Source organism: Setaria italica, chromosome VIII, assembly GCF_000263155.2.
Source record: "Setaria italica strain Yugu1 chromosome VIII, Setaria_italica_v2.0, whole genome shotgun sequence".
NCBI lineage: Eukaryota > Viridiplantae > Streptophyta > Magnoliopsida > Poales > Poaceae > Setaria > Setaria italica.
In genome coordinates, this window is record NC_028457.1 from 1,327,931 (window position 1) to 1,398,619 (window position 70,689).

Sequence of the window (70,689 nt, forward strand, 5' to 3'; positions counted from 1 at the left end):
AATGACTGCAAGCCTTTTCACAGTCTCCAAGCGTTCATCATGCACTGCGGCTCTACTTTCGGCTGTGGGTTTTCCCCAGGCATCAAGGCTTCGGACTGGCCTCTGGATTGCTTCTCCTCATGGTTCAAGGCCGGCCCACCTGATGAAAGGCTTACAGGCACAAGCAGCCCAAGGATCTTCGCCAATCTCGAGGATCTAGCGCTTTCCCTTTATGGCAGTGTAACTGGAAGCGCAACCAGCAACCCAACCGCCGGTCTGCCTGCCGCTTCGTCTCCGCCCATCTTCCCCCTTTTGCAACAGTACCTTCCACCGGACTCAAGCGTCGCTCTCCGTCAATCACCCAAAATCAACCAAGCTCAAACAATGGCCTTCCTCAACATTGATCCCCAACCCCTCATGCTCACCGGCTTTCACCGGGTGATGGTCCAAGGTTGGCAGCAGTTCACAAGGGTGGTGGTTCCAAGAGCGCTACCACGAAATGAAGACCTGGCAATCGTCACTCTAGGGAACCTTCCCCCTGGTGAGATCCCTTTCGGTCCCTTGAGGAATGCGATCTTCAACTATCTGGTACATGATTTGGGTCTCGAAGTTAGAGATGTTCAAAGAAGCCCTTTTGGTAGAGGCGAAGCTTTTGTTAGAATGGGGAGACCATCGGATAGAGATGCTCTCATTGCTAGAAGCCCCCTTTTCAATAATGGTCTTAGCTTCACCTTTGTCCAACACAATCGTGCACCCAATGCACGTAGGGTCAACTTTAACAGAGAATGTTGGCTTATGCTTATTGGGTTTCCCATTGACAACCGCTCTTCTCATGAAATTGAGGATTCTATCAGATCTTTTGGTAGGATGATTCTTTGGCAAAAAGATGATGTTTTGGCTAGGGTCATTATAAAGGCCCGGGTCACGGATCTTGTGGATATCCCTCATTATCTAATTCTGTCAGAAGGAGATGACTTTGAGGGTGTTTCTTATACTGTTCAGTGTGAGATCTTACAACAGAACATGCTGGGGGCCCAGTTGCAAGATGAGGACATACCACCAGGGGGACCAGATGGGGAATTCATCTTCCCTGGTTTTCAGTTAAATGTTCAGCAGCAACAAAACCAACCACACAACCACAATTTGGATCTGGAGGGTCCTGGGGGTCAGCTACCAGACTTGAATGGCAACCCAGATCAGAACAACATGGCTAATGAAGAAGAGGAAGAAGAGGAAGAAGAGGAGGGAATGGATGAGGAAGATCTCCTGGACATGCTTATTGAGGAGGCACAGGCACTCCATGAGGAGGAAGAGGAACCCCAGGTCATCTTGGACCTAAATCTTAACTTATCACCACCACCACCTTCCTCGAGCTCTACTGATCTGAGCAATGACCCCCTCCCAATAGTTGTTTACTCGGGAGGGATCCCTCAAGCAATTGCTTTCAATCAAGTTGATCAACCTCTTGAGCAGGTGCCAGTCCCCCCAATGGGTCAGTTTATGGATATTCATGCACAACAGGCTGCCATGCAAGATGGACCCTTGATCCATCCGGAGATTGTTCTTGGGCTGCCTGCCAACAACCAACAAGATCAGATCATACCTGCCAACCAAATAGCAATGGACCAGCCCATGGGGAACATCAATGTTAATCTCGTGTTGTTGCCAGACTCTCAGTGGCATAGGGACCCAGTGCTGGCACAAAAGATCAACAAAGGTGTGGTTCTTCCGGAGACACTCTCCCCCACTGCGGAGTCAAACTCAAAGGCTTCTGGTGCTCTTCAGAACCCCAACCTCTTTCGGCTTTGGGCCCAGCACTTTTCTCCAGCAGGCTGCCCTGAACAAGTAACTTACATTCCAGTAGATTGGGCCTCCTTCTTCATCAACATGCTGCTGTCACCTCAGCACTTCGATTGGGCCAAAAACTTTCTTGCCTCCTCTGCTTGGAACTTCATGCTCAACTGTGTGGACAACCCGTCAATGATGGCCTTCAACATTCCTCCAGTTTGTCCCAGAACCAGCCCCCTGCCTTGCATCAGTCAAGAAGAAGAAGGGGGTATATCTGCAGCTTCCTATGTTGAGAAGGCTGCTAAGACACCCACTATGAAGAAAGCAAGGGCAAGACTTGGGAGCTCGGTGGTTCCGGAATGTGAATCTTCTGTCAGGAGAAGTAGCAGAATCAAGGCTAGGAATGAAGGCTTTCGTGCTGCTACCTGCCAAAACAACAGTTGCTTGGCCTGCCACTCGAAAGCTCCCACTCTATCCTCATCGCACATTCAGGGGCTGGGCGAAAAGGTATGCAGCATTGATTCGTCTAAAATCTCTTCTGCTAGCTTGTCAGCCAAGACCAACCCCATGAAGGTGGTAGGAAGCAAAGGATCTTCATCATCCCAGGAAACACCGAAGAAGGCCAAGAAGACCAAGCCTCAAGGACCGAAATCTGGAAGCTGAAAGTGTTATGAATGCTGTTTTTTAATTTCTGTCTGTCGGTGAACATGTTCTGTTGCAAGCCTTTTCTTATGGCAGTCACAAACTATAATCTATCTTTGTCTAGGGGGATCTTTTGCTGGAACATTGGTTTCGTCTATATGGTACTCTTGCTTGTTGCCTCAGTGCTTGGGGTTAGTTTAATGGCTGTCATGGTTTATTCTTTCTGGATCCTGAAGGTTTTTATCGGTTTGGGTCTCTATCCCATTTGGATTAAGGGGCCCTTGGGAACGAAGTTTTGTCTTTCTTGCTTATGAGTCGTAAACGTTTTTGGAATATCCTTTCTTGGAACGTGAGAGGCATTAATTCATCGGTCAAATGGAATGCGATTAGAAGCAAAATAATGGAATCGAATGCAGACATCATTTGCTTGCAAGAAACCAAAAGAGAGGTGTTCTCTGACACGTATCTCAGAAACTTCTGTCCTCCTGCTTTCACCCTTTTTGATTTCATACCGTCCATCGGCAATTCAGGAGGAGCGACTATGATTTGGAATGCCAATAAGTTTCAGGGTCAGCCAATTTTTCAAAACAGTTTTGCTCACTCTGTGGAGTTACAGTGTAAGTTGTCAGGGGAAACATGGATTTTAACCAACATCTACGCCTGTAACGCCCGTAAAATACACCCAGTTAAATCACCCGTTAAAAATACTTTCCAAAATTTTTCCGACCGCCGAGCTCCGTCAAAACCTTTCCCTTCCGTCGGACCCGCCGTCCTGGCCCCGACTCGTCAATTCTCTTTTTCCGCACCCCGTAATTTTCGCCACGTGCCCGTCAAGTCCATCACCGCGCGCAGTCGAATCCCGCAATTTCCGCCATTTTTTTCCCCCTCCCTTCCCTCTCTTTCTCTTCCTTCTTTCTTTTTCCTCCCCTTTCTTTCCCTTCTCCTTTTTCCTTCTCTTTCTTCCTCCTCTCCCTTCCCTTTCTTCTCTCTCCACCTTTTCTTCCCTGGCACCCCCTACTTGCGCCAGGCGCTGGCGCACGCAGGCACGCGCATCGGGCCGCGCGCCGCGCCCGCGTGCCCGCGCCGCGCCGCTCTGCCGCCGCCGCGCCGCGCCGCGCCGCTCCGCTGCCGCCCGCGCCGCGCCGTGCCGCCCGCGCCCGCCCGCGCCCGCCACGCCGCCGCCGCGCCCGCGCCGCGTCACGTCGCCCGTGCCACGCCCGCTCACGCCTTGGCGTCTAGCGCTTGGCTCGGTGCGTCGCGTCGTGTCGCCGGTCACCGGTCGCCGCCCCTGTGGCCTCGTCGACCACGCCGCCACGCCATCCACGAGCTCCACCACTCCGGCACGCCACCGGCCAAAAGTCCGGCCGCCATCATTACCTCGGCCCTCACCCGCCCGTGCGCCGCCTATAAAAGGGGGAGCCGAGCCTTCACCTCCACACCCTCACCACGAGCACTTTGCCTTCCTTCACCACCACCACCAGAGCACCGACGACCATTTCTTCTCCACCTTATGTTGTCTCCAGGAAGAAGAAAGGGTAAATCCCTCTCCTCGCGATCCAACCCACCAATTTCCCTGATTCGCGAACAAGTCCTCCCACCATTCCAAAAAATAATTACAGATAGGCCCCTGCTCTCGCGGTTCAGTCCTAAACCTCATTTTAAAGCCCCTAATACTCCTTTAAACCGTCATTTCATGCGCCAAATTTCCTCCAATCAATCCCAAATTCGACCACGGCCCCCTCTCATATGTTTCCGCCGAGGCATATCAAAATTCCATGAAAATACCCTGTCTATCTATTTTCCGTTCATGTTTCCTGTTCGGAGCTCAACGGGTAAAATCTTTTTCCTTTTTATTTATTGTGTGCTCGTTTGTGTGTGCCGTAGATCGCGGAGTACCCGAGGAGGAGCGCGAGGAGGAGTTCGACCGCGAGCCCGAGCCCGAGGACCAGTACCGCGAGCAGGAGCTCCCGGAAGGCTTTGAGAACGGCAAGTCCAATCTCACCCTTTGATGCATATTTAATACCCAGCTTTTCAGACACAACCTATTGGCCTGTTTTATAAAATGCATATTGTTTTATCGCAAGACATGGTTGGATAGCCACCCCTTGATTGTTATGACTATTCCTTGTTGTCCCATATTTATCTCTAAATATGAGTTGCTCTGTTTAGATGATAAATACTGCTAGAATGCTTAGGAACTCGTTATCCAAATTCAAACATGACTACACTTGTTTACTCGGAAAATAATGTGTGAGTATGTTTAACTGAGGAGTTGGGTTTTCGGGTGTAAAGAGAGGTGGTGGATGAGATGGATGGGTGTTTCTTGTGTGGAACGCCGGGATGTTGGGATCGTACCTCAGTGGTTGAGCAAAGTGGGAGATATCCATCTTGTCATGGCTAAGGACCGAGTTGATGTGTCATCCTGCCTAATTCCATCATCGTACAACCACTCGACTGTTGTATGGGCAACGGCTTAGCATAAATCCCACTAGCTAAACTGCTAGGCTTCAGGTGTGCTGGTGAGCAACGGGAGGCCTTGGAAAAGGACTAAGCTCTTGGTGACTTAGGTCCCGGTTTCGGCCCCGTGGATGGGTTGCTAACCCCTTGAGAGCTTCCGGGTTGACTAGTCAGTGTTGGCTAAGGTGGGTAATGGCTTTGTTAGGATCCGTACCGACACTAAGGTGATCGCGATACAGTACCCTACTTGTGGGAAAAGTGTACAACCTTTGCAGAGTTAAAACCTATCCGGGTAGCCGTGTCCACGGCATTGGACGAGTTACGGCTCGGTCACACAACTAGCTTTTGGGGATGACTGGTATTTTACCGCGTGTGTGGGTGTGTGGGATTTTGGAAGTGTCCGGCAGGTGTGCCGTGCGCTACGGCGGACGGGGAGTCCGGTAGCGATAAAACTTGGATCCTTTGTGTAGGATCAACCCCACTCGATATGTTGTTTACTAAAATGTTTTTCATTAAACCGCTTTGAAATGGAACCCCGCATGTGTCTAAAAATTTAGCTTTACTGCAAATAAACCATAGCTTATTCCTTGATTATTCATATGCATATTCTTGTTGTATCCCCCTCCGTGGATGGGGTTGGACTTGCTGAGTACTTTTGTACTCACCCTTGTGTTGTTACTTCAGAGGAGGATCCGGACTTCGTCGCCGAGGACTTCGAGTAGGAGGTTGCGTCTGCACCCAACGCTGCCTGCGGTGTTGGCCCTTTTGCAGGATGCTTCCGCTGACGCTTAGCTCCGATTGCAGCCCGGAGTCCGACTGGACTGCAACTTGGATTTGTGTTGTTATCGCTTTAGTCTTGCTTTGGGTGTGGCTTGCCCGCCCGCTCCTTCGGGAGCTGTACGGTTTCTGAACTATCTGTTGAATAAATGTGTTATCAGCCTCCTGGGACTGATAATTTGGATCACATTTAGTCTCTACTTATGTGGGGATGCTTCAGGTGGTATCAGAGCCGTCGTTGGCCGTAGGACGTAACCATTAGGACCGGAAAAGCCTTTTTGACCAAATTAAATGATATACAAAATTTCTTGCTACCCCTGCTCAATTGCAAAACTGATTTACACCCCGATTCTTTCCGGATGGCCGAAGAAGGATGGACCAATAGCCACTGCCTGGAGGAGCCCGGTTTTCCCAGGTTGCTGTTCGCCTGCATGGACCGCCTCGGGATTTACGAGCGCCCGGAGTACTCCAGCAGGGAGTATGAGGACCGTGGGACTCTCCGGTGCGAGATGACCATCTTTGTGGGCAGGAGCAGCCGCTTCCCCGATATTCAGCCTTGGAATGTGTCTGCCACTGGTTTCCGGCGAAAAGACACTTACCAGGTGGCAACTCGGAAAGCCCTGCGCTACCTGTGCCAAATCTATGAGAGGCACATTGGACGCACACCGATGAGGTTCTACCCGCCTGTCAAGAAGAACCGCCCGGTTTGGCTGGCCCGGGTGAGGACTTTGGAAGGACGTGGACAGCGCGAGGATGACCCCACCGTGCTCCATATGGCTGCCTATCTCCTCACTTTGGATGAACTCTGCGATGAGCAGGCCGCCCATTTGAAGTAGCAGATCCGCAGAGCCGAGGATGCCGAGATTATGGTGAGGAGGCTCCAGGTGAGATTGGCAGCAGCTGAGGCCCGAGCCGCGGCCGCCCAAAGCAATGAGGCCCTCGCCATCGAGGCCCTCAAAGAGGCCGAGGATCGGCACGCGCAGGCACTGAAGGAAGCCCACCGCTCGGACCGCACAAGGAGGAAGATGCGGATCGTGGAGGACGACGAGGCCCCACTATTGGATGGAGTCCCTGTTGCCTAGGGGTCCGGAAAGCGGAAGAGCCCCGATGCCACACCAGCACCACCGCCTTCGGAAAGGGACTCTGAGGTGGCCAATGAACTCCCTCCCGCAGGTGGGACCCTAAGAGATGAGGTGCTGGCCCTCCTTATTCCACCAGAAGACCACTCTGCGCAGTGTGCAGATTCGTCCCGCGAGTAGAGTGCCCAGCCCAGAGTTTGCCCGAGGGAGTGGAGTCGTCATGGTCCGTGGTCCAGAGTTGTACTCCAGAAGCTGTCCCGAGTCTAGACTTGTACCCCCAGTTGTGTTGTTGTACCGGTCGTGTAGCACGTGTTTTGGCCCTACCCCAAGTGTTGTAACCGCCCCGGCAAAATTAATAAAATCATTTGTGCTTGTTGTTTGTTAGTCTGTGTGCTTGTCGACAGGAGGTGGATTCTGTCTCTTCAAAAATTCAAAATAATTAACTAAACATCGCCTTAATATCCAAATCCAAGTCTCATGAAAGTTCACTCAATCTGCAGATGCCTCCCAAGCGTGCCACCAGGACCTCCCCAAGTCAAGCACGTGCCACTCCTAGTGCAGAAAGGCAGCAGGAAAGGCAGGGACCCCCACCAATAGTGCATCATGAGGAGCAAGAGGTGAATCAGCCCGAGGGCAGGGGGGAAAGTCAAGTGGGAGCACAGGAGCCACCGCCCCCACCGGTCATTGATCTGGTACAAGTCATGAACAACCAGACCCTTCTGCTGGAAGCCTTGGCCAATGCCATCACTCGCCAGAGGCCCCGCGGACAGGGTATGAATGAGAAACTGACAGACTTCCTCCGCACCAAGCCACCCACTTTTGGCGGGTCCATCAACCCCCTGGACGCAGATGACTGGCTGCGGGTCATTCAGAGGAAGCTAGAGCCATTCGGCTGTGAGAGCAGAGACAAGGTTCTCCTGGCTGCACACCAGCTCACTGGGACTGCTTTAGCTTGGTGGGAGAACTACTGCACGGCCGCCCAAGATGCCTCCACTATCACCTGGGATGAGTTTGTTACAGAGTTCCGCCGCTATCACATTCCTGCAGCTACCATGAAGCGCAAGGCGGATGAATTCCGTGAACTGCGCCAGGGCAACAAGTCCGTGGAGGAGTACACCTATCAGTTCATGGAATTGGCTCGCTATGCTCCAGAAGAAGTAGACAAGGATGAGAAGAAGCAAGATATGTTCAAGAAGGGCTTGAACGCAGAACTGAGGACCCTGCTTACTCCTCAGATCTACCCTGACTTCAACACCTTGATGAACATGGCCATTCTGACTGAGAGAGCCAAGGCAGATGAAAGGAGGGACAACAAGCGCCGGTTCCTGGACAGCAAGGCCCACCAGCAGGACAGGTTCCAGAAACCAAGAAGCTTTGGTTACCCCATGCCCAGGTCCTAAGCTCCCATGCAGTACCGGACCCAGTCTCAAGCCTCCGGTTCCCATCAGACCAATGCCCCATTCAGAAGCCAGAACCCTGTCAAGGCCCCACAGAACAGCGCCAGTCAGGTCACCAACAACGGCAGGGCATGCTTCAACTGCCGTGAGCCAGGGCACTTCATTGCCAACTGCCCCTATGCCAACAAGCCAGCTGCATCAGCCTTCTCCAACGCAGTGACTGGGCCAAGGGCAGCAGTGTCAGGAGCCAACCGTGTTCCCGTCCGCAGCAACAACCCCGGCAACAACAACAACAACAGCCAGCAGATGAGGCAGCCCCAGCAGTCGTTTGGACGAGCCCGCGTCAACCACATCAGCGCGCAAGAGGCTCAGGAAGCTCAGGGCGTTGTACTCGGTGAGTTTCTAGTCAGTTCAGTTTTGGCAACAGTACTCTTCGATTCTGGAGCATCACATTCATTTATATCATCAAGCTTTGTGGATAAGCACCACATACCTACAGTACTACTAAAGGTACCCCTAATAACCCAGACGCCTGGAGCCGACATCCAGTGTCGACTAGGCTGTTCCCGGGTAAGGATCAATTTAAGTGGGGTAGAATTCCTAGCAGATCTAGTAGTACTTAAGTCTAAAGGAATAGATGTGATCCTTGGAATGGATTGGTTAAGCCTACATGATGGACACATAGGATGTGCTGATAAGGTAGTGCGCCTAATTAATCTAGATGGCGTACAAGTAACCTGCCACACCCGGGGAAGTGGGCCCGACCCAATGGTTTTTAGCATGGAAGCCAAGGTCATAGAAGGAGTCCCGGTAGTGAGTGAATACCCAGATGTTTTTCCTGAAGAACTACCTGGAATGCCCCCAGATAGGGATATAGAGTTTGTGATCGACCTTATCCCTGGAACCTCCCCTATAGCCAAGAGGCCCTATAGAATGGCAGCATCGGAGTTAGTAGAGCTGAAGAAACAGCTAGGTGAACTGCAGCAGAGTGGCTTTATCAGACCTAGCTCATCCCCGTGGGGAGCCCCAGTGCTTTTTGTCAAGAAGAAAGATGGAAGCATGAGGATGTGCGTGGATTATCGCGCACTAAATGAGGTCACCATCAAGAATAAATACCCCCTTCCCAGAATAGATGATCTATTTGACCAGTTAAAAGGAGCCAAGTATTTCTCCAAAATAGATTTGAGATCAGGGTACCACCAGCTCAAGATTAAGGAAAGTGATATCCCGAAGACAGCTTTTGTTACCCGTTATGGCCAGTTTGAATTCACAGTGATGTCCCTTGGACTGACCAATGCCCCTGCTTATTTCATGAATCTCATGAACAAGGTGTTTATGGAGGAGTTAGATAAGTTTGTCGTGGTCTTTATCGATGACATACTTATTTACTCCAAGAGTGTCCAAGAGCATGAGCAACATCTGCGAGTAGTACTGGGGAGATTGAGAGCCCACCGACTCTATGCTAAATTCAGTAAGTGTGAGTTTTGGCTAGAGAAGGTGGCATTTCTTGGTCACATCTTGACTGCAGAAGGAGTAGCAGTCGACCCCGAGAAGGTGGAAGCCATCTCCAACTGGCAGCAGCCCACCAATGTTAGCGAAATCAGGAGTTTTCTTGGTTTAGCTGGATACTATCGGAGGTTCATTGAAGGATTCTCCAAGATAGCTCGACCTATGACAGAGCTACTCAGGAAGGATAAGAAATTCAATTGGATTGAGTCATGTGAGAGGAGTTTTCAGGAACTGAAGAGAAGATTAACGACCGCCCCAGTGTTAACCCTACCGGATATCCAGCGGGACTTCGTCATTTATTGTGACGCTTCTCGACAAGGGTTAGGGTGTGTCCTGATGCAGGATGGAAAGGTAGTAGCATATGCCTCCCGTCAACTTAAGCCCCACGAACAAAATTACCCCACCCATGACTTGGAATTTGCAGCCGTAGTGCATGCCCTCAAGATCTGGAGGCACTACTTGATCGGAAACAAGTGTGAGATTTACACTGACCACAAGAGCCTAAGATATATCTTCACCCAACCAGATATGAATTTAAGGCAAAGGAGATGGTTAGAGTTGGTCAAGGATTATAATCTGGAAATTCACTATCACCCCGGTAAGGCCAATGTGGTAGCGGATGCACTAAGCAGGAAATCCTATGGGCAGATCGGACCTAAGGACCCTCACTTACAGGAGGAAATGGCCCAATTAAATGTGCACATCATTCCTCAGAATACTAGCCGCAAGCTAAGTGTTCAGCCCACCCTGGAAGAAAGAATCCGAGAGGCCCAAGGCTCGGACCCGGACCTGGTGAGGATTCGCAGGCAAACCAGGGAAAATAAAGCCCCAGACTTCAGAGTGGATGAAAAGGGAACCTTGTGGTACAAGAATAGGATTTGTGTACCCAAGGAAGGTGAATTCCGGCAAACCATCATGGATGAGGCCCATAACTCAGCATATTCCATCCACCCGGGATCCACCAAGATGTACATGGACTTAAAGCAGAAGTACTGGTGGAACGGGATGAAAGCGGACATAGCCCAGTTCGTCGCTCACTGCGATATTTGCCAGAGAGTTAAGGCCGAACATCAGAAGCCAGCCGGGTTACTGCAACCACTACCCATTTCAGTTTGGAAATGGGACGAGATTGGCATGGATTTTGTGGTGGGATTGCCCAAGACTCAGAAAGGGAATGACTCCATATGGGTGATAGTGGACCGACTCACTAAAGTTACCCACTACTTACCCGTACGGACCACGTATGGAGGAGAGAAGCTAGCTCGGCTCTACGTGGACAACATAGTGAAGTTGCATGGTGTACCTAGCAGAATTGTTTCGGATAGAGGGACCCAATTTACCTCTAGATTCTGGAAGAGTCTTCATAAGGCTATGGGCACCAAACTGGACTTTAGTTCAGCTTATCACCCCCAGACCGATGGCCAAACAGAGAGAGTAAATCAGATTATGGAAGACATGTTGAGGGCATGTGTCCTTACTTATAGCAAGGATTGGGAACAGAGTCTACCATATGCAGAGTTCTCATACAACAACAGTTACCAAGCCAGCTTAGGCATGTCACCGTTTGAGGCTCTCTATGGAAGAAAGTGCAGGACCCCGTTGATGTGGTCAGAAGTAGGGGAGCGCACCCTAGTAGGACCTGCCTTTATTAAGGAAGCAGAAGAGCGAGTAGCTGAAATACGAGAGAAATTGAAAGCAGCACAGTCTAGACAGAAGATCTACTCAGATAAGAGGAGACGAGAGTTGATTTTCAGTGAGGGGGACTTCGTGTACCTTAAGGTCTCTCCGATTCGAGGTACCCGAAGGTTTCAAGTGCAAGGAAAGCTGGCCCCTCGGTATATCGGACCATACAAGGTGCTAAAGAGAATTGGAGCGGTAGCCTACCGTATTCAGTTGCCCGAAAAAATGTCGAACATCCACCCGGTATTTCATGTGTCCCAGCTAAGAAAATGCCTAAGAGTACCAGAAGAGCAAGTACCGGTGGAAACCATAGATTTGCAGAAGGATCTGCGATATCAGGAGGTACCCATCAAGATTCTGGACACAGTCACCAGAAGGACAAGGAATTCAGCAGTACGGATTTGCAGAGTCCAATGGAGTAGGAATGGTGAGGAAGAAGCCACTTGTGAACGCGAGGATGCGTTAAAGAAGGAATTTCCCCATCTGTTCAGGACTCAGCCGAATCTCGAGGACGAGATTCAATTTAAGTGGGGTAGGTTTGTAACGCCCGTAAAATACACCCAGTTAAATCACCCGTTAAAAATACTTTCCAAAATTTTTCCGACCGCCGAGCTCCGTCAAAACCTTTCCCTTCCGTCGGACCCGCCGTCCTGGCCCCGGCTCGTCAATTCCCTTTTTCCGCTCCCCGTAATTTTCGCCTCGTGCCCGTCAAGTCCATCACCACGTGCAGTCGAATCCCGCAATTTCCGCCATTTTTTTTCCCCTCCCTTCCCTCTCTTTCTCTTCCTTCTTTCTTTTTCGTCCCCTTTCTTTCCCTTCTCCTTTTTCCTTCTCTTTCTTCCTCCTCTCCCTTCCCTTTCTTCTCTCTCCTCTTTTTCTTCCCTGGCACCCCCCACTTGCGCCAGGCGCTGGCGCACGCAGGCACGCGCGCCGAGGCACGCAAGCGCGCCGGGCCGCGCGCCGCGCCCGCGCCCGCGTGCCCGCGCCGCGCCGCGCGCCGCCACCGCGCCCACGCCGCGCCGCCACGCCGCCGCCGCGCCCGCGCCGCGCCGTGCCCGCGCCGCGTCACGTCGCCCGTGCCACGCCCGCTCACGCCTTGGCGTCTAGCGCTTGGCTCGGTGCGTCGCGTCGTGTCGCCGGTCACCGGTCGCCGCCCCTGTGGCCTCGTCGACCACGCCGCCACGCCATCCACGAGCTCCACCACTCCGGCACGCCACCGGCCAAAAGTCCGGCCGCCATCATTACCTCGGCCCTCGCCCGCCTGTGCGCCGCCTATAATAGGGGGAGCCGAGCCTTCACCTCCACACCCTCACCACGAGCACTTTGCCTTCCTTCGCCACCACCACCAGAGCACCGACGACCATTTCTTCTCCACCTTCTGTTGTCTCCAGGAAGAAGAAAGGGTAAATCCCTCTCCTCGCGATCCAACCCACCAATTTCCCTGATTCGCGAACAAGTCCTCCCACCATTCCAAAAAATAATTACAGATAGGCCCCTGCTCTCGCGGTTCAGTCCTAAACCTCATTTTAAAGCCCCTAATACTCCTTTAAACCGTCATTTCATGCGCCAAATTTCCTCCAATCAATCCCAAATTCGACCACGGCCCCCTCTCATATGTTTCCGCCGAGGCATATCAAAATTCCATGAAAATACCCTGTCTATCTATTTTCCGTTCATGTTTCCTGTTCGGAGCTCAACGGGTAAAATCTTTTTCCTTTTTATTTATTGTGTGCTCGTTTGTGTGTGCCGTAGATCGCGGAGTACCCGAGGAGGAGCGCGAGGAGGAGTTCGACCGCGAGCCCGAGCCCGAGGACCAGTACCGCGAGCAGGAGCTCCCGGAAGGCTTTGAGAACGGCAAGTCCAATCTCACCCTTTGATGCATATTTAATACCCAGCTTTTCAGACACAACCTATTGGCCTGTTTTATAAAATGCATATTGTTTTATCGCAAGACATGGTTGGATAGCCACCCCTTGATTGTTATGACTATTCCTTGTTGTCCCATATTTATCTCTAAATATGAGTTGCTCTGTTTAGATGATAAATACTGCTAGAATGCTTAGGAACTCGTTATCCAAATTCAAACATGACTACACTTGTTTACTCGGAAAATAATGTGTGAGTATGTTTAACTGAGGAGTTGGGTTTTCGGGTGTAAAGAGAGGTGGTGGATGAGATGGATGGGTGTTTCTTGTGTGGAACGCCGGGATGTTGGGATCGTACCTCAGTGGTTGAGCAAAGTGGGAGATATCCATCTTGTCATGGCTAAGGACCGAGTTGATGTGTCATCCTGCCTAATTCCATCATCGTACAACCACTCGACTGTTGTATGGGCAACGGCTTAGCATAAATCCCACTAGCTAAACTGCTAGGCTTCAGGTGTGCTGGTGAGCAACGGGAGGCCTTGGAAAAGGACTAAGCTCTTGGTGACTTAGGTCCCGGTTTCGGCCCCGTGGATGGGTTGCTAACCCCTTGAGAGCTTCCGGGTTGACTAGTCAGTGTTGGCTAAGGTGGGTAATGGCTTTGTTAGGATCCGTACCGACACTAAGGTGATCGCGATACAGTACCCTACTTGTGGGAAAAGTGTACAACCTTTGCAGAGTTAAAACCTATCCGGGTAGCCGTGTCCACGGCATTGGACGAGTTACGGCTCGGTCACACAACTAGCTTTTGGGGATGACTGGTATTTTACCGCGTGTGTGGGTGTGTGGGATTTTGGAAGTGTCCGGCAGGTGTGCCGTGCGCTACGGCGGACGGGGAGTCCGGTAGCGATAAAACTTGGATCCTTTGTGTAGGATCAACCCCACTCGATATGTTGTTTACTAAAATGTTTTTCATTAAACCGCTTTGAAATGGAACCCCGCATGTGTCTAAAAATTTAGCTTTACTGCAAATAAACCATAGCTTATTCCTTGATTATTCATATGCATATTCTTGTTGTATCCCCCTCCGTGGATGGGGTTGGACTTGCTGAGTACTTTTGTACTCACCCTTGTGTTGTTACTTCAGAGGAGGATCCGGACTTCGTCGCCGAGGACTTCGAGTAGGAGGTTGCGTCTGCACCCAACGCTGCCTGCGGTGTTGGCCCTTTTGCAGGATGCTTCCGCTGACGCTTAGCTCCGATTGCAGCCCGGAGTCCGACTGGACTGCAACTTGGATTTGTGTTGTTATCGCTTTAGTCTTGCTTTGGGTGTGGCTTGCCCGCCCGCTCCTTCGGGAGCTGTACGGTTTCTGAACTATCTGTTGAATAAATGTGTTATCAGCCTCCTGGGACTGATAATTTGGATCACATTTAGTCTCTACTTATGTGGGGACGCTTCAACGCCCCATGCACCCCAGAAGGTAAAATAGAATTTCTGGATTGGTTCAAGCGAATCAGGATGCCGGATGATGAAAAATGGCTAGTTGTAGGGGATTTCAACCTGATAAGATGCCCTTCTGACTGAAATAAACCTGGAGGTCATCCGCAAGAAATGATGCTGTTCAATGAAGCAATCAGCAAGTTAGGACTAACAGAGATTCAGCTCAAAGGAGGAAAATACACTTGGACAAACAAACAGGTTAATCCGTTACTGGAGAGGTTGGATTGGTTTTTTTCATCTTCTGCTTGGATCTCAGTCTATCCAAACACATGGGCATCAACTCTGTCAAGAGACTCCTCTGATCACAATCCTTGTGTCATTTCCATATCAAATCTTATGCCTTCTTATCAAGTTTTCAGATTTGAAAACTATTGGATGCATCATGAACAATTCAATGACATTCTGCATAATGTCTGGACTTCTCCGGTTTCATCCTCTGACAGAGCTCAAATCATTGGTGCAAAATTCAAAAATTTGAGAAGAGAACTCAGAATATGGAAAGCAGGGTTACCAAGTCTGGCAAAAACCATCCAAAACACAAAGGAGGTCATTCTTTTCCTAGATATTCTGGAAGAATCTAGAGATCTATCCTTGCAAGAATGGAACTTAAAAGATATTATCATGAATCATCTCAAGAATCTTTTACAGCAATAGAAAACTTATTGGCAGCAAAGATGTTCCATCAACTGGGCCAAAATGGGTGATGAGAGTACAAGGTTCTTTCATGCAAAGGCTTCCATAAGAAACAACATCAACCACATTTCGATGCTGCAAGACCAGAATGGACTGAATGTCAAAGAACATGAAGATAAAGCAAACCTCATTTGGGTGGATTACAAAAATAGAATGGGCAGGTCGGACTACCGCCACATGTATATAGATCTAAGTGTTACCTTATCTCCATCAGAGGGGCTACAAGATTTAGAGGAGCCTTTCTCCAAAGAAGAAATTGATGGTATCATCAAGGATCTACCAACAAATAAATCTCCAGGCCCGGATGGTTTTAATGGAGAATTCCTCAAACGATGCTGGCATGAGTTGGCCGAAGATTTCTATGCTTTATGTGAAGGTTTTCATAATGGGGAAGTCTGTGTGCGTAGCATCAACTCATCTTTCATTACTCTTATCCCGAAAAAAGCTGGTCCTTTGCATGTGAGTGATGACAAGCCAATATCTCTGCTAAACTCATCAATAAAGCTCATCACAAAAATTCTAGCGCTGAGGCTACAAAAGGTCATCCCCAATCTCATTCATAAGAACCAATATGGTTTTATCAAAACTAGGACCATTCAGGACTGCTTAGCTTGGGCTCTTGAATTTCTGCACTGCTGCAAATCTTCAAAAAAGGACATCATCATTCTCAAATTGGACTTTGAAAAGGTTTTTGATCGTATTGAGCATAAGGCCATCTTAGAGATCCTGAAACATAAAGGATTTGGGGAGAAATGGATTGGATGGATTAAGGCCATTCTTGGATCAGGCACGTCGTCAGTGCTTCTGAATGGTGTCCCAGGTAAAACTTTTCACGGTAAAAGAGGGGTACGGCAGGGGGACCCTCTATCACCTCTTCTGTTTGTGCTTGCTGCTGACTTGCTCCAATCCCTTATTAATAAGTCTAAGGATGAAGGACACCTTTCTATTCCGATCCCCTTGAGAGCCAGTAATGATTTCCCAATCGTTCAGTATGCAGATGACACTTTACTCTTCATGGAGGCTGATCCGACCCAGTTAATACACTTAAAGAATCTTCTGGATATTTTTGCAGAGTCTACTGGGTTAAAAGTTAACTACAATAAATCCATGATGGTCCCCATAAACACTCAGCAGGACAAGCTGGATCTTCTGGCTGGTATTCTAAATTGTCAAACAGGTGCATTTCCTTTCACCTACCTGGGTTTACCTCTGGGTTTACGTAAACCTAATATGCAAGACTTTCTCCCTCTGATCAAAAGAATTGAAGGGAAATTAGGTGGAATATCATCTATGCTTTCACAAGGAGGAAAATTACAGTTGGTGAACTCTGTGTTAACATCATCAGCTATGTTTCAGATGGCCACTTTGAAACTACCTAAAGGGGTTATCCATCAGATTGACAAATTCCGCAAACACTGCCTCTGGAGAGGTTCAGATCTAACATCTACCAAACCATCCAAAGCTGCCTGGCCCTTAGTTTGCTTACCCAAATGTCAAGGGGGACTAGGGGTGCTCAACATAATTACACAGAATGAGGCTCTGTTATTAAAGTTCTTACACAAATTTTTCTCCAAAGTTGATTTGCCTTGGGTACACTTGATATGGGACAAATTGTACAGCAATGGTACTCTTCCGGGTGTTCAGAAGAAGGGCTCCTTCTGGTGGAAGGATATCGTCAAGTTGCTGCAAAAATTCAAGGGTTTTGCATCTGCTCGGGTTGCGGATGGAAGCACTGTTCTGCTCTGGCACGACTCGTGGAATGACCACTTCCTACAAACTGAGCTTCCCCACCTCTTTTCCTTTGCCCGGAACAAAAATATATCGTATCACAAAGCAATAAACACGACAGATCTTGGTTTGCTGTTTCACTTACCTTTATCCACAGAAGCTCATTCGGAATTTCTTATGCTTCAGGATTTTATGCACAATATAGTCCCACAGAATGATTCTGATACTTGGTCTTATATCTGGGGATCCTCAACCTTCTCGGTCAGTAAAGCATACAAGGCATTAACAGGTCAAAGGGAAACACACCCAATACATCGCTGGCTGTGGAAATCAAAATGTCAGAAAAAACACAAAGTCTTTTTCTGGCTTCTGCTTATAGACAGGCTAAACACAAAAGATGTTCTACAAAGAAGGGGGATGCATTTGGACTCCAACGTCTGCGAAATGTGTATCCGCCAAAAAAGGGAGACGGTAACACATCTATTTCTACGATGCAATTTTGCAAAAGCCTGCTGGAATTTGATTGGGATTTCCTTTGTCTCCACAAGATCGTCTGTTCATATCTTCAATAAGATTAGAAGGCATTTGAACACCGCCTTCTTCATGGAAGTCATCATCCTCATGTCTTGGAGTATTTGGACTACAAGGAACGACTGGACTTTAATAGTGTGGATCCTTTGACTTCAGGAACTCGATCTAAATTTTTATCTGAGCTCTCGTTGGTGGCTTCGCATAGGATGAACCCTGTTTTAAGTCAGGAATGCTTAGATTGGATCCACTCCCTCTGAACCTCCTCTTTGTCCTTTGTTTTTTTGCTTTTCTCTTGTTCTTTTGTTTTGGTGTTTTTTGCTCTGTAACCTTTTCAGACCTTTTTGTTAATATATTTCAGTAGGGCTCGCCCCTCCTGTTTCCTTCAAAAAAAAGTCATTGAGGAGGTCACGATGGCCATTGCGACCAAGCTGATGGGTCCGATGGTTGATTCGATCCCGCCGACTGATTCTGCACAAAGGAGTAGAGATTGCATAAGTCACTTTTGTATTGTGTGTTCTGCAACATACATACCATGATGTTTCTAGTTTCTAGTTTGTTTCTAGGGTGATTGTACAAAAACTATAAACAGTGATTATAAGGTTGACCAGAGACTTACAGGAGTAGCTGTAGGAGGTGAAGGTGGCGGTGGAGGGAATAGGTTCTATGGCAGAGGTGGCGGAGTTTGTCCCATACTCTCAAAAACACTCTGCATGTACTGGTACATCTGCTCTGTCCTCAGCCTTTCTGCCTCCCGTTCTGCCGCGATCCTTACCGCTAGATCCTCCCGTAGCTTTCGTTCTGCTTCCACTTGGGCCTACAATATTTCATCCCAATGTTAAATTGCAAAGCAAAAGGTACATAAAAATCAACGAATGATGAACAAAACAGAAATAACCTGGAGAGCCTGCATCTGGAACTCTGTAGTTGTTGGCCGTGGGCGTATCATCAGGCTCAAGCTCGTGCTCCTTGCTCGGATCTGGGATAGAGTCGGAGTAGTAGTCGTGTCGATTACGCTATCCCCAAACTTCTTGCCTCCTCCCACCCTCATCGCGATTTCTCCATCAATATCCTGGGAGTTCGGATCGAACTCTAGCCCATGAACCTCCCTTGCCATCGTTGTGTACTCGATGACGCGGCTGTGGATGCTGGGATGGTTGTACGCCTCAGGCGGGTGCTCCGGGTTGAAGTTGATGTCGGCCGTTCTTGGACAAAACCTATGCCTTGAAATTGGTGCAATGCTGGCCACCTCGTCAGATACGTCGGCCTCAACTTCGTCAAGATCCTCCTCCCCGCTAACCACCTCATTACCAACCGCCTTGCCTGTCTCCAAAACGGCTCCGCCGCTCCCATTCCCACCCTCCACCTCAACCCCACCAGCTTCGCCTTCCGCTTGTTCCCCCTCATCCTCGCTTGATGCAGACTCAAACGAGTCGCTGCTAGACGACCCCTTGCCAACAGAAGTCAGCCCAGTCGCAGTGTAGATCCTCTTCTTAGATTTACCCTCGTCAAGCTCCCCGAGATACCTCCACGATTTCCACCGACTCGAACAGCGAAGCTTGGTTGACCCCCTCTCCAGAGCCGACTTGGGCTGCGAGCTCCTCCGAAGACATCGGGCGGGCGTTTTGTCTGATATGAGCCACCTATAACAGACAAAAAGCAACAAACATAATAGGAACCCCCAGAATCAAATAGCAATTAATTTACCACAGGAACTCCGTTACCTTTAACAAATGCGAGGCCATGAACGAAAGCCAACCTCGCAGAAAGCCAGAAAGCATTGGCTCACCGCTTCAACAGACAAACAAACGCAACGAAAGCCAACCTCACAGAAAGCCAGAAAGCACTGCAGCGACTATAGATTTCCATTTGGCCCGCGGCCCGTGGGCCGGCCCACGGCACGACAATTTGGCCCGGTACAGGCACGGCCCAGCACGACGGCCTTGCAGGCCAGGCCGGCCCGGCCTACATCACGGGCCGGGCCTGGGCCGCTACCTCAGCACGTGGGCTGGCCCGGCACGGCCTGGCACATTTGGCCCGTGGGCCAGCAACGGCCGGCACGGCCTGTTAAGGCCTGCCAGGCCTGCCTCGGCCCGGCCAAACGGTCGTATATAAGGCCACGCGGCGCCGGCGGAAACCCTACCCCCGGCCCCCGCTCCCTCCCGCATCGAGCCGCCTCGCCTCTCTGGCTCTCTCTCGCTCTCTCGCCTCCTCCCCGCTCCCTCCCGACTCCTCGCCTCCTCCCCTAGATCTAGATCCACCGCCGTCCTTGCCCGCCGTCAGCTCGCCGGTGGCCCCTCCGCCTCCCTCCCCCCCGTAACTGCTCCTCCACTCTCAGATCCGGCGTCCTCGCCCACCGCCGGCTTGCTGGTGGCTCCTCCGCCGGCTCCGCCTCCCTACCCCTGTAACTGCTCCTCCCCTAGTCCCCTCTCAGATCCGGCGTCCTCGCCCGCCGCCGGCTCGCCGGTCACCCATCCGCCTCCCTCCCCGTAACCCCACTTCTCCCTTAGCCCCTCCGGCCCTCCGCCTCCCTCGGTTCCTCGCCTAGTCACCTCCTCCCCCCGACCCTCGCAGATCCGCCTCACTCCCTGGTTCCCCACCGTTGCGGTTCGTCTTCTCCGGCTCCAGGCTCCGGCTGCGCAGGTAAACACCACTCCTCTCGTTCCTCTTCTTCTTCCGTTCTTCGACACCTCACAGATCCGCCTCCCTCACTTTCTTCTCTTTCATCGTGTAGGTCTCCTACAGGGGCCGCGCGTCGTTGAGGAACGGAGCCGCCGAGGCGACGACGTCAACGGTGGAGGGCTCGAGGGTCTGTTTCGGTTCCGGGTGTGCTCGAGGATGGACGACGACTATCCAACCTGCCTCAATGATGAGTTGCGGTTGATGGGGAAGACCGGAGATGATGATTCTGATTTGGAGGCGGATCGGCGGGCGCTGCTCGGTGGTGCCGTCCCCGATGCTCAGCCAGGTCCTGGAGCTGGAGATTCTCCAGCACCTGCTGCTGCTGGCTCTGGTGCTGGTCCGGGCTCGGAGAGTACGGGCAGCAAGAGGACTCGTTCTTGCACCTCTAAGGTGTGGGATGACTTTGAGCCTCTGTACGAGGTAAAGAACAACAAGAGGGTAAGAACTGGTGCTAAGTGCCTACATTGCAAGAAAATTTATTCTGGTAAGTCTGCTAGTGGTACTGGACACTTGCATAGGCACCTTCCAAAGTGCCCAGTCTTGCTAGGTGCTTCACGTATGGCTCAGTCCCAACTCAAGTACAATCCTGATGGCTCTCTCCATATGTGGGAGTACAATCCTGATGTTGCTCGTATCCAGTTGTGCAGATTGATTGCTAGACTAGACCTTCCTTTATGCTTTGGTGAGTCTGATGCTTTTGAGGAGTATATTAATATTGCTCATAATCCTAGATTCAGTTGTGTGTCTAGGCAAACCACCACCAGAGATTTTGTTAAGTATTTTGATGAGCGTCGTACTAAACTCCTGGCTTCTTTGCAATCTGTTTCCTCTGTTGCTCTTACATCTGACATATGGTCTGGTAATGCTAAGGAAGATTACCTTAGTGTGGTTGCTCATTATGTGAATGCTGATTGGCAACTAGAGAAGAGGATCTTAGGCCTTCGTTTAATTGATGTTTCTCATAATGCTGATAATATTGCTGAGCGCATTACAGCTGTTGCTACTGATTATGGTTTAAATGATAAGATATTTTTTATCACACTGGATAATGCATCGGCAAACACTGCCGCCATTGGTAAGCTTCATCCTTCACTGACTGGTTACATGGGTAGACTTTTTTTTTCATCAGCGTTGTGCTTGTCACATCATTAATCTTATTGTTAAGGCTGGCCTTGATGTTTTCAAGCCTATGCTTAGTTCATTTAGAACTGCAATTTCATTCCTGAATTGTTCTAACCAACGTATTGCGGCATACAAGTCATATTGCATTGTTGTTGGTGTCCATCCTCGTAAGTTTGCTTTGGACATGGATGTTAGATGGAATTCAACTTATCTCATGTTGAAGCATCTATTGCCCCATAAGACCACATTCCATCAGTTCATAACCACTCAATATGGTTTGGTTGAAGGTCAAACAATTCTGACAGAATTACACTGGTATATTGCTGAAAAGATTCTGATATTTCTTGAACAATTCTATGATTCTACTGTTATTCTGTCTGGTGTTTACTATCCTACTGCTCCATTAATCTTGCATCATATTCTTGAGATAGCTGGGCACCTTAATTTCTATGCTGATGATGCTGATCTGAAAGATCTTGTTGCACCCATGAAGTCTAAGTTCTTATCTTATTGGGCTGATATACCTATGCGTTATGCCTTTGCTTTTATATTGGATCCTAGAGCTAAGATTACTGGTTTTAGCAATGTGCTTCAGCTGATGTCTCAGCTAACTGGTAAGGATTATTCTAGTTACTTAACTGATGTAAGAGCTGAATTGTCTACAATCTTTGGCAAATATGAAGCTAAGTATGGTTCTGTGAGGATGCAGAGGGCCACTCAGCCAGGCCCTGCAGGTAAGAAGAAGACTGCTTGGGGTAAGATCTTTGGTTCCCAGGCTGCTTCATCTACTTATTCTGCTGCTAGCCTTGGTGCTGGCCTGGGTTCTACTTCTGTTTCCTCCTCCCTGTCTAGGAGACAATCTGCTAGTGCTTTGTTGCAAGCTGCTCAAACTGGTGCCTCTCTTGCTGCTGCTTCTGAACTGTCTGCTTACCTAGACAGTGACACTATCAATCAATATGATGATGACTTCAACATATTGACCTGGTGGCATGAGCATAAGTTATCATATCCTGTTCTGTCTATCTTAGCTAGGGATGTTATGACTGTGCCTGTCTCTACTATATCTTCAGAATCTGCATTTAGTACCACTGGCAGGATCATTGAGGAGCGGCGACGTCGTCTGACCCCTGAGATGGTGGAGATCTTGGCTTTGATCAAGGATTGGGAGCAAGGAGATGCAAGACTGCAGCATACCGTCGACGATACCGAACTTGAAGAGTCATTTGAGGATTTGTATCTTGATGAGTAAGTTTTCTACTCTCATTTACTTCTAATCAGTATACTTGTTATTTGTTAGTTGTTACCTCTAATCCTCCTATCATTTTTTGCAGAAGCTAGATGCCTGCTGCCCTCTGTCAGTGTTCAGGAGCAAGTTAGAACTCAGAAGTGAGAAGCCTTGTGTTGTTGTGCTTGTGTAGATCTTGTGACTTGTGAGTTGTGAGTTGTCAGTTGAGTTGTGAACTTGTGTGATTGTGTATAGTGTATCTGAACAATGAACTTATGAGCTGGCTGTACTCTTTTTTCCTTTGTAGGGTTTTCTCACGAGGTGTGAGTTTTTACCTACAAAGGTTTTTAATGAGGCAGCAATACAAACAGCTCAAAATAATATTCATATTTGTTTGTGTTATTGTGATTGTGAATCTGTGTGAATCTTTGTGAATTTGTGAATCAGTTGAATGATTGAATCTATGTGAATCAGTTGAATGATTGAATTTGTGAATCAGTTGAATGATTGAATTTGTGTGTAAGTTTCTGTGAATATGTTGAAAATGTGAATGTTTTGATAAATTAGTAACTGGTGAAGTGGTGAGGGGTTTTTCTTAAAACGTTACATGGGCTGGCACGGGCACGGTGAGGCTGTTAAGGCCCGCCGGGCCAGCGGGCCGGCACGGCCTGCGTAAGAAGGATGCAGGCCGGACCTGGGCCGCTCTTTCGGCACGCGGGCCGGCCCGGCCTGGCACGACAGATAGGCGGGCCTAAACAGGCCGGGCCTATTCGTGCCCGTGCCAGGCCGGGCCGGGCCGCCCGTTTGGCTATCTATAGCAGCGACCAGCAGCGGAAAGCGACTGCGCAGTTCCCTTTTTATAGGCACGGTAAAAAACACCAAAAGTCACCTTTTTCCCGCCTCGGGCACACGAAGCGTCACGCAGCGGAAAAAAGGGCCTAACCGCCGCCAAAAGGCAATCGTTGTCTCGGTTCGCGCCAATGCTTGAGGGTGACGTTTTTTGGGCGCTTACCTCTGTTTTTGCGGGTTCGGTCGCCGGCGTCTGACCTCGCCCATGAGGGGCTACTGTTGGGGATCACCCCTGAAAACGCCAACCTCGAAGCTAGCGAGAATCGAGTCCCGATGAATAGCCAGCTTCGGTGTACAGGCCCCCTAACCGAAGCCGAAGGCGTTTTCCTCGACAGCTAACCCTCGCTAGGCTCAGAAACCACCTCTCTTTTGATTGAATGCAGGACGACTTCGGACATCGCACAACTTCATTTGTCGATAGCTTCGGCATACGTCGGAGAGGCCCATCTTGTGATCCGCGAGGCCAGGGGATGGGCAGACACAAAATAGCAAGGCCAAAGATGGGTTAATGGTGGAGAAGGAGGTCGCATCAGGAGAAAGACCATAAGGGGAGGAAATGACTTTCAACTCAAGGATATTCCACGAATGTAGTAGTTAGACAGCGGCAATTATGTAATCGGAACTGTGTGGCGTGTTGTGTAATAGGATCAATTTATCCCTTTGTACGGCATATTCCTAGAATATAGCAGTTGAGCAGGTGCGTAACTGTCACGTAAAAATGTACCTTTACGACACTATAAAAGGAGGCGAACCGCCTGCTCTAACGGGGACTATTCACAGATAAGATAGTTGAGCAGTAAAAATTAAGAACTGTCCTTTTCCGAGGTTACAAGTCTCCTTTCTTTACAATGTGTTGCGATCTCGCTTATCCCGAAGCAAGGTCCCAACAAGGCAGAAGGCACAATTCGCACAACAGATGCAGGCCCAAAGAGCAGTAGCAATGTTAAACGAAGCAAAACGACAACTGCAAGAGTTAGAGTGAGAAATAGCAGAGCTAGAGTACTTGCAGGGCACCCCACAAAAACCTATCCCAAATCTTCGCCAACCACCCAACACCAGCTTCGCTCAGAATGAGCAACCGCCAACAGTGAACACATTCACGGTGATCGACAAGAGCTCCCCAACAACTAACTCGTATAGGATTCTTTTATCCTGGTCTTTTATCCAGGTTGGTATTATAAACTGGAATAAAAGGGTTAGAAGGATTTAGTCCTTTCCCAGACACATGTGGGGACCCTTTTTATCCCGTTTGGAATTTCCAACTGGGATAACTGGGATAAAAGAACCCATTTTATCCCGGTTGGTATTACAAACCGGGATAAAAAGGGTCCGAGGGCTTTAGTTCTTTCCAGCCACCTGTGGGGACCCTTTTATCCTAGTTGGAAACTCCAACCAGGATAAAAGACCATATTTTATCCCAGTTGGTGTCGTGAGCTTTAGTCCCGGGTGGTAACACAAACCGAGATTAAAAGGTTGACTTTTGGTCCTGGGACTAAAGGGTCCCCACGGGTGGCTGATTTTTGAACTGGAACAAAAATGGACTTTTAGTTCTAGTTGCAAATACTAACCGGGAGTAAAGCTCCGTGCACCCACCTTTTGTACCGGGCCTACTTTAAATCGGGATTAAAAGGGGACGTATCGAAAGTTAGTTCTCTACTGATCTCGTTACAAACATGAATGCGAGAATTCCTACAATGGGATCCCCGCCCAGATCGATGTAGTAGTAGGGTCAATCTCTGCTGCAACAGGATCTGGTCAATTGACACATCGAACAGATGCAACTGAGAGAGTGGATTTGTGCTGCAATGGAGCTGCAACGTTTTTCGTTTTCTTCCCCTTTATTTATGCAACATAACTAGCGATCGTGACCCAAGTGGTCAATGGAATATGATTGTAATGGCCACCTAAGACGCGCGCACGTCCAACAACCTGAACGCGCGCTCTTCTTAACGAAACTTGTGGAAATTACATATCCGACTCTGCCCAAAATCTGACAACAGACACCACATGAAAAGAGACACAGACTCGACAGACTAACTCGACATGAAAAGAGATACAGACTCCACAGACCAACTCACATATGGTGTGGCACAAGTTGATGCGTCCCAACATGACAGTAGGCAATATACACATATAGAACGTTACAAGCACTAGGTAGATATAAGGACTGCTACGTGTGCACTTGTTGGAGAGGTCACACAACATCCTTTGGCTCTCGCTTCAACACACCGGCATGCGTGAGCAGCGCCCAAAGGTGCGTGATGAACTCCCCTCCTTTTGCAAGAACTTCCAGGTGCTCCCGAGCATCGTCGGACGGCGAGACATACAGCATCATCTCCGCCCAGAAATCAGATAGCACCTTCCACCTTGTTGTGAAGTCTTGTATGTTATCAATCAGTTGCCTTGCAAGGTGAACGCCCTGCACAACAAGCCTTGTTTCATCACCAACACAATCATCGGTGACTCGGTGTTAATTTCCATTAGTATCGCACACCTGCCCTCGATCTTCTTGTACATGGCCTCTTTGAGTAACTTCCTTACTTCGTCGATTGAATGATCAAGTATGGATTCCGATATGGAGCTTTGGTCGGGCAGGAGGTTAGGTGCAAAAGCAAGGAGATGCATGCAGTACTTGGATAAAGTGGAGGCTCTTTTGACAGCGTATTCTTCTTTGGCTTGTTTATCCAGCTTCTTTTCGCACAGGGTTGTAGCAATGTGCCAGACCACAATGGTGCGAGCCACCGCTCCGTAAGTAGCAGTAGCATCACATACCCATTTGAGGTCATCATGGACGCCATTTCTTCGCAGCGATGTTACCCCATTCGTCAGGTGTCCGTTGCTTGCTAGAAGGGAATCAACGATGGCTTTCTTCACATCTTCGGACAGCTTTTCTGATTTCTTCCGTTCCTTGCTAGCCTTGTCCACTAGGCACAGTGTAGCATAATGGAGACAATTCCTAGCCCTACTTTTGCGGCCAAGCTCCTGGAGGAGACAGTACTGGCCAAGTCTACACTTCCATGGCTGAAATGCCTTGAATCTCAAAAGAAGGCCTATGATCATCTCAAGCGTTCGGCTTCTACGCAAAAGCGGTGTGGTGACGTAGCTCCGCATTAGTGCCAGCTTGAACCAACCTGAGGATATACATGCTATTACACCTAATAGCTAGTATTTGCCACGACAGCAGTTACATATAAGGTGCCAACCAAAGAAGTACGCTGGTAGTGCACGACGAGCACGCAGGCGAGCCATGAGCATAGGGCAAGCATGGTGATGGGCAGACAGAGGGCAATGTATCGACCCTTTTGGTAGAAGTAAGAATACCTTGTGTAATACAAGTAGTCATGGACAAAAGCAAGCTCTTCCTCGATGACCCTGAAGGCCCTCTGATGTGGCTTGTCCCCGGCGAGCAGGCCTTTAAACACAAAGTCATGGGTTTTTTTAAGCTCTGCCTCTGAGAGCTTGAAGCCAGCAAACCTTCGGTTGAGCATCTTGGAGAGTGCCATAGAGAGGCACGAGTCCTTGAGCACCTTGCCCCGATCACCAATGACGAGCAGATTCCCCTCGCACTGCCAGATCTGTTCCACGGTGGTAACCTTCGAGTCGTCCGGCTTCTTGTACCATGTTGTGTTGGAGTGTTTCTCTCCAGCAACTATGTACCGGTAGCCTTCCATGGTCACAGGATCGAAGGCCACCACCTTGTTGTCTACATACTGCATATATTCCGCTATCACCTTCACCTCCATGCCGAGGTAGGATTTGCTCACCATCCTCATGGAAGCGATCCTCACATACCCCTTGAGGATGACGACCAACACGATGCCATAAAACGGATACCTGTAGGGCACAACCTGATTCTGGCAAATCATCAGAATGATAAACACAAGCAAGAATCCCTTAAAGATGCTTTTGACTTGGATGCTCTTCCAGGGCCTGTTCGGCTGGACTTATAAGCCGGCTGAAAAGCTGAAATGGCTGATTTGTTGTGAGAGAAAAACACTGTTCGGTAGCTGATAGGTCGGCTGAATAAGCTGAAGCGAACAAGCCGCCAGTTGTTGAGGTCTCTGAGGCAGCAAACCGTGAGGATCTCCGTGCTGCCGAGGAGCAGAAGCAGTAACACGGCCCACACCGCGAAGTCCTTGTAGTACCAATCGGAATTATACATCAGCCCGATGGTGTAACTCACCAGCGGATAGGAGAGCGTGTAGGCTCCCGTCACGATAGAATGGAGGACTGTGTTGCTCGACCTCCGGCGTACGGAACCGAGTACGTGCAAGAGGAACATGGCGAGAACGGCCAGGACGACCAAATCTTTTATGGTATCTGTATGGTCTTTAAGGCACTCTATGGTATGGGACTGGGTGTGGGACTCGGTGCCAGATCCATGTTGGCTGTAGATTTGGTCTCTGAGGGCCCTAGCTCACTCCAAAAGTACACATGCAGTTTGGGTCTTAGAGAACCCTGAGCCCGTGTGCATATATAGGGAAAAATTAAAGGCAACACTTGGTGGTTGTTGAGCTATAGAACTACAGGGTAGAATTACGCCTTCCGGAAAGATCATAGTGTGCCAATAAATTTAATTGCTACTTTTGCTGACACAAACTAGCAATAACTAGTCAATCAACCCGTGCTTCCGCACGGACTAACTAGCACTTTATCATAATATATTAAGTTCTTGTTTAATTTTATCAGGGTGAACAATCAATGAAATTTTCTATTTTTTGCTTTCTTGTATATGCTAATTTCCTAATACTTATTGCATCCTAATAAGGATCACTCACACGGTTTTGCAGTACAGACAATAATTTAAATAATACATAATATATTAATGATTATTTGGTCATGTAGTGTTTGGCTACTACGTGTAATAATTAATTGATTTGTTCACAGGAAAATAACTATGCTATCCTGAAAGACAAGTATATCTCTCAACAGTGAGATGCCTATTATGACTTTGTCAATCACAAAGTATGTCAGTCCGGACCCTTTGATTTGTTCGCAGAGAAATAACTATATCCTTTCAGTGATAGGCAAGTATATCTCTCAACAGTGAGATGCCTATTATGACTGTCAATCTCAAAGTATGTCAGTCCGGACTCTTTGATTTGTTCACAGGAAAATATGATATCTTTTAGTGATAGGCAAGTATATCTGTCAACAGGGATATATACGGTGTGCATGCACTTGTAGAAGTGAGTACGCGTACCTGTACATGAGCATCCTCTTTGTACCATATTTCAAAAAAAAAAGGCAACATCATGGTTATGGTTTCTATATGAATTCATGTTAAATATATGTCAAAGCTCGTGTAACTTGTGTGATGCATGGTATTTTTTCTCTCTCAAGGTAACCCAAACAAAAACAATACTATGTGACATTGACTTGAACTGTCTTGAGTTGGTGAAGTCAATAGGGATTCTTTAAAAAAATAGGATACTATTAAGAAATTAATCTTCGGAGTACGTAGCTCTAGGAATGTAAACAAGTGTCAATACACGAATGAACTCGGTAGTGGTCGAGATTTTTGTTGGAAACATCGCAATGCTTCAGGCTATAAACTCCAGGAGCTTTGGCCAGGTCGTTGACCTAAAGAGCTTAAGTTTTTGGTGCCTTGGGGTGTGTGGGTGTGTTGGTTCTTTGTACTTAGGTCCGGTCCATCCTGGATTCGTGTACACCTTAATTTCCTACCTTATATAAAATGACACGCAGCTCTCCTGCGTAGTTCTGAAAAAAAGATTTATCTCCAATCCATATATTCTCCCGGAATCTTATTAACTTGCAGGTTGACGATTGGAACAGAGGCGTTGAGCAGTCGTCGACGTTCTGCGCGTTTCGCATTGCATGCTCTCCTGAGGCGTTGCTGCTCAGGTGTCTCAGCGAGACTTCAGTTTGTTGATCTGTTTGGAGAATGGTTTGTTGGGTGGTGTTGGCCACGGCGGTGTTTGGTGAGGCAATGACGAAGAGTTCCCTTTCCGGGAAATAGTCGTCGGAGCGAGCGAGATGAAGCGATCTCCGTGAAGCTGTCCCCTTCTCGGGAAGTCAATAGGGGAGTGCCCTCTTGATATGGTAGCATATCCATGTGGGCAATCAGTCGTGATTCATGGCTGTTGGTCAGGAAAGAAGGTTTCATCCCTGGCCAATACACGAGTCTGCCCTGGGGCGTTGAGGTGATGACCAGGCCCTGCGTCGGTCCGTTCAGTGGAATTCCCATGGTGGAGTTCGCATCAGAGTTGTAGTTCTTTGTTGAGTTTGATCCGAATCGAGCGAGGAAATCGTGGTGAGCTGTGGCTGAGTTGCAGAGTCCATGCGGGAATCGGCTTGGTACCGAGCATGAGCTGTGGTTGGACTCCGAGTCGTAGTCGAACTTGGAGCCTGAGTCCGAGTTGTGATCGAAGTTGTAGTCGGTTGTCGACTTGTAGTCGGAGTCGGACTCCGAGTAGTCCACCAACTTGTAGTCGGATTCAGGGTCGGCGATCGGTTAATTCAATAGCCACCATTCACCACGAAAACATCATTTCAACAGATCATGATATACACTATGATTTCGCAAAGAATAATTGAGAAGAAACAAATTTGCGCAGCTATGAAAGAAACATGGGGACATTCATACCCTGTGTTATGTGCATACTAATGAATACAGTTGATCGTTTCCAAAAATTAAAACAAATTGCTGGATGCTAACTGCACCATCATGGCTACACAATTACAAATTCAAATGTTATTTCAGTTAGTGATGCGGAAATCACAAACTAATTTTCATTTGTTGGATGCTAACTGCACCATCATGCAGAGTTTGGAGAGCAGAGTGGAAAGACATAATTAGTTTCTAAAATAACATGAATGGTGTATTCGCACGAATTCCATTCTTTTCAAACTGCTTGATAGTCGGCAACGGATCAAGTATTTGTCCTGGTGTCCTGTGCAGGCATAAAAATAGAGCTATATGAGGAAGAGATGCCTTTGTCAGTGGCAGATCGAATGAGAGGAACCCATCAGGCAGCCTGAGAAGACGACGAGCAGAAATTGCCACGGGCTCTAACCGTCTCTGTTCAGCAGACATTCTGTTACTGAATTTCAGAGACACGCTAGTTGGATTGCAGTATTTGAACTCCACCCATGAATCTTCAAATGCATTGGTTTACACAAACTTATTTCAAAAAATCATATTAAGCACAGGCCAACGGGACAAAACAAGTACTGAAAAAGAATTGGAAGATGGAACAGACAGAACAGTTGAATCACAGGGTACTACTCGTGGTGGTTGCTGATATTATTGATTCTGTATAGTGCTTTTTAATCTTCTTCAGTGCCACCGTGACATCTCTTATTGACATCCTCTGGTCAGGTGACTCACTTGAGCAGATCAAACCCGGCTCAAATGTCGCTGTAAGAAAGTCATTCAGATTGCTGGCAGAGGAAGAGACACCTTGCAACAGCCGGTCATCTAGAACAGAGGCAAGCTGAGCTGGAAATGCTTGACGAACCCACCATGTAATGCTCAAATCCGCGACGAACATGGGATCTGTGGGTCTCTTTCCAGTGAAGACTTCAAGGAGCATGATGATAGAACTCTTAGGTGCTCTAGGTGTAGATCTAGTGGATGGTGGAGCTCTAACAGAGATGAAACGACTAGGACTATGACTAAAGCGAGGCTAGGAAAAGGAGAAGAGGGACTGACCATCGGCGGACGCGGGTGCGGTCGTCGAGGACGCCATTGGGCGTTGTCGGGTAGGAAGGGGCGGAGTGAAGCGCAGACCGTCGGTGGGTGATTCCCGTCGCAACAGCGCCTCCCTCTATATCGGACTAGGGCTAGGGTGTGTCGGTGGTTTGGTGGCACGGCGAACCTTGGTTCGCGTGCCCCGGCTGCCCCTATTTATGTGGCGCTGCGCGACGGGGGCCCACCAACCATATATGGTTGGGGTGGCCCCGATCAGGGCGCTGATTGGGGATCCTCCTCGGATAACGGCCAAATCCGGAAGGAGATCAATCCTAACATTCTCCCCCTTGATCTCACTTCATACTTATACTTGAACTCAAACTTAGCTTGGCACCTATTTCATCACAGATCAGTATATAGAGCATGTCTCGTCGTAATAGTCAGTTACATACTATCAGATTTGGCAGCTACAATAAACCTTTCTGTTTTGAAATAGATTCTTCTTCTAGGCCGTTAGTATCCAGGTATCATAGGCTTTCCTATAAACCCATGCCGGCTAAGTATTCTCTGAACACATTGGGCGGTATGCCTTTTGTGAGCGGATCCGCGAGTATTTCTGTTGTTCTTATATGCTCTAAACTTATGGTATGATCCTGAATTCGATCTTTCACAACATAAAACTTAATGTCAATGTGTTTGGCATCAGCACTTGACTTATTGTTGTGAGCGTAAAATACTGTGGGTTCATTGTCACAGTACATCTTTAGTGGTCTTTGTATGCTGTCCACCACTCTTAACCCAGGTACAAACTTCTTTAACCAGTTTGTCTACCCCGTGGCCTCATAGCATGCTACAAACTCGGCAAACATCGTGGAGGGTGCCGTTACAATTTGCTTGGAGCTTTTCCATGATATAGCTCCACTTGCGAGAGTAAACACATAACCTGACGTGGATTTTCTATCATCTGTGTCTCCCGCAAAATCAGCATCTGAATACCCTTCTATCTCAAGGGAATCAGTTCTTCTATATGTCAACATGAGGCCTTTCGTGCCTTGTGTATAACGCAATGCCTTCTTAACCATTTTCTAGTGATCTATCCTAGATTGTCTTAGTATTTGCCAAGTACCCTGGTAACAAAAGCTAAGTCAGGGCGCGTACATACTTGAGCATACATTAAGCTTCCGACAGCTGAAGTATATGGAACCGCTTTCATTTGATCGATCTCATATTGGTTCCTAGAACTCTGAAAAAACCCAAATCTATCGCCCCTTACTATCGAAGCAGGCATAGGTCTGCTCGCATGCATACTATATTTCTTCAGAATTTTCTCTAAGTATGCCTTTTGCGATAATCCTAATACCCCCTTTGCTCTATCTCGGTGAATTTCAATTCCTAAGATGAACGAAGCTTCACCAAGATCTTTCATGTCAAAATTTGAGGACAAGAACCTCTTCGTCTCTAGTAGTAGGCTAACATCGCTACTAGCTAGTAGAATGTCATCTACATACAGGATAAGGAAAATGAATTTCCCATTCTTAAACTTTGCATGTACACAATTGTCCTCTCTATTTTCACTGAATCCAAACTTCCTTATCATCTCATGAAACTTCAAGTACCACTGTCTGGAGGCTTGTTTCAATCCATAGATGGATTTCTTCAGACGACATCCCATATGTTCTTTTCCCTCCACGACAAAACCTTTGGGTTGAGCCATGTAAACATTTTCTTCCAAATCTCTATTAAGGAAAGCCGTCTTTACATCCATCTGATGTAACTCCAAGTCATAGTGTGCCACTAGAGCCATTATGATTCTAAAAGAGTCCTTACATGAGACTGGAGAAAATATCTCATTGTAGTCAATCCCTTCTCTTTGTGTGAAGTCTTTCGCAACAAGTCATGCTTTATATCTTTCTACATTCCCTTTGAAGTCACATTTTGTTTTGTAGACCCATTTGTAGCCTACTGTCTTGGCTCCTTTAGGAATTTCTTCTAGATCCCAGACTTTGTTGCTACTCATGGATCTCATTTCATCTTCCATGGCTTCAAGCCACTTTGATGAGTGAGTACTTCTCATGGCTTCTTCAAATATGGTGGGATCTCCCTCCATTTGAACTTCTTCACTGATATAGACTTCATAGTCATCAGGAATAGTTGGTTTTCTGACTCTTTGAGACCTTCTTGGGGCCTCGATAGCTGGCACATCTTCTACAGGAGGTTGTTGAAGCTCTTCTTGATGCGCGGCAACAGGTTCTATAGGATCCTGAAGGACAGGTTCCTTATGTTCATGTGTAGTTGCCGCGTGAGAGCTTACAACAGGTGCTGTCACCACAGTATCCTGTACTGTTGGTGCAGCAACAACAGGCACCACAGGAGAACTAACAACAGGTGTTGTTACCACAGTAGGTGCAACAATGACTGGTGTCGAGAAAAAAGGTTCTTCAACCATCGGAGTGGGTACATATACCCGCTTCTCCTCAAGGTTGATTTCTTGGGGTACTGTGCTCCCCCTGATCATTGTATCCTCCAGAAACACAGCGTGTCTTGTTTCTACAAACTTGGTATATCTATCTGGGTAGTAGAAACGATAATCCTTTGACTTCTCAGGGTAGCCAATAAAATGGCAACTAACTGTCTTCGGGTCTAATTTTCCAATGTTTGGATTAAAAACTTTAGCCTCGACCAAACAACCCCATATACACAAACAATTAAGTGAGGGTTCTCGTCCAGTCCACAACTCATACGGTGTTTTGGACACCGACTTACTGGGAACTCGGTTAAGAATATGAATGGCGGTTTTTAATGCCTCCATCCATAAACTAACTGGCAAGGTGGAGTAACTTATCATGCTTCTCACCATATCTATTAAGGTACGGTTGCGTCTTTCAGGTACTCCATTCTGCTGAGGCTCGCCTGGTGTAGAGTATTGGACAACTATGCCATTTTCCTGCAAAAACCTTGCAAAAGGTCCAGGAGCTTGGCCATATGGGGTATGCCAACCATAGTACTCCCCCCCACGGTCGGATCTTACTATTTTAATCTTTAAGTTGTGCTAATTTTCTACTTCAGCCTTAAAGATCTTGAATTTATCCAACGCTTCTGAACGTTCTTTGATCGGATAAATGTAACCATAACGTGAGTAATCATCTGTGAATGTTATAAAAGAATCAAAACCATCCACAGATGTCACAGGGAACGGGCCATAAATATCTGTGTGAATTATTTGTAAGACCCCTGTGCTTCTTTTGGCGTCTTTCTTAATTTTCTTAACGAATTTTCCTTTAATGCAATCGATGCATTGTTCTAAGTCTGAATATTCTAGAGGCGGAAGAATTGATTCCTTAACTAATCGTTCTATTCTCCCCCCTTGAAATATGGCCTAAACGACAGTACCATAATTTCGATAAGACATCATCAATTCTTTTGCGCTTATTAGTTACATTCATAGATGAGGAGGCATTCACAGTCTCAGCGCTTACAGCATTCACATTCTCATAAAGTGATAACAAATAAAGCTCATCTTGTCTGAAGGCAAGACCAACAATCTCATTATTAAACTTGATTTTACATTGTCCATCCTCGAAAAGACAAGCAAAACCATCATCATCCAAACGCGAGATACTTATTAAGTTTCTACGCAAAGAGAGTACAAAAAGAACATTTCTTAAATGAAGTACAAAGCCATTTTCTAATTCTAATGGGAGTTCACCAACATCTTTGACTTCAGCTTGGATGCCATTTGCTACTTTAATTGTTCTTTCTCCTCTTTGCAGGGTCCTCCTCGTACGGAATCCTTGTAATAAATTTGCAACATGAATAGCTGCGCCTGAGTCAATCCACCAAGTAGATTTTTCATAACTTAATAACAAGGATTCATCTACAAATGTAATAATATCGTTACCTCTTTTCATCAGATGCTTGAGGAAGTCTGGACAGTCCTTCTGGTAGTGTCCCTTCTTCTTGCACCACTTGCAAGTATCTTTGTCCACCACCACTGCATGATCTGGCCTCTGATGGTGATCATTCATTGGAGCCTTGCCATGTGCCTTGGAAGAAGAAGCATGCCACTGAGGTTTCCCTTGTGGCTTCTGGAAATTTTTCTTCTTGTTGTGGCTCAGGTAATTTATAGTATCACCAGATGAGCCCTTTACCCTTTCTTCTTCTTGAACACACATAGCTATCATCTTCTCAACATCCCACTTTTCTATCTACGAGTTGTAATTCACAGCAAATGCTTCATATTCTTTTGGTAGTGAGGTGAAGATCAGATGAACTATGAATTCTTCTAGGAGCTCCATCTTCATTGCCTTTAGCTTGGAAGACATATTGCTCATCCGCAATATGTGTTCCCTTACACCACCACCAGTGTACTTCGCAGTAACAAGCTTCTTGATGAGGGTGCTTGCATATGCTTTTGAAGAGCCAGTAAACTAACTCTCCACCTTGGTGAGATACTCACTAGCGGTGTTGCATGATGGGATTGCTCCCCTTATTGCTTCTGTGATGGAGCTTTTGATCACCATCAAGCACTTCTTGTTCGACGAGTCCCACTTTGCACGATCGAGATCGTACTGCATTCTTATTGGTGCATGATCGCACACCCTTATGTTGAAGTCATCTTCAGTTTCATTTTAGGCCCTCACAGGGTCCTGTGGCTCTATGGGACAGGGAGCGGTAAGTGCGAGATTAATGTCGGACAGCGCAAGAGCCATCTCGACCTGCTCTCGCCACGAGCCGTAGTTCCCTCCTATGAGGGGCTCGATAGACGAGATAAACCTCGAAGGGTTTCCTGAAAACAAAAATATTCAAAAAATATTGAGTTAATTCAACATTGGTCAAATTAAAACAAAAAAACTTCTCAAAATTAATTCTAAATCATCGTTGGGCAGAAATAGAATTAATATTGATTAAACTAACTTATGGTACAATAATTTCATCAACAACGCTTGGTCAGTAGACAAAATCATCATACTTAGAAAATTTATTTTCTAATTAAATTTTCCCGTTGATTCGAATTTAATCAGAAAAAAATACTAAATACTTGAACTTGATGCATAATACGGGTAAAAAACTTAATACAAAATTAATACAGCGGAAGCATAAAACTATTCTAAGACTTTACCCACAGGATAAACTTCATCAACTATTTTGATTGATCCACTAATTAATTGTCCAGAAAATGCACAAAAAAAATTCTCTTGAAAAATAAAAAAAAAGAACAACTCAGACTACTGTTGCGATTCGGCCCGTGCAAGTTTTTCAGCTCGCGTCGGTCCATCCTTCGGCCTGATCGAACAGGCTTCACCTGCACTCCTAAACCGGGCTGATTTTTTTTTATCTGTTCAGCCTTCGTGAGAGAAAACGGCCTGGTAGTGGCTCGTTACTTTGCTGCTGGCCCAAAAGAAAAATGGCCCACGGCCAGTTACTCGCGGCCCTCGATTCGCTGACGCCACTCACAGGTGCTCGACTTGTTCTGCTCCGCACGGCTCGGCAGGCCAGTTCACAGGATGCAACGTGGACCCAGGCCGCCGAAACAGCCCATGCACCCTTCCCGCCTGGGCCGTTTCTGACCCAGATGATCTCGTTTGTCCATTGAATCGAACGGTGGAGCGCATTCAGCGGCCGAACAAAACTAGCGAACGGCCGGTTCCACCGCAACCCTTGTTCATTTCAACCTCTCCGCGCCGCAACTCTTCACACGAGCGCCGCAATAGCAGCACGGCGCGCGGGTCATGGTGCCGTCGGCGCACCGGCGGCCATCTTCCCCTCCGCGCGAAGCCGGCGCTGGTGAGTCTCTGGCGACTGCGCCCCCGGTGCAGCCCTTCTCTTGGGCCTTTCGCCGGCGGGTGATGGCCCCTCCGCAACTCCTTTCGCCGGTGCATGCGCTCACCCGAGAGTGAGCGCATCACCGTCGAACGGGGTTGTGATGGGGCCCTGAGCGGCGAACCCGAAGCTCCGAAGCCTCGGCGCCGTCTCGTTCTTCCCCTTTCTTTTTCGTCCCGAGAAGAAATTCGGTGAGTACTTCCTTTTCTTCACCCGGTTGGGTTTTAGGGTTCATGTCAAACCCTTTGCATAGATCTTATTGGATCTCTCCTCTCCTTCTACTTGCTCTATAATGAACTACCCCATCTAGATCTACAAACTAGGAAGGCGTCTGATACCATTGATAGAACTCTTAGGTGCTCTAGGTGTAGATCTAGTGGATGGTGGAGCTCTAACAGAGATGAAACGACTAGGACTACGACTAAACCGAGGCTGGGAAAAGGAGGAGAGGGACTGACCATCGGCGGGCGCGGGTGCGGTCGTCGAGGACGCCATTGCGCGTTGTCGGGTAGGAGAGGGGCGGAGTGAAGCGCAGACCGTCGGTGGGTGATTCCCGTCGCAACATCGCCTCCCTCTAGATCGGACTAGGGCTAGGGCTAGGGCTAGGGTGTGTCGGTGGTTTGGTGCCCCTATTTATGTGGCGCTGCGCGACGGGGCCCACGGGCGCCCCTGATCAGGGCGCTGATTGGGGCGCCCCTGATCAGGGCGCTGATTGGGGATCCCCAAATCCGGAAGGAGATCAATCCTAACACATGATGCCATAACTGAAAACATCGCTCCTGCGTGATGCCTTCCCGTAAGATCCATACTCTGCTCATGAGATCGGAAACAAAAATTTTCAGCAGGACTGAATCAGCACTATTAACCAAATATATACCAACAAAAATTAAGAGTCACAGTAAGGAGTATGGACGTACCTGGTGCCATGTACCCAAGTGTTCCAAACATGCTTGCAGTGATCATGGAGCTGTCATCACCCAATAGCAACTTTGCGATTCCAAAGTCCGCTACATGTGCTGATATGTCTTCATCAAATAGCACGTTGCTAGGCTTCAAGTTGCAGTGCAGGACTACCTCGTGATGCTCATGGTGCAGATACTCCATTGCCATTGACACATCTAGCATGATGTCCAGCCTCTTGAGGAACCCTAAGTGCTCTATGCTGTCAGAGTGTAAGAGCATCTCTACCACAGGGCATGTACTGAAGCACCAATGCCTTGAACTCCAAGTTGGAGCAGACATTCAATATCTTTATCAAGTTCCTATGCTGAGCCATGCGAAGTGTGCTACACTCAGCATCAAAGCTTCTAACGGCCTGCTCGTGCTGCATGTCTAGAACTTTTACCGCCACCGTGAAACCGGTGCTAAGTTGACCTTTATAGACCTTTCTAAAGCTCCCAGTCCCCAACAGGCTGTCGTCGCTAAAATTACTGGTGGCAAGGACGAGGTCATGGTAGGACAGGTGCCTTATGGTACATAACATTGCTAGGATCAATGCCAAAATCTTCAACCTCTCCCTTGTTTTTAAGTTTCTTTCTAATGGTTTGGTAAATGAAAATAACAGTACAACCAAATGCTATAGGGACAGAAGGGAGCAGGAATCTTAGAAAGTGCATCGTATTTGAGTGAGGTTTCTCCATACATGGAGAGAATCGTAAACGGGGTATGCCACAAAGCCCAATATTCCCAACCAAAGATTGCAACGAGATGTTAGAGAAAATACCACCCTGTGGTACCTTGCCTTGTAGATTATTAAAGGAGAGATTCAAGGTTTTCAAGAAGGTTAAATTGGCTAGGAACATGGGAATATTACCGGAGAGATTATTGGAGGAGAGGTCCAATGACTCGAGGCTCCTCAGCTCTTTAAATGACACGGGAATAGAGTCCTCAAATGAATTGTGTGATAGATTTAGATAGGTGAGCATGCTTAGTTTCCCAAATGATTTGGGGATGCTTCCAAGCAAAAAGTTGGAGGAAAGGTCAATTGTATCCACTTGTTTCAACCCACCAACGTCACTTGGTAGTGGACCAGAAAAGGAATTGATAGAAAGATCTAGGGTTATAATTTTGTCAAGGTGGAACAAACATGCCGGTATAGTTGAATTGAATTGGTTCTCGAACAAGTAGATGTATTCTAGCATGGTAAGATTTCCGATGCTATCAGGTATACAGCCATGAAATCTATTTCCATCGATAATAAGCTTTTGTAACTTGCTGAGCATACCAATTTGTGCCGGGATAGTCCCTAGCATGTCATTATGAGAGACGTCAAGCCAAACGAGATTTTGCATCCTCGTGATAGATTCTGGGATCTCTCCTGTGAGCTGGTTGTTGGCAAGATAAATCCACTCAAGACTGCTCAAGTTTGACAGTGAGGATGGAAGCCCACCTGTTAGCTTGTTGTCACCAAGTCCAAACTCAAATAATTGTGCAGACAGATTCCCCATAGTATCAGGGATTCGTCCGGTGAAAGAATTATCATATAGGTCAAGGTTTTGGAGTCGCATACAGTTGGAAAGAGATGACAAGAAGTTAAGATTCCCACTCAAATTATTATGTTGCAGTTGTAGCCAGATTAGAGTTTGGATGCTCCCAAATATTGCTGGTACAGGTCCAGACAATGAATTATTAAACAATACTAGGTGAGACAGTTTTGATAAATTTCCAAGAGAAGGTGGAATTGGACCTGTTAGCAAATTCACTCCGAGATGCAAATACGAGAGTTCTTGCATGAGGCCTAATTCTTCTTGAATCTCTCCAGTCAGGTTGTTGAAATCAAGGCCAAGTATATTGAGATGGGTGAGATTGCTAAAAACAGCTGGGACAGAGCCATGTAAGGAATTAGCACCCAAGGATAGACGGTAAGTTGTTGCAATTGAGCCAACCAGGTTGGCACAACATCGACAAAAAAATTGTATGACAAGGAGATCACTTGCAGGTGTTGGCACGATGCAAGACCAGATGGAATTCGACCAACAAAGTTATTCGTACTAAGGGTAATCCATTGTAGCATCGGAAGACTGAAACTTTGATTATTGTTCGGAATCGGCCCAGTTAAACTGTTTGATTCGAATCCAATTACTTGCAGCCTAGACATGTTATAAATGGTTGGGGGTACTGTGCCAGTGAGCTGATTGCATCCCAGGGACAAGTACTCAAGCATGGGTAGTGAGCCTATTCTATGGGGTATTGGACCTGATAGGCTATTCTTTCCGAGGTCGATTTGCTTGAGGGAAGGTGTGTTATTGAACAGATACAGTGGTATGTTGCCACTCAAGTCATTCCATGCTAGATAAAACCACTCAAGATTTCTCATGCTCTGCGGTAACCGTTGTGGAATCTCTCCAGTCAGGTTGTTGAAAGAAAGGTCAAGTACAGTAAGACGGGTGAGATTGCTAAGAACAGCTGGGACAGAGCCATGTAAGGCATTAGCACGCAAGTTTAGATAGGTAAGCATGGGCAGTGAGCCCATTCCTTGGGGTATTGGACCTGATAGGCTATTGTTTGAGAGGTTGATGTGGTTGAGGGAAGGTGTGTTATTGAACAGATACAATGGTATGTTGCCACTCAACTCATTCCATGCTAGAGTAAACCACTGAAGGTTTCTCATGCTTTGCAGTAACCGTGGTGGAATCTGCCCCGAGAGGGTGTTGTTACTTAGGCGAAGAAACTCGAGGCTTTTGAGGTTTCCTATGGTACTAGGAATGGCGCCTGAGAGGTCATTTCCATACAGATCTAGGACCCTAAGCCGACGTAGCCTTCCAATTTCAGCAGGGATGAGTCCAGCGACACCAATTCTTGTGAGGTTGAGCATGCTGAGGAAGGAAAGATTACCGAGATGTTGGCTGAGCGCTCCATGGAGGGGCACATCCACCAACCGTAGAGCCGTGACACGCGGCCGGTGGTGGCTGCACGAGACCCCGACCCATCGACAGAAGGACACGTTGGATGTCCAGCTGCCGGCGAGGATTCCGAGAGGATCAGAGAGCAGCGATTTGAAAGCCAACAGGGCAGTGAGGTCGGTGTAGCTACCGTTAACATTGGTTACACTTGGGCTTGGAGATGAAGAAAGGACAGCAGGCAATAGGATTGGTAGCAAGATGGCCAAAAACACTAGAGGGACCGGGTAGCTTGCAATGGCCATTGTTGTGTATTTTTGGGCTGATAGGTCATAGGTGGCAATGTTATATACTTATATGTATTTTTGGGTCATAGGTCATAGGTCACATGTCAAAGTCTTGACTCGTGTTTCCTTTATTTATTTGTCACACGGTATATTTCTATGGTGGCAAAAAAAAACAGTGTCACTATTATCTTGACTCATGAAGTCAGCAAAGATCTTTTATATTACTATAAAGTAATAAACATTTAGAGACATTTTGCTAAATGTGAATCCACGATCTCGCCATCTAGCGATCGACATTTCATGAATATTGCTGCCTTTTATATTTACACACATATACAATTCACTGAACGGAACGGAGAGTGTGTGCTGTCTCATTGGACGTTGCCAGCTTGTGCGAAGACTAGAATATTGGCGGTCGTTGCACGGCAAATTCCTGTCAGGTCATTACGGGTTAGACAAGACGTGAAGACGATGATGGGTTGAATATTCTCTAGTACCTTTGCAGCCATAGTCTCGTATAGGCTACCGTCGAATGCTACTTCCTGGTCAATAACTCTACAGACGTAAAGACTGATGTGGATTAGTGTTGGTTCATTTATATGGTGGCCTGTTCGGCAGTTGCATAAATGTAATTTTTTTTCGTTTTGAAATTTTCTCTTCAGGGTAGGATATATCGATCTCTCAGTGCAAAATTGAAGGATATATATGCCTGTCTCGTAGGTGACACAGGTTATGAACCACGACTAACAGGGTATTTCCAAAGGACAGAAGCAGAGGAGCCCATCCTGATCAATGTACAAATTAAATTAGTGACCACACTCATGGAAAAAAGAACGCATTTATTCTATTATGAAAAGTTAACGAAACACTGTAATTATAAGCTTGGATATGCGTTGTTAAACTGAAAACAAAGTATTTTATTAGCTAAAAAAATCAATAAACTGGATTATTACAAAGTAACATGCACTAGCAGTAGATGATGTTCCCATTTTTCAGATAGTCTTTTGCATTTGTCTCTGAAGCGGTCAATTCTGATTAAGTTGCCATATTTTCTTTGTGGCCCCTTTATCCACCAAATAACTGCTAGGAAGTTGAGATCCACATGGAGGAAATTTAGTCATTTACAAGATGCAACAAGTAGTTCATACTATACCCGCTGCTGCTGGTAACTATCCAGCCAACAGCTTCGTATCCATCGTTAATTCAATAGCCACCATTCACCACGAAAACATCATTTCAACAGATCATGATATACACTATGATTTCGCAAAGAAACAAATTTGCGCAGCTGTGAAAGAAACATGGGGACATTCATACCCTGTGTTATGTGCATACTAATGAATACAGTTGATCGTAAACAAATTGCTGGATGCTAACTGCACCATCATGGCTACACAATTACAAATTCGAAAGTTATTTCAGTTAGTGAGGCGGAAATCACAAACTATTTTTCATTCGTTGGATGCTAACTGCACCATCATGCAGAGTTTGGAGAGCAGAGTGGAAAGACATAATTAGTTTCTAATATAACATGAATGGATCAGTTCGCAACGGATCAAGTATTTGTCCCAATAATAAATCGGCATTGCTTCTAGGTAAAATATCGAACACATGGTGTCCTGTGCTGGCACAACAATAGAGCTATCTGAGGAACAGATGCCTTTGTCAGTAGCAGATCGAATGAGAGGAACCCAGCAGGCAGCCTGAGAAGAAGACAAGCAGAAATTGCCCCGGGCTCTAACCGTCTATGGTCGACCGCAAAATCCATGTCGTGACCGCAAAATCCACGGCAGTGGTCTTGTCCTCTGCTTTGTGAATCTTCAAATGCATTATTTGGATTGCAGTAGCCACCCATGAAGATTAACCCGGGCTCGTTCAGTTGGATTGCAGTATTCAAAAATCATATTAGGCACAGGCCAAAGGGACAAAAACAAGTAATGAAAAATAATTGGAGATGGAACAACGGACAGAACAGTTGAATCACACGGTAGCACTCGTCGTGGTTGCTGATATTATCGATTCTGTATAATCCTTTTTTATCTTCTTGAGTGCTACTGTGACATCCCTCATGACATCCTCAGGCCAGGTGAGTCACTTGAGCAGATCAACCCCAGCTCAAATGTCGCCGTAAGAAAGTCATTCAGATTGCCGGCAAAGAAAGAAACACCTTGCAACAGCCGGTCATCAAGAACAGAGGCAAGCTGAGCTGGAAATGCTTGACGAACCCACCACCTAATGCTCAAATCTGCGACGAACATGGGATCTGTGGGTCTCTTTCCAGTGAAGACTTCAAGGAGCATGATTCCATAACTGAAAACATCGCTCTTGCGTGATGCCTTCCCGTAAGATCCATACTCTGCTCATGAGACCGGAAACAAAGAATTCCAGCAAGACTGAATCAGCACTGTTAGACAAATATATACCAAACAAAATTCAGAGTCACAGTACGGAGTATGGACGTACCTGGTGCCATGTACCCAAGTGTTCCAAGCATGCTTGCAGTGATCATAGAGCAGTCATCACCCAATAGCAACTTTGCGATTCCAAAGTCCGCTACATGTGCTGTCATGTCTTCATCAAACAGCACGTTGCTAGGCTTCAAGTCACAGTGCAGGACTACCTCGTGATGCTCATGGTGCAGATACTCCATTGCCATTGACACATCTAGCATGATGTCCAGCCTCTTGAGGAACCCTAAGTGCTCTATGCTGTCAGATTGCAAGAGCATCTCTAAGCTACCACGGGGCATATATTGAAGCACCAATGCCTTGAACTCCACATTGGAGCAGACATTCAATATCTTTATCAAGTTCCTATGCCGAGCCATGCGAAGTGTGCTGCACTCAGCATCAAAGCTTCTAATGGCCTGCTCCTGCTGCATGTCTAGAACTTTTACTGCCACCGTGAAACCGGTACTAAGTTGACCTTTATAGACCTTTCCAAAGCTCCCAGTCCCCAACAGGTTGTCGTCACTAAAATTACTGGTGGCAAGGACAAGCTCATGGTATGACAGGTGCCCATGGTACATAACATTTCTAGGATCAATGACAGAATCTTCAACCTCTCCCTTATTTTTAATTTTCTTTCTAATGGTTTGGTAGATGAAAATAATAGTACACCCAAATGCTATGGTTACAGAAGGGAGCAGGAATCTTAGAAAGGGCGTCGTATTTGAGTGAGGTTTTTCCATACATGGAGAGAATCCTAAACGAGGTATGCCACAAAGCCCAACATTCCCAACCAAAGATTGCAACGAGATGTTAGAGAAAACACCGCCCTCTGGTACCTTGCCTTGTAGATTATTAAAGGAGAGATTTAAAGTTTTCAAGAAGGTTAAATTGGCTAGGAACATGGGAATGGTACCTGAGAAATTATTGGAGGAGAGGTCCAACAACTCGAGGCTCCTCAGCTCTTTAAATGACAGGGGGATTGAGTCCTCAAATGAATTGTGCGATAGGATTAGATAGCTGAGCATGCTTAGTTTCTCAAATGATTTGGGGATGCTTCCAAGCAAAAAGTTGAAAGAAAGGTCAATTGTAACCACTTGTTTCATCCCACCAACGTCACTTGGTAGTTTACCAGAAAAGGAATTGATAGAAAGATCTAGCAATATAATTTTGTCAAGGCGGAACAAACTTGCCGGTATAGTTGAATTGAATTGGTTGTCAGACAACGAGACGTATTCTAGCATGGTAAGATTTCCAATGCTATCAGGTATAGTGCCATGAAATCTATTTCCATAGAGATAAAGCAATTGTAAGTTTCTGAGCATACCAATTTGTGCCGGGATAGTCCCTAGCATGTCATTATGAGAGACATCAAGCCAAACGAGATTTTGCATCCTCGTGATAGATTCTGGGATCTCTCCTGTGAGCTGGTTGTTGGCAAGATAAATAATCTCAAGACTGCTCAAGTTCGACAGTGAGGATGGAAGCCCACCTGTTAGCTTGTTGTCACCAAGTCTAAACTCAAATAATTGTGCAGACAGATTCCCCACAGTGTCAGGGATTCGTCCGGTGAAAGAATTATAATCTAGTACAAGGTGTTGGAGTCGCACAGAGCTGGAAAGAGATGACAGGAAGTTAAGATTCCCACTCAAATTATTAGATTGCAGCTTAAGCAAGTTCAAAGTTGGTATGTTCCCAAGTGTTTGTGGTACGGATCCTGACAATATATTATAACACAATGCTAGGAAAGTCAGTTTTGATAAATTTCCAAGAGAAGGTGGAATTGGACCTGTTAGCAAATTCACTCCGAGATGCAAATACGAGAGTTCTTGCATGAGGCCTAATTCTTTTTGAATCTCTCCTGTCAGGTTGTTGAAAGGAAGGTAAAGTATATTGAGATGGGTGAGATTGCTAAGAACAGCTGGGACAGAGCCATGTAAGGAATTAGCACCCAAGTTTAGATAGGTAAGCATGGGCAGTGAGCCTATTCCTTGGGGTATTGGACCTGATAGGCTATTGTTTGAGAGGTTGATGTGGTTGAGGGAAGGTGTGTTATTGAACAGATACAATGGTATGTTGCCACTCAACTCATTCCCTGCTAGAGTAAACCACTGAAGGTTTCTCATGCTTTGCAGTAACCGTGGTGGAATCTGCCCCGAGAGGGTGTTGTTACTTAGGCGAAGAAACTCGAGGCTTTTGAGGTTTCCTATGGTACTAGGAATGGCGCCTGAGAGGCCATTTCCACGAAGATCGAGGAATCTAAGTCGATGTAGCCTTCCAATTTCAGGAGGGATGAGTCCAGCGACACCAATTCTTGTGAGGTTGAGCATGGTGAGGAAGGAAAGATTACCGAGGTGTTGGCTGAGCGGTCCATGGAGGGGCACGTCCACCAAACGTAGAGCCGTGACGCGCGGCCGGTGGTGGCTGCACGAGACCCCGACCCATCGACAGAAGGATACGTTGGATGTCCAGCTACCGGCGAGGATTCCGAGAGGATCAGAGAGCAGCGATTTGAAAGCCAACAGGGCAGCGAGGTCAGTGTAGCTGCCGTTAACATTGGTGACGCTTGGGCTTGGAGATGAAGAAACGACAGCAGGCAATAGGATTGGTACCAAGATGGCCAAAAACACTAGAGGGACCGGGTAGCTTGCAATGGCCATTGTTGTGTATTTTTGGGCTGATAGGTCATAGGTGGCAATGTTATATACTTATATGTATTTTTGGGTCATAGGTCATAGGTCACATGTCAAAGTCTTGACTCGTGTTTCGTCTTGACTCGTGTTTCCTTTATTTATTTGTCACACGGTATATTTCTATGGTGGCAAAAAAAACAGTGTCACTATTATCTTGACTCGTGAAGTCAGCAAAGATCTTTTATATTACTATAAAGTAATAAACATTTAGAGATATTTTGCTAAATGTGAATCCACGATCTCGCTATCTAGCGATCGACATTTCATGAATATTGCTGCCTTTTATATTTACACACATACAATTCACTGAACGGAGAGTGTGTGCTGTCTCATTGGATGTTGCCAGCTTGTGCGAAGACTAGAATGTTGGCGGTCGTTGCACGGCAAATTCCTGTCAGGTCATTACGGGTTAGACAAGACGTGAAGACGATGATGGGTTGAATATTCTCTAGTACCTTTGCGGCCATAGCCTCGTATAGGCTACCGTCGAATGCTACTTCCTGATCAATAACTCTACAGACGTAAAGACTGATGTGGATTAGTGTTGGTTCATTTATATGGTAATTTTTTTTCGTTTTGAAATTTTCTCTTCAGGGTAGGATATATCGATCTCTCAGTGCAAAATTGAAGGATATATATGCATGTCTCGTAGGTGACACAGGTTATGAACCACGACTAACAGGGTATTTCCAAAGGACAGAAGCAGAGGAGCCCATCCTGATCAATGTACAAATTAAATTAGTGACCATGCTTCATTACACTACACTCATGGAAAAAAGAACGCATTTATTCTATTATGAAAAGTTAACGAAACACTGTAATTATAAGCTTGGATATGCGTTGTTAAACTGAAAACAAAGTATTTTATTAGCTAAAAAAATCAATAAACTGGATTATTACAAAGTAACATGCACTAGCAGTAGATGATGTTCCCATTTTTCAGATAGTCTTTTGCATTTGTCTCTGAAGCGGTCAATTCTAATGAAGTTGCCATATTTTCTTTGTGGCCCCTTTATCCACCAAATAACTGCTAGGAAGTTGAGATCCACATGGAGGAAATTTAGTCATTTACAAGATGCAACAAGTAGTTCATACTATACCCGCTGCTGCTGGTAAGTATCCAGCCAACAGCTTCGTATCCATCGTTAATTCAATAGCCACCATTCACCACGAAAACATCATTTCAACAGATTATGATATACACTATGATTTCGCAAAGAAATAAATTTGCGCAGCTGTGAAAGAAACATGGGGACATTCATACCCTGTGTTATGTGCATACTAATGAATACAGTTGATCGTAAACAAATTGCTGGATGCTAACTGCACCATCATGGCTACACAATTACAAATTCGAAAGTTATTTCAGTTAGTGAGGCGGAAATCACAAACTATTTTTCATTCGTTGGATGCTAACTGCACCATCATGCAGAGTTTGGAGAGCAGAGTGGAAAGACATAATTAGTTTCTAATATAACATGAATGGATCAGTTCGCAACGGATCAAGTATTTGTCCCAATAATAAATCGGCATTCCTTCTAGGTAAAATATCGAACACATGGTGTCCTGTGCTGGCACAACAATAGAGCTATCTGAGCAACAGATGCCTTTGTCAGTAGCAGATCGAATGAGAGGAACCCAGCAGGCAGCCTGAGAAGAAGACGAGCAGAAATTGCCCCGGGCTCTAACCGTCTATGGTCGACCGCAAAATCCATGTCGTGACCGCAAAATCCACGGCAGTGGTCTTGTCCTCTGCTTTGTGAATCTTCAAATGCATTATTTGGATTGCAGTAGCCACCCATGAAGATTAACCCGGGCTCGTTCAGTTGGATTGCAGTATTTCAAAAATCATATTAGGCACAGGCCAAAGGGACAAAACAAGTAATGAAAAATAATTGGAGATGGAACAACCGACATAACAGTTGAATCACAGGGTAGCACTCGTCGTGGTTGCTGATATTATCGATTCTGTATAATCCTTTTTTATCTTCTTGAGTGCTACTGTGACATCCCTCATTGACATCCTCTGGTCAGGTGAGTCACTTGAGCAGATCAAACCCAGCTCAAATGTCGCTGTAAGAAAGTCATTCAGATTGCCGGCTGAGGAAGAAACACCTTGCAACAGCCGGTCATCAAGAACAGAGGCAAGCTGAGCTGGAAATGCTTGACGAACCCACCACCTAATGCTCAAATCGGTGACGAACATGGGATCTGTGGGTCTCTTTCCAGTGAAGACTTCAAGGAGCATGATTCCATAACTGAAAACATCGCTCTTGCGTGATGCCTTCCCGTAAGATCCATACTCTGCTCATGAGATCAAAAACAAAGAATTCGAACAGGACTGAATAAGCACTATTAACCAAATATATACCAACCAAAATTCAAAGTCACAGAACGGAGTATGGACGTACCTGGTGCCATGTACCCAAGTGTTCCAAGCATGCTTGCAGTGATCATAGAGCAGTCATCACCCAATAGCAACTTTGCGATTCCAAAGTCCGCTACATGTGCCGTCATGTCTTCATCAAACAGCACGTTGCTAGGCTTCAAGTCACAGTGCAGGACTACCTCGTGATGCTCATGGTGCAGATACTCCATTGCCATCGTTACATCTAGCATGATGTCCAGCCTCTTGAGGAACCCTAAGTGCTCTATGTTGTCAAAGTGTAAGAACATATCTAAGCTTCCAGTGGGAATATACTGAAGCACCAATAATGCCCTGAACTCCAAGTTGGAGCAGATATTCAATATCTTTATCAAGTTCCTATGCCGAGCCATGCGAAGTGTGCTGCACTCAGCATCAAAGCTTCTAATGGCCTGCTCTTGCTGCATGTCTAGAACTTTTACTGCCACCGTGAAACCAGTGCTAAGTTGACCTTCATAGACCTTTCCAAAGCTTCCAGTCCCCAACAAGTTGTCGTGGTATGACAGGTGCCCATGGTACATAACATTGCTAGGATCAATGCTAGAATCTTCAACCTCGCCCTTGTTTTTGAGTTTCTTTCTAATGGTTTGGTAAATGAAAATAAAAATACAACCAAAGGCTATGGTGACAGAAGGGAGCAGGAATCTTAGGAAGTGTGTCGTATTTAAGTGAGGTTTCTCCATACATGAAGAGAATCCTAAACGGGGTATGCCACAAAGCCCAATATTCCCAATCAAACATTGCAACGAGATGTTAGAGAAAACACCGCCCTCTGGTACCTTTCCTTGTAGATTATTAAAGGAGAGATTCAAGGTTTTCAAGAAGGTTAAATTGGCTAGGAATATGGGAATGGTAACTGAGAGAATGTTGGAGGAGAGGTCCAACAACTCGAGGCTACTCAGCTCTTTAAATGACATGGGGATAGAGTCCTCAAATGAATTGTGTGATAGATCTAAATAGGTCAGCATGCTTAGTTCCCCAAATAATTTGGGAATGCTACCAAGCAAAAAGTTGAAAGAAAGGTCAATTGCATCCACTTGTTTCAACCCACCAACATCACTTGGTAGTGGACCAGAAAAGGAATTGATGGAAAGATTTAGGGAAGTAATTTTGTCAAGGTGGAACAAACAAGCCGGTATAGTTGAATTGAATTGGTTCAAGGACAACCAGACATGTTCTAGCATGGTAAGATTTCTAATACTTTCAGGTATAGAGCCATGAAATCTATTTCCATGGATACTAAGCCTTTGTAAGTTGCTGAGCATACCAATTTGTGCCGGGATAGTCCCTGACATGTCATTATTAGAGACATCAAGCCAAACGAGAGTTTGCAACCTCGTGATAGATTCTGGGATTGCTCCTGTGAGCTGGTTGTTGGCAAGATAAATCCACTCAAGACTGCTCAAGTTTGACAGTGAGGATGGAAGCCCACCTGTTAACTTATTGTCACCAAGTTCAAGCTCAACTACTTGTGCAGACAGATTCCCGACAGTGTCAGGGATTCGTCCGGTGAAAGAATTACAATGTAGCTGAAGGTATTGGAGTCGCATAGAGTTTGAAAGAGATGACAAGAAGTTAAGATTCCCACTCAAATTATTATGTTGCAGTTCTAACCGGATTAGAGTTTGGATGCTCCCAAATATTGTTGGTACAAATCCAGACAATGAATTATTAGCCAATAATAGGTAAGACAGTTTTGATAAATTTCCAAGAGAAGGTGGAATTGGACCTGTTATTAGCATATTCTGTCCGAGATGCAAATACGAGAGTTCTTGCATGAGGCCTAATTCTTTTTGAGTCTCTCCTGTCAGGTTGTTGAAAGAAAGGTCAAGTTTAGTAAGACGCGTGAGATTGCTAAGAACAGCTGGGACAGAGCCATGTAAGGAATTAGTATCCAAGTATAGATAGGTAAGCTGTTGCAATTGAGCCAACCATGTTGTCACAACATCAACGAAAAAATTGGATTGAAAGGAGATCATTTGCAGGTGTTGGCATGATGCAAGTGTTTTGGATATATAAGCACTTTTAGTTTTAATTTAATCCAGAAATAAATCATGAATACGATGAACAAATAGCATATTAAACTAGACATGTCTACGCAAGTTCTAGACAAATCTATCATTGCAAACAGAATCACATATTTTACCATACTATCCAGTGCTATCAGAGTGCAACAGATCATAATAGCTAGTATGGAAGACATAATTTGAGATAAGAGATCGTACGTTTCTTTCTTGATGAAGAACGGCTCCTGGACGACTACTGGGTACAGCAGGCGATGACGATCAGCAGCCTAACGTTGTTCGCGACGGCGAGTGACGCCCGAGTGATGAAGAGGTAGACGAGCTGTGGTGAAGAAGTTGACGGAGAACTTGACGAAGCGGAGGAAGCGATCGAGCAGTCGCGCAGAGCACTTCCCAAAAACCTTATTCGCCCTCTCCCATTGCAGGATCGCTGAAGATGACGGTTCCGGAGACCTGCTCTCCCAATCGCCGGTGCACGCCGACGATCGAGATGAGTAGACTACGGTGGTGGCACAGCAGCGAGAGGAGACAAAAATCCTAGCTCGAATAGATGTATTTTGGTACAGGCCGGTAGGTCACATATATAGGAGAGCCCACGATTCTCACGTCGCGACCGTGATCTAAACCGATTAGGATTCCATATATCTCGCTGACTTAAAGCCCAAGTAACAAAAAAAATAAAACGGCAAAAGGAAGCCGTGCCCCCGCAAGGCGAGGGGCCGGATTTCGGCGGACCATTCACGCAGGTGCCGCACGCCCTTCGCCCGGCCCAGCCCGACGAGGCGTGGCGTGGCGTGGCGAGCGAGCGAGCGTGTGTAGAGCTCTCCTTCTCCCCCACACACATAGCTTGGAGGAGTGGAGACAACTTCCATATTTAAGTTTGTCATCCTTCTCCTCCACTAGCAATGTGGGACTAAAGACTTGCACCAATCCACCTCTTTCCCACATGGGCCTTTGAGATTTATTTGGAATTCTGAAATTACTATGGGCTAGGCCCATTATTTCAACAATCCCCCACCAGATCTCAAATGCCCATCAGAGGTTTTGCCTGTTTCTCACTGCTATTTATATACTAGTGTTTCAGCAAGGACTGTTAAGTTGAACTCTCACCTAGAGCTTCAAGCTACATCCTTCCACAACTTGAACAATGGACTAAGCCTTGAATTGCAAGTTTTGTGCGGACAAGTTTCACTCAAAGTCGGGACTAGTACCTGGCTGCTTGTAGCCTACCCCACGGGTGGGGCATATAGGTCGTACTCCCTGGTCTCTTCATGAGCTTAATAGAGATCACCCAAGTCTCACAGACTGCGACCTTACAACAGTCGGGCTCATATAGGTATATTTTTTCAAGATGTTCTGCAGGGCAACATCTTTGCTAAATAAAGCCAATAAAATATATTAAGGCAGTAGCCAGCCTGCCATGCAGTGGTTTGAGAGTGTTGCATCATTTCTCGAGTGGGTTAGTAGGATACTCTCATGCTATCCAATGGCTTGTTCTTCCCAGATCCTACTTCACGGGATCTCCGATCACATAGGTTGAGTTACCACCATGGTGTAGCTCATATGGGTCTCATACCCATCTCCTTTGATGAACTGTCTATCACATTACGTGACAGCCCCTTAGTGAACTGATCTGCCAAGTTCTTATCAGTTGAGATGTAATCCACTGATATTACTTCGGAGTTTCTCATTTTCCTGATAGATTTCAGACGTCTCTTAACATGTCTTGATAACTTCATATTGTCCTTAGAATTGTTCACTTTGACTATCACCGTCTGATTGTCACAATTCATAAGTATTGCCGGCATAGGTTTCTTGACAATAGGCAAGTCCATCAAGAGTTCACGTAGCCAATCAGCCTCAACAGTGGCTGTATCTAATGCTGCAAGTTCTGCTTCCATGGTAGACCTCGTTAAGATAGTCTGTTTGGATGACCTCCATGAAACAACACCACCACCAAGAGTGAAGACGTATCCACTTGTGGCATACAGTTCATCAGCATCAAATATCCAATTTGAATCACTATAGCCTTCCAGTACCGCAGGATACCCAGAGTAGTGAATTCTGTAATCCATAGTACCAACTAAATAGCGCATGACTCGCTCAAGCGCACGCCAATGATCATCTCCCGGATTAGAGGTAAACCAACTCAGTTTGCAAACAGCATATGAGATGTCAGGCCTAGTAGCACTGGCTAAATACATAAGTGATCCAATAATTTGAGAGTATCTCAATTGTTCTCTACCAATTCTCTTGTTTTTCCGAAGTATCAAGCTCGGATCATAAGGTGTGGGAGAAGGCTTACTGTCCTTGAAGCCAAACCGGCTCAAGACCTTTTCCACATAATGAGATTGCGTGAGAGTAATCCCATTCTCTCCTTTGATCAACTTGATATTCAGAATTACATCAGCCTCTCCCAGATCTTTCATGTCAAAATTTTAGCACAAAAATGACTTGACCTCTTTAATCAAGTCAAGATTTGTACCAAAGATGAGTATGTAATCGACATACAAGCACAATATAACTCCCTCACCCCCACCATGGCAGTAGTACACACATCTATCAGACTCATTGACAGAAAAGCCTGCTGATATGAGTGTAGTATCAAATTTCTCATGCCACTGCTTAGGTGCTTGTTTCAGGCCATACAAAGATTTCAGCAATTTACACACCTTGTTCTCTTGACCCTTTATTACAAACCCATCAGGCTGATTCATATAAATTTCCTCATCCAACTCTCCATTAAGGAAAGCTGTCTTAACATCCATCTGATGGATGAGAAGACCATGTGAGGCAGCAAGAGAAAGTAATACTCGAATACTGGTCAATCTCGCAACAGGTGAGTAAGTGTCAAAGAAATCTTCACCATCTTTCTGGGTATAACCCTTAGCCACAAGTCGAGCCTTATACTTATCAATAGTACCATCAGGCCTAAGCTTCTTTTTGAACACCCGCTTGCAACCCACAGGTTTACAACCATATGGTCGATCAACAACCTCCCAAGTTCCATTAGAAAGAATAGAGTCCATCTCACTATGGATAGCTTCTTTCCAATCTTCTGCATCTGGAGATGCAAATGCCTCTGAAACAGTCTTAGGAGTATCGTCTATGAGATAGACAGTGAAATCATCACCAAAGTACTTTGCGGTTCTTTGTCTCTTGCTCCTCTTAGGAGCTTCACTATTAACCTCCTCATGAACTGGCTCAAGTGTTTGTTCAGCATGATCAGAAAGCACAATAGGTTCAGGGGTTGTCTCAGCAATCACATCAGAAGATAGTCTAGACATACTATGCAAATGTTTCATAGGAAATATATTCTCAAAGAAAGTAACATCACGAGACTCCATAAAGGAATTAACATGAACATCAGGCACCTTTGATTTAACAACTAAAAATCTATAGGCTATGCTATGATGAGCATATCCCAAAAAGACACAATCCACAGTTTTAGGTCCCAACTTACGTTTTTTGTTGATTGGCACACTAACTTTAGCCAAGCAACCCCAAGTGTGTAAGTATGAAAGTGATGGTTTTCTTCCAATCCATTCTTCATAGGGAGTTTTCTCCTTATTCTTCATGGGTACTTTATTCAGGACATGACATGAAGTCAATACAGCCTCCCCCCACCATGCCTTAGATAATCCACTGGTGTCTAACATGGCGTTCACCAAGTCAGTCAAAGTGCGATTCTTTCTTTCGGCAACACCGTTTGATTGGGGCGAATAGGGAGGTGTCCTCTCATGTATAATACCATATTCTTCACAGAACAAGTTGAAATCATTAGAGAAATACTCGCCACCACGATCAGACCTAATTCTAATCTTTTTCTCAAGTTGATTCTCAACTTCAGCCTTATAGATTTTAAAGTAGTTAAGAGCCTCATCTTTCATTTTCAATAAATATACATAGCAATATCTAGACGCATCATCTATCAAAGTCATGAAATATCTTTTTCCACCTTTGGTCAACACACCATTTATTTCGCATATATCAGAATGAATTAGTTCAAGTGGTGCCAAGTGTCTCTCCTCGGCCACCTTGTGAGGTTTTCGAGGTTGCTTAGATTGCACACAACTATGGCACTTAGAACCTTTGACAATGGAAAAATTCGGAATTAAACACAAGCTGGAAAGTCGAGACATAGAACCAAAATTCAGATGACATAAATGTGAATGCCAAACACTAGCATCATTAATACCATCACAAATATAGTTCACAGACTTATTGCAATAATCTGAAAGGGAAAAGCGGAACAAGCCTCCGCACTCATAGCCTTTACCAATAAATTATCCACTCTTAGACACAACAATTTTATTAGACTCAAGCACTACCTTAAAACCATCCCTACACAAAAGGGAGCCACTAACTAGATTCTTCTTGATAGAAGGGACATGCTGCACGTTCTTCAGCTACATGATCTTTCCTGAAGTAAACTTCAGATCTACCGTACCAACACCATGAACAGAAGCATGTGACCCATTCCCCGTTAGGACGGAGGAATCCCGAGCGACCTGGTAAGATGAAAACAAGGAGGCATCAGCACACACATGAACATTAGCACCAGTATCAAGCCACCAAGTATTAGTAGATTGAAACACTGAAAAAACAGAAGGTAAATTACCATACCCACTATTTTTGTCTCCAGTGCTGGTCCATGCTCAAAGACTTCTGTTGTGGAGGTTTTCTTCCTTTCCGGTTTGGGCACTTCTTTGCCCAATGGTCAGTAGAACCGCACATGAAGCATCCCTCGTTCTCCTTGTTCTTATTCTTCTTGAAGGTAGTGGACTGCTTAGGCTTATTGTTCTTGCCCTTGCCCTTGCCACCATTGCCATTGTGATGTGATTGGTGCACCATATTGGCACTGGTCTGACCCTCAACAGCTTTAGATCGTCCATCTTTAGCTCGAGCTTTCTCCTCAACATCAAGAGATGCAATCAAGTCTAAAACAGAAATTTCTGTCCTCTTGTGTTTGAGTGAAGTGGCCAAGTCCCTCTAGGATGGAGGTAACTTGGCAATAATGCCCCCAGCCACAAACTTGTCGGACACGACAATCTTTAGCAGATCGAGTTCCTTCACCATGCACTGTAATTCATGAGCCTGAGCGACTATAGATTTTCCGTCAACCATCTTGTAGTCATGATACTGCTCAATGATGTACAGTTCAGTGCCAGTATCTGAGCCATCGTAGTTAGCAGTCAGATCGTCCCACAACTCCTTTTGCGACCGTGTGATGAAGGTACACATCCAGCAGATGTTGTGCAAGTGCACCAATCACAGTGCCCAAGAAGATTGTGTTGGCTTCCGAATATTCTTTCTCCTTTTTAGGAGTGAGAACCCCTTCCAGCTTGCCATTGGACACCCAGAACACCTTCATGGCAGTAAGCCACAGTGTGGCTTTCACCTGCGACCTCTTGAAGTGCACACTAGCAAACGGTGCTGGCCTCAGTGCATCAAGAAATCCAGCCATAAAACTGAAGTGCCTACGATAAGGTTTTTGGATTGTTAGATACATAAGCACTTTTAGTTTTAATTTAATCCAGAAATAAATCATGAATATGATGAACAGATAGCAGATTAAACTAGACATATCTATGCAAGTTCTAGACAAATCTATCATTGCAAACAGAATCACATATTTTACCATACTATCCAGTGCTATCAGACTGCAACAGATCATAATAGCTAGTATGGAAGACATAATTTGAGATAAGAGATCGTACGTTTCTTTCTTGATGAAGAACGGCTCCTGGACGACTACCGGGTACAGCAGGCGACGACGATCAGCAGCCTGACGTTGTTCGCGACAGCGAGTGATGCCCGAGTGACGAAGAGGTAGACGAGCCGTGGTGAAGAAGTCGACGGAGAACTTGACGAAGCGGAGGAAGCGATCGAGCAGTCGCGCAGAGTGCTTCCCAAAAACCTTATTCGCCCTCTCCCGGTGCAGGATCGCTGAAGACGACGGTTCCGGAGACCTGCTATCCCAATCGTCGGTGCACGCCGACGATCGAGATGGAGTAGACTACGGTGGCGGCGCAGCAACGAGAGGAGTCGCTGACTTAAAGACCAAGTAACCAAAAAATAAAACGGCAAAAGGAAGCCACGCCCCCGCAAGGGGGGGGCCCAGATTTCGGCAGACCATTCTCACGCAGGTGTCGCACGCCCTTCGCCCCGCCCGGCGAGGCGAGGCGTGGCGAGCGAGTGCGCGCGTGTGGAGCTCTTCTTCTCTCCCCACACACATAGCTTGGAGGAGTAGAGACAACTTCCATATTTAAGTTGGTCATCCCTCTCCTTCACTAGCAATGTGGGACTAAAGACTTGCACCAATCCACCTCCTGCCCACATGGGCCTTTGAGATTTATTTGGAATTCTGAAATTACTATGGGCTAGGCCCATTATTTCAACAGCAAGACCAGATGGAATTTGACCTGATAGGCTATTCTTTCATAGGTTGATGAGCTTGAGGGAAGGTGTGTTATTGAACAGATACAGCAGTATATTACCACTCAAGTCATTCCATACGAGAGATAACCACTAAAGGTTTCTTGTGCTCTGCAGTAACCTTGGTGGAATCTGCCCTGAGAGGGTGTTGTTACTTAGGCGAAGGATCTCAAGCCTTGTGAGGTTTCCTATGGTACTAGGAATGGCGTATGAGAGGTCATTTCCAGAAAGATCGAGAAACCGAAGCTGACGTAGCCTTCCAAGTTCAGCAGGGATGTGTCCCGCGACACTAATTCTTATGAGGTTGAGCATGGTGAGGAAAGAAAGATTACCAAGGTGTTAGCTAAGCGCTCCATGGAGGGGCACGTCCACCAACCGCAGAGCCGTGACGCGCGGCCGGTGGTTGCTGCACGAGACGACGACCCATTGGCAGAAGGACACATTGGGTGTCCAGCTGCCGGCAAGGATTCCTAGAGGATCAGATAGCAGCAATTTGAAAGCCAGAAGGGCAGTGAGGTCGGTGTAGCTGCTGTTAACATTGGTCACACTTGGGCTTGTAGACGAAGAAACGACGTCAGGCAATAGGATTGGTAGCAGGATGGCCAAAAAGACTAGAGGAACCGGGTAGCTTGCAGTTACCATTGTTGTGAATTTTGGTGTATTTTTGGGCTGATAGGTTATATATATAGGCCCACTGTACTGTAAATGACCTGCAGAGAGTTACTAAAGAATCGCATGTGCAAGTTGCCAGCTTGTGCGGAGACTAGACTATTGGCGGTCGTCGCACGGCAAATTCCTGTCAGGTCACTACGTGAAGATGACGATGGGTTGATTCCTGGTCAATGACTCCACAGTACTGTCCTGGAGTTGGTTCATTTATTTGGTGGTTATATCTCTCAGTTCACAGATTATGAACCACAACAGGATTGCGAAGGTGAAGCTTGATGACATGAGCAGTCTTGTTGTTGCATTTGACACCTCTCCAGCGACAGCAATCTTGACCCTGCCAAGAGGCAGGGTGATGTGGAGCGTCACTTGTGATACCCTTCTGGAAGGAGAGCATCAAGGCGGCCCTCTCGACGGGGATGCTACCACTGCCATCGTTGCTGCCATGGGAGAGCTGGTGTGAGGAACAGGAGTGTTGTGCTTCCCCGGCGAGAAACAAAGTTGTGCTTCCAGTTGTGAGGAACAGGAGCAAGGGATTGTGCATGATATATGATCAACAGAGAACTGGTGACATGAAGTAATAATCTTATTAAGAACGTACCGGCCGCTCAGTGTAGTTACAGCACCCAGAGCAGCTACACTGCTACAGGCAGTTGGTCGTTGGAGTCTGAGGTCAAGTCTTCGCAATCAACAACGCTGTGTCCTTGCAATTTCGTCACTATTCACTTGACTGGCCTGGGCTGTCCACTATATATAACGACATGATAGTATTTGAATTCAATCCACAAATGTTGCAGCTACAGGCAGTTGGCCATTGGAGTCTGTGGTCAAGTTTTGCTATCAGCGCTATGTCCGTCCAAATTTGTCACTATTCATCAGTTGACTGCCCTGGCGACCATCCACTATAACGACACCGCATCCCCCGTACCCTTATCAATCCACCGAATCACCCTTATCCAACTGTCTCCCCTCCCCTCTCTCTTTCTCTCTCTCTCTCTCTCTCTCTCTCTCACTCAGTGCACACTTCTCCTTGTCCTCTGGCTCCCTCAGCTCCCTCCATTGGCCCCTACCTCCCTCTCCCCGGCCTCCCCTCTCCTCACCCCTCCGTTCGCCCCTCACCTCGTGCTTGAGGCGAGGAGCGGCAGCAAACATCGGGCAGAGGTGGCGGCCATCTTGCAGCGGCAGCGCGGGGGGGGGGGGGGGGGGGAGGAACCGCGCGGTTGGCCAAAAACACCCAAAAAAGGGTGGAAAAGGCCGAACCAGCGGGGGAATTCCGTTGAAGGGGGCCCGGCCGTGGGGGGAGGGGGGCGGGCCGGCGGGGTGATGTGCTTTTTTTAAAAACAAAATTAATACCCTTTAGGACTAGTTTTTTCAATCGGTACTAAAGGGTCCCACTCTTGTACCGAATTGCTAGTACCAGGACTAGGGGGCTTTAGTCCCGGTTGGTGTTTCCAACTGGGACAAAACGCCTCCTCGGAAGGCAATAAAACTGCCTTATCCTCTCCCCTCACCAACCTTCATCCCCCCCTTTCTCTCTCTCAGTCTCTCCACCTTATCCTCTCGGGCGAGCCAGCGGAAGGCTGCCGGCGGGTGGCCAATGCGGGAGGCTGCGGGTAATCATCTAGGAGAACTCTTTTTGTTTCGCCATCCGCACTTATTTTTATGTTCTCTTTGTCCCTCTTGGGCTCAACATTTGGCTTTTTCTTTTCTTGTTCTTCAACCTCGTTAGGGATTGTTAGGTGGTGGCCATTCTTTTATCCCAGAGTTACACCCTTTTCTATGTTCCTGGCGGTTTGCTGGTCACCATAAACTGTGATGACTCCCTTCAAGGCTGAAATTTTCATACACAAAAATAGCTAGTGGTAGAGGCATTTCATGGAGAGACTGGGGAGGTGCAAAGTTCGCATTCTGCGAAGCTAGTTGAGCTCGAAGTCAGAATTGCGGTGAATGTTGCCATGTCATGGCGGGTTGGAAGGTTGTGAGGTTGGGGTTTGGGTTGTATGGTGGATGTGGCCAGAAGGTTGTATGGTGGATGGTTTTGGGTGCCTCAGTCGCTTTCTGTTCTTCGGCTATTCTTTCAAAGGTCTTTTTAGCTTCTGGACAAAAATTAGTTGCATGGTCGATTTGTTTACCATGGAACATGCAATAAAATGGTCTTTGTTGGTTACTTTGGTTATTTGGCCTCAGAGGCCCTCTACCTCGGCCTCTTCCTCTTCCGGCATGGCCTCTTTTTGGCCACTACCAAAGTTTGGTTGATGTTGGTTGTATCGGTTCTGGTTTGGTCTATAGTTTTAGTTTTGGTTTTGTAATGAGTGTTGGTTACCCTCGATGGCCAGCACTTGCTGATTTGGGTGTGAATGGTGTTGATGTTGTTGGTTGGAGCACGAGGCTTGCCAGTTTTGATCTTTCTTGGCCTGCCTCTGTGGTTTCTTTTTGTGACCCTTCTTCTATGGTCTTCATCTGATCTATGGTATTTGTCTAGTTCTGCGAATAGGACTTCCATTGTTTTTGGCTTTTTCCCTGATAGCTTCAAGGCTGTTGGCCCTAGATTGAGCCCCTTGATGCAGGCAGTTATGGCCACGCTATTCTCCACATCTGAAGTTTGTGAATTAAGTTGGACAAACCTTCTCACATAGATTGCTAGAGGTTCTTTATCTTTTTGCACAAAATTGAACAAGTCCCCCTCATCAATCATGGTACTACGAAAGCCTTGAAAGATTTGTATTAGCTTGTTTCCAAGATCAACCCAGCTGTATACGGACTATGACATGAGTAGAGAGTACCGGTTTAGTGTTGCACCCTCACACGCAATGATAAATGACTTTGCCAATACCACATCATCTCCCTCTACTGAGCCTATGGCTGTTTCTAATGTCGATCAGTTGCTTCCTCATGACGCCTCCTTTGACACGTGTTGAAAAATGGTGTCAACAATTTCATTACTCATGAGGAACTGGCATGAGTCTGCTTGGCCATTGAACTTTTGTAATGCATCTTCTTTGTAGGTTGCGGGCCATGGGGCTATTTGCAGGCCCAAGGACAATGGGGAACTTTTGTTGATAGTTGTGTATGCGCTCGTTGCTGCTAGTTTGTTGTGTCCAATGAGGCTAGTGCTGGTGTTGAAGGTTTGAAGCGATAAGTATTGCAACTCATCTAACTCTTGCTGCAACTCCGCTAGTTGCCTTTTGGCCTCGTTTAGTTTTGCTAGCTTCTTGGCTGCTAGTCTTTATGCCTGGAGCTCTTGTTGAGCAAATTTCTCTTCTTATTTCTTTAACACCTCTAGTTGTTTGAGTGTTGAGGCTAGCTCTTCTTCTGTTTCACTAAGGGTTGGCCTCGAGGCGCAGAGGGGGCGCAACAACCTCAGTCTGAGTTTCCTTTGGAGGGGCGTTAGCCTCGGGGATCGAGGAAGAGACCAAAGATAAGTCCACATCCAAAAAAACATCATCATCTTTATCAAACGCCTTGGCGATGTGGGACTTTCTTGCTGATTTCTTAACTTTCATACCAACAAGCGCGCCAACGGTTTCAAGCTCAGACTTGGTTGCGACCGGGTCAGCTTTGGATGCAGTTGTCGTAGAGGATTTAGAAGCCTCACTCGAAGAGACTTGACCAAGTTTTTCTTTTCTCTTCTGAGCCTCGAGGTTGGAGGTCTTTAGCTTCTCTTTTGCAGCCTCAAGTATGACGCTCGCTTGGGCATCAGCCTTCTTTGAAAGCACTGTTGCTGCCTTTGCAGCTGTGCTGTCTGCTTTCTTCCTTTTCGCTCTACTTCCGCCGCCAATCTGCTCCGAGCCAGTCACACCGACTTCTTGCATCCACTTTGAAGCCTTGCGAGGCTTCGTGCGAGGCACAACATCGACACCAAGTTCATCAAATACGTGGTTAACCGAAACTCGTGTTCAACAGTCCTTCGGGTAGACGATAGCTTGCTCTCAGTGCACAGGCCAATAATATCTATAGCGTATCTCTCTACATCCTCTGCATAAAGACCAGGGTTGGCACCCTCCGGCAACTTTATTCTGAAACAAGGGTAAGGAAGTAGGCTAGTGCACCATGAAACGTTCTTCGACACAATCTCCATTGGTTCCCATCCATCCAAAAGGGGCTAGATGTTAGTCGCCAAAAACTCCTCAACAAGATCCCACCCGGAGATCGACTTTGAGGCTGAGTAAAAAGCGTTCTCGCACTCCTTAACAACCTTGGACCTTGTAAATGGGGGAGTGGTGGAGATGTCCATAGGGAAAAAGGGGCCAGAGAAAGGATAAAAAGAACGTCTGATCCTAGACACATCAGCCATGTCAACTTTAACATAAAACCAGTATCTTAACCAATTGTCATCCCATCTGTTATTTTGTCCATGGGAAAGCTCAAACCTCATGATTTTCTGCTTTTTGTTCTTCCTCTGAGTTGCGAACGTGCAGCACACAAAATGCGCCTCCAAGATACCTTCCTCTTCATCAAATGTAACTCTCTTCCTTTGGATATGAAGCTCGAACAACCTTGCAAAACTATCAACATCAATATGACCCCCGAATCTGTGCTGGACCCAGTAAAACTTGGATAGAGCAATGAAGGCATTTGGAGTAAGATGGTGAAGCTTGGCCCTGTATCTCTCCAAAATCTTATGAAGATCCTTGTCGCACGGAAATCTTAATCTAGAGGCAAAGAAGTCCTTAAAACAATATCATCGCCTACCTTAGGTGCAGTCACAATCTCGTCACCCGAGACCCTAGCGACGCCCTTGGGAAAGTAGCTCTTGCTGATGTAAAACTTTATGCTGTTCTAAGAATCCAAGGACTTCGCGAACAGATCAGCCTCGATGCCAGCAAAAGATCCTCCCCGATGTCAGCACCAGCCTCGTTATTACTGCAATCCGCGGTACCCTCGTCCCCGTTGGCCAAGTTTGCAGCATCCTCAACGGCCTGGTCTAGATTCAGGTCTTCCTCAGCCTCGGTGCCAAGCCCAGATCGTTACGTTTAGCATGTTCAAGATTTACATCACCCAACGCATGGATATCTATTGTGTGGTCAGAAGAAGCTGTGTGCACATGGTTGCTTTGCCGACCACATTCCAGTCCAGTCCACTTGGTGAGAAGATGCATGTTGCAGATAGCCCACTTGTGTGTTCCTTATCCTTGCATCTCAATATCACGGGTGCACAGAGGAGGTAGCAGCCGGGACAGATCAACAACCAAGGCGGCTGGCGGCCAACAAGGGCAAGTGTGACTTGGAAAAAAAAATTAGAAATGTGGCCATGGCATCTTTGTATTTGAAGAATAGTCTCAGGTTTTTTGTAACCTTGAAGTGTCCTTTACGATTGTGATTCATTATAATTTTCTCTGAACATATTAGTTCCTATGCCGCTATGCTAGAGCTCACGCTTTTTGTTTAGACAGGATCATCATCCATTAACTAAACTTCTGTTATAGAAAAGGCTTCCATCAACCATAAAGCCATTTGCATCAGAGAGAGATGGCGAACCTAGGATTAAACCACAAAGGGAACTGAGTATAATTAATAATTTGGTTCCCATCACTTACCAATCAGAGCATAATTTTGTTCCCATGCATACTTGCAGAATGACATCACCTTTAATTTTGTTACCATCACTTTCCAATCAGAGCACAATTAATAATGTCAAGTCAACATTATCGTGTTGGCCGGTCAGCACTTTTCGGTTTCAAAATATGTTCATATGATTGCCGATTACCAAGAGACGCATGCGTAGTTTAGTATATGATGATGTGTGTGGCTAGCTAGCATGGTCCGTGGACACTACGTTGCATCTTTTGATGTTGCTCTCCCTGTTCCAAAACGTAAGTCATTTTAGTAATTTTTATCATAAATAGTATATCTCTAACTTTGACTATGTGTATAAGCTGAAACTTCTTAAACCGGATTAAAGACTTTTAAACTCTGAAGTTAAAAAAATAGAATCCTGAAGTTTCTGTGGAATGGCAATTGGAAGCAATTTGAATAATTCATCCAAAATTCTGGAGACGCCGAAGTTGATGCTTGTTTTGAACTTAAAAGTTATGAAGTGTACTTATTTGAAAGTTTTTGTTTCTCCTTTGTTATTAGTTAAAAGTTGATGTGAAATGTATGGGATTATGAGTTTGATCTATGTCAAATTGTTATAGATTTGACCATGTCTGTAGAAAGGAATAGTAATGTTTGCGATATCAAATGAGGATAATTATATCCATTATAAAATATATTTTTATATAGTTCATTTCTTTCATGTGATAATTGTTAATATATATACTCTTCTATATAAATTTGGTGGAACTTATAATTGTTTGTCTTAGTAAAAACTCAGGACCACTTATATTAAATAGCAATCGAACAAAAAGTACATTTTTTAGAGACACGGCCCTTTTCTTAAATAGCTATATGTTTTGGTGTTGGTATTCACGTGAATAGTTTTCTTATAGTGCAATTGAAGTTTATAATAAACTTTTTGTCAGTAATAAGTTTGAAACTTAAGATTGTGCATGACTATAACATGCGTCGACTTGGCCTGCAGATCATTCAGCAGACATTCTGTGTTACTGAATTTTAGAGACACGCAACTTGGATTGCAGTATTTGAACTCCACCCATGAATCTTCAAATGCATGGTTTACACAAACTTATTTCGGAAATGACAGTATACGTTCAAAAATCATATTATAGGCACAGGCCAACGGGACAAACAAAAGTACTGAAAAATAATTGGAAGATGGAACGAACAGTTGAATCACAGGGTAGCACTCATCGTGGTTGCTGATATTATTGATTTTGTATAATGCTTTTTAATCTTCTTCAGTGCCACCGTGACATCTCTCATTGACATCCTCTGGTCAGGTGAGTCACTTGAGCATATCAAACCCAGCTCAAATGTCGCCATAAGAAAGTCATTCAGATTGCCGGCAGAGAAAGAAACACCTTGCAATAGCCAGTCATCCTGAACAGAGGCAAGCTGAGTTGGAAATGCTTGACAAACCCACCGCCTAATGCTCAAATCTGCGACGAACATGGGATCTGTGGGTCTCTTTCCAGTGAAGACTTCAAGGAGCATGATTCCATAACTGAAAACATCGATCTTGCGTGATGCCTTCCCGTAACATCCATACTATGCTCATGAGACAGGAAACAAAGAATTGAAGTAGGACTAAATCAGCACCGTTAACAAAATATATATACCAACCAAAATTTAGAGTCACAGTACAGATTATGGACGTACCTGGTGCCATGTACCTAAGTGATCCAAGCATGCTTGCAGTGATCATGGAGCTGTCATCACTGAATAGCAACTTTTGCGATTCCAAAGTCCGCTACATGAGCCACCATGTCTTCATCAAATAGCACATTGCTAGGCTTCAAGTCGCAGTGCAGGACTACCTCGTGAGCTCATGGTGAAGATACTCCGTTGCCATTGACACATCTAGCATGATGTCCAACCTCTTAAGGAACCCCCCCTTTCCCCAAGCTGGGGATCAGCACCACCACCCCGTCCAGCGGGGAATGGGCAGACAGGATCCCGGCGAGCCGCCCGCCGCACCCAAAGTCCAGCCGGTGCAGCTCCAGGTGCAGCCAGCTGTCGGACGCCACGTCCGGCAGCAGCACGTTGTCCTCGTCCCCGACCGTGGGCTCCAGCTCCTCGCCGCCGTGCAGCGCCCCGAAGTCGATGAACGACTGGAAGTACCGGCCGTCGCGCGCGCGGACGCCCGCCCGGACCAGCGCCGCCGCGCGCCAGGTCCCGCGCGCTCGTCCCGGAGCTCGCCGTGATCACGGCGTTGCCGAAGAACCCCCTGGGCAACGCGTCGGCGCCGAGCCGCGCGCGGCCGTTCACGGTCACGTTCAGCGCCGTGCGCGCGGGGTCCTCGTCGCGCCCCCGCGCCGCGGTGATCTTCCGCCAGAGGGCCTTGAGCTCCGCCACGAACTCGCCCGTGTAGTGCAGCAGCAGGTTGGCGATCTCGGAAGGGCGGACGCGGGCGGGGGGCTGCCGTGGGGCGGCGTCCGACGCCAGGAACTCGGCGCCGCGGTGCTCGAACTCGCACCGCGGCGGGCGGCGCGGGACGACGGCGCCAGGCCCGTACGGCTGCACTGGAGGGCGGTCGATGGTGGTTCGCGGCGGGGCGCCGGTGGCACCGCTGGCGCGAACGGCGTCGGCCCACGCGTGGAAGAAGGTGGACATGGAGTATCCGTCGGCGGCCTGGTGGTGCGCGGACGAGGCGATGACGAGGCCGCCGCACGCGAAGCGGTTGATCTGGAGCAGCAGCACGTGCGGCGTGTCCTTGTCGACCGGCGGGTGGAGGCGCTCGAGGTCCGACGAAGGGACGAGCGGGAGGTGGTCCGCGAGCGGGGACGACGGCACCGCGGCCTCCACGACGAGGGCGCCCGCGCCGCCCCTGCCCGTGACGAAGAGCGGGCGGTCGGCGCGGGGCCGGCGGCTCTGATCGAGGCGGCGGGCGGTAAGGAGATCGAGGGAAGCGCGGGAGGGTGGCGGCGAGCGCGTGGAGGAGCGCGGCGTTGGTGGGGTTGGGCGGGGCGTAGGCGAAGAGGACGGTGACGTGGTAGGCCGGCGCGACGAGGTCGAAGGCGGTGGGCGGCACCTCCGCCGACGGCTCCGACGGCGGCGCGGGTACGACGAACGTCCGCCGCACCTGCACGTCCATGTTCCTATGTGATATGATTCGAATGCACGCGCGCGCGCAGAGTTGATCGTGTACGTAGAAACGCTCGCGTGTATGAACCGTGCGTGGCTGGTTCGCCAGTGCAGAGCTGCCGATGGATGCTGGTCTATGTATACGTAGCGCGCGCCGCGCAGTGTCGTTGAGACCTTTCTAGTGTACGAACGTGTTGAAACGGGTTTCGAGTGCCATCGTGTCAAACTCGCCATGCATCGATCCTCGTAAAATGCGTGTGGGCAGGGAGGTGCGCTGCATGCAATGGTTGACCTTCGGAAAAGTTAGCCGAAAGGATGAGCGAGCAAGCGTCGCCTGAGGGCTCGAGTCTCAGTTCTTGCATGGTATACTTTTGGGGCCGTACGTGCCTTGGTCCACGCCTGCATACTGGAGCGCGCTAGGCAGTCTCCTTTGCACGGGGGACAAAGGCACCAACCGCTACATGGCTGCGTCCATAGGTTGCTGAGCAGAGTCGTGTCATTTGTGCGACTGCTGCGACATGGCCGTAGTTCGACGACGACCGCTGAGTAGCTGACTCAACTGGGAGGCGAGAAAAATGCTGAACAACTGAATGAAGGCCGCTGCTGACTTTTCTTCTCCGCCCATCATCGTCATCGCGGGCCGCGCACTGTATGCTCGGCGGCATCGTCAGGAAAACTAACGGACTCCGGGTGTAGTCGGCCCAATAGCACGGCGGACCACTTTTTTGCCTCTCTGTCTCGGCCTGCGCAAATGAATCCGGGCCTCCAGCCTGACCACAGTTTCGAGCCCAATTGACCTTCCTTGCCCTCCCATGCAAGGTCCTATCTTGGTCAACAAGCACAAGCATCTTGCCATGTGACCATCCATGGACATGGCAGCCACACTTCTTCTGAATACTTTAGCATCATCTTCAGATCTGTACAAGTCTGGTTTGGATACCGCAATGCAGGTATATAAACCAGCAGGCACGCTCTTCCCTCTCATCCACAGGTCAAACAACAGAAGATAGCAAGTCAACGGCAATGGCCACCGTCCCAGAAATGCAAAGCTCTGCACTCTCCCTGCTCATCCTCCTGCTTCCCGTACTGTACATCTTCTACAACCTCACGAGAACCCTGACCAAGAAGAAACCCACCACGCACGGCCTCAAATCCCACCCTCTCCTCGGCTACCTCCCGGCGTTCCTCAGGAACCGCCACCGCTTCCTCGACTGGTCGACCGAGCTCATCGTCGCCAGCCCGCAGCAGCGGATGGGCTTCTGGATCCCCGGGATGCGGACGGGCATCGTCACCGGCAACCCCGCCGACGTCGAGCACGTCCTGCGCGCCAACTTCGCCAACTACCCCAAGGGCGAGCACGCCATCTCCATGCTCCGGGACTTCCTCGGCAACGGCCTCTTCAACTCCGACGGCGACCAGTGGCTCTGGCAGCGCAAGAACGCCAGCCTCGAGTTCACCAAGCGCTCGCTCCGCAAGTTCGTCGTCGACGTCGTGCAGGCCGAGGTCGCCGACAGGCTGCTCCCGCTGCTGCGGCGGAATGCCGGCGGCGCTGTCCTCGACTTGCAGGACGTGCTCGAGCGGTTCGCGTTCGACACCATCTGCATGGTGGCGTTCGGGCACGACCCCTGCTGCCTCGCCGACGGCGGGGTAGTGGCCGAGGCGAGGTCCGATTTCATGCACAAGTTCGGCGAGGCGCAGGACCTCATCGTTCGCCGGTTCTTGGAGCCAATCGAGGTCTCATGGAAGATCAAGAAGTGGCTCAACATCGGCACGGAGCGCAGGCTCAAGAAGGCCATCGCCGACGTCCACGCGTTCGCCAAGGACATCGTCCGTGCCCGGCGCCAGAGCGCGTCACCGGACGACGACAGAGACGACGTCCTGTCACGGTTCGTGGCGAGTGCCGACCACAGCGACGAGGCGCTCAGGGACATCGTCCTCAGCTTCCTCATCGCCGGCCGCGAGACGACATCCTCGGCGCTGACGTGGTTCTTCTGGCTCGTGTCGTCGCGGCCGGACGTCGTGTCGCGCATCGCCGACGAGGTCCGCGCGGCGCGCGAGTCCACCGGCACGCGCGCCGGCGAGCCGTTCGGATTCGACGCGCTGCGCGGCATGCACTACCTGCACGCCGCGCTCACGGAGTCGATGCGGCTGTACCCGCCGGTGCCGATCGACTCGCAGTCGTGCGCCGCCGACGACACGCTGCCCGACGGCACGCACGTCGGCGCCGGCTGGTCCGTGACGTACAGCGCCTACGCCATGGGGCGCCTCGCGGCCCTATGGGGCGAGGACTGCGCGGAGTACAGGCCGGAGCGGTGGCTCGGGGAGGACGGCGCGTTCCGGCCGGAGAGCCCGTTCCGGTACACCGTGTTCCATGCCGGGCCGAGGATGTGCCTGGGGAAGGAGATGGCCTACGTGCAGATGAAGTCCACCGTTGCGAGCGTGCTCGAAGAGTTCGTGGTCGACGTCAAGAAGGATTCCGCCGGCGGTGTGCCGGAGCACGTGCTCTCCGTGACGCTCAGGATGAAAGGGGGCTTGCCTGTGCAAGTGAGGAGAAGGGTGGTTCCTGGAGGTGCTGAATGATCAAGAACATCATCGGTTTCATACTTTCATGTCCCCTTGGGTTGACAATACCATTTGTAAATAGACTGTGTTATGTTTTTTACTCTTCTTTTTTGAGCCATCTCTTGTGAGTTGTGAATGTTAGGCTGAATTCAATCAGTAAAATGAATGTTTGATTACTTCTTAAGAGAAGTCACAAAGGAACATATTTCTCTCTTGCAAGGAGAGAACAATGCACACATCTTACATCTACAACTGAATAATCCTAGCAAAATTCCACTGCCCTACTGCATAGCAGCAAATGTGCACATGCTTAGATCAGCAATAAATATTCAAGTTATCAGCAACGGAGAAATAATCTCAGAACCGCACAAATCAGCTTAACTGCCTATCAGGTTCCTTTCCAATTGACAGTTTTGTATCAAAAGAACTGCATTTGATCATTTGAGATACATGTCTCCTACTACTAGTGGTAAGGTGACGAACAGTTGTGCAGTGCCTTTTGTATTAATAAACGGTCAGTTACTCAGTATGTTGATCAACTATATACAGATTATATTTAGGCTGATGTCCTACACTACATGGGGGAAGTATCAACTGTCATGTGTGCCTAGTTCTGTGTGATATGAAGAAGCAGACCGATTTTTTTACCTGCAAAACAATCCAAGAGTTACCAGTGTATCTTCTAAAGAGAAAAATAAAAGCAGGAGGCAAATGGGTTCATACCAAGGGCATCATAGAGTTGCTCGGAATTCATTCACCAAGGCATTTCAATGTTCTCAAGCTTATTTACCTCTGGATCCATCAGTCTCTGACTTTACATCTCAATGCCAGTCACTATGGAGCAGATGAAAGTTTTTTTAAATCAATGAAACCAATTTACAAATTATAAGATAAAAAGGATTTATTAATTGATCAGGAACCGTAACTGAGAAACGAAGACAAGATTATCACCTTTAGGAGAAGATCCCAACTGGATATCTTGTCCTGCTAATACCATTGCCAGTCTTGAAATCCAGTGCTGGAAGAAATTCTCTGTCAGCGATCATGAGTTGTGCTCATTACCCAGTTGCTGAAGTCAAATTCCAAAAGCAGCCACACCTTGTTTCCAGAAGCCAGGAAAACCATGAATCCATGAGTCAAGAACAAACAAATCTCTAGTCTGCTGGTTGTATGAACTGAAACTCCTTAGCACATAACTGCAAGACTCTATAGACCTCAAGGCTGGCTGACTTAACTACATGCTGATCAAATAATGTCTTGTACCTAAAGATTATCTCGAATTCATCCTGCTGAAATTCATTAGGAAGGATGACCCTCCAGTTGCTTGGTTTTCCAACAGAACAAAAGCCATAGAGTAGGGAAAGGAAGGTCACTGGGTCCGGCGTGTAGCCTTTTTTAGCCATCTCATCTTTCAAGTTCAGTGCCTTCTCAAGCATATTATGTCTACATAGGCTAAAGATAATAGCATTGAGAGCTGAAATCCTTGGGTCTAATACATCAGAAACCATTCCCTTGAATACATCTAAAAGGGCTCTCTTGTTATTAACCTTAGCAGTGCTACTGCAGGTTAGGTTGATTATACAAGGCATACTATTCGTGAGCCCATTAACTAGATAATGTAACGTGACTTCATTAGGAGAGCAATGATTAAGCAGCATGCTTTCAAAGTATGTAGCAGCTTTGATCACTTCA

At 47.1% G+C, this 70,689-nt stretch overlaps 5 protein-coding genes, 1 long non-coding RNA gene and 4 pseudogenes across 7 annotated transcripts in view; 1 reads left to right on the top strand and 9 right to left on the bottom strand.

The window, feature by feature from the left end:
* Window positions 1-25,691: 25,691 nt before the first annotated feature.
* Window positions 25,692-27,659, bottom strand: LOC111258227. The gene is made up of 4 exons (XM_022829171.1): window positions 27,573-27,659; window positions 26,712-27,351; window positions 25,992-26,628; window positions 25,692-25,929 (listed from the first exon to the last, which is right to left on the bottom strand). The coding sequence occupies exons 1-4, from the start codon at window positions 27,657-27,659 to the stop codon at window positions 25,692-25,694; spliced, it is 1,602 nt and encodes a 533-aa protein (XP_022684906.1).
* A 3,073-nt stretch (window positions 27,660-30,732) lies between these two features.
* Window positions 30,733-49,069, bottom strand: LOC101772389 (probable LRR receptor-like serine/threonine-protein kinase At3g47570). The gene is made up of 3 exons (XM_022829172.1): window positions 48,649-49,069; window positions 48,474-48,541; window positions 30,733-31,041 (listed from the first exon to the last, which is right to left on the bottom strand). The coding sequence occupies exons 1-3, from the start codon at window positions 49,067-49,069 to the stop codon at window positions 30,733-30,735; spliced, it is 798 nt and encodes a 265-aa protein (XP_022684907.1).
* Window positions 38,390-40,689, bottom strand: LOC106804449 (annotated as a pseudogene).
* Window positions 42,389-46,210, bottom strand: LOC101771987 (annotated as a pseudogene).
* Window positions 49,070-54,893: 5,824 nt separating the features above from the next.
* On the bottom strand, window positions 54,894-56,464 carry LOC105915061. Of its 2 annotated transcripts, none has more exons than XR_002678816.1 (3): window positions 56,407-56,464; window positions 55,313-56,157; window positions 54,894-55,197 (listed from the first exon to the last, which is right to left on the bottom strand). It is a non-coding gene; the product is annotated as an uncharacterized LOC105915061 (long non-coding RNA). The 2 variants fall into 2 exon arrangements; XR_001164796.2 differs by having other exon boundaries at window positions 55,313-56,166; window positions 56,407-56,460.
* Window positions 56,465-56,551: 87 nt separating this feature from the next.
* LOC105913510 lies at window positions 56,552-58,497 on the bottom strand (annotated as a pseudogene).
* A 5,890-nt stretch (window positions 58,498-64,387) lies between these two features.
* On the bottom strand, window positions 64,388-66,645 carry LOC101772795 (annotated as a pseudogene).
* A 772-nt stretch (window positions 66,646-67,417) lies between these two features.
* LOC101773209 (cytochrome P450 94B3) lies at window positions 67,418-69,101 on the top strand. Its single transcript, XM_004980089.3, has one exon. It carries the CDS (start codon window positions 67,459-67,461, stop codon window positions 69,013-69,015), a length of 1,557 nt encoding a protein of 518 aa, XP_004980146.2. The 5' UTR covers window positions 67,418-67,458; the 3' UTR covers window positions 69,016-69,101.
* Window positions 69,102-69,374: 273 nt separating this feature from the next.
* The window catches only part of LOC101755364 (phosphoglycerate mutase-like protein 4), a gene marked incomplete at its 5' end in the record, with an annotated part of 4,477 nt that continues 3,162 nt past the window's right edge, over window positions 69,375-70,689 (bottom strand). Inside the window, 3 exon segments of the mRNA XM_004978553.3 lie at window positions 69,375-69,645; window positions 69,721-69,831; window positions 69,949-70,689. The exon segment at window positions 69,949-70,689 is cut by the window's right edge and continues 2,083 nt beyond it.
* Window positions 70,152-70,689, bottom strand: part of LOC101773621 (pentatricopeptide repeat-containing protein At1g52620-like) — a 1,993-nt gene continuing 1,455 nt past the window's right edge. The window contains exon 2 of the mRNA XM_012848074.1: window positions 70,152-70,689. This exon is cut by the window's right edge and continues 944 nt beyond it. Within this exon, the coding sequence (XP_012703528.1) occupies window positions 70,152-70,689 (538 nt within the window).

Excerpts from the sequence above, each read along its gene's own strand:
- LOC111258227 (XM_022829171.1), bottom strand. The coding sequence starts at position 27,659 with ATGTATAATTCCGATTGGTACTACAAGGACTTCGCGGTGTGGGCCGTG. Across the intron at positions 27,352-27,572 it reads GCAGCACGGAGATCCTCACG|AATCAGGTTGTGCCCTACAG; the intron begins GTTTGCTGCCTC and ends ATGATTTGCCAG. Across the intron at positions 26,629-26,711 it reads GCTCGTCGTGCACTACCAGC|GTTGGTTCAAGCTGGCACTA; the intron begins GTACTTCTTTGG and ends GTATATCCTCAG.
- LOC101772389 (XM_022829172.1), bottom strand. The coding sequence starts at position 49,069 with ATGCAGCAAGAGCAGGCCATTAGAAGCTTTGATGCTGAGTGCAGCACA. Across the intron at positions 48,542-48,648 it reads ACTTGGGTACATGGCACCAG|AGTATGGATCTTACGGGAAG; the intron begins GTACGTCCATAC and ends TCTCATGAGCAG. Across the intron at positions 31,042-48,473 it reads ATGGAATCATGCTCCTTGAA|GTCTTCACTGGAAAGAGACC; the intron begins GTCTTCACTGGA and ends ATGCTCCTTGAA.
- LOC101773209 (XM_004980089.3), top strand. The coding sequence starts at position 67,459 with ATGGCCACCGTCCCAGAAATGCAAAGCTCTGCACTCTCCCTGCTCATC.